This window comes from Calliphora vicina, chromosome 4 (assembly GCF_958450345.1).
Source record: "Calliphora vicina chromosome 4, idCalVici1.1, whole genome shotgun sequence".
Lineage (NCBI taxonomy): Eukaryota > Metazoa > Arthropoda > Insecta > Diptera > Calliphoridae > Calliphora > Calliphora vicina.
Genome location: NC_088783.1, coordinates 88,427,028 through 88,499,116, shown reverse-complemented (window position 1 = coordinate 88,499,116; position 72,089 = coordinate 88,427,028). Strand labels below are relative to the sequence as shown.

Below are 72,089 nucleotides of genomic sequence, written 5' to 3'. Positions count from 1 at the left end.
TCACTTATTTTTTATATATAGAGTTTGACATACGGACGTACGGGCGAATATTTTTTATATATGTAGTTTGACATTTGTGCGAGCTATTTCTATAATCAGCTGTGCTGCCGATGGCACCTTATTAAATGCACCTTGGTACTGTCGCTACCAAGGTTAAATGCACCTTGGTATTCGCCTGTATTTATTTCAATTCGCCACTGCTGTCACCTTGTTAAATACGCCTTGGTCGCTACCAAGGCGTATTTAACAAGGTGACAGCAGTGGCGAATTGAAATAAATACAGGCGAATTCACTTATTTTTTATATATAAAGTTTGACATACGGACGTACGGGCGAATATTTTTTATATATGTAGTTTGACATTTGTGCGTGCTATTTCTATAATCAGCTGTGCTGCTGATGGCACCTTATTAAATGCACCTTGGTCGCTACTTTATTAATTTACTTTGATACACATCAGAGCAAGGCGTATTTAACAAGGTGACAGCAGTGGCGAATTGAAATAAATACAGGCGAATTCACTTATTTTTTATATAGAGAGTTTGACATACGGACGTATATATGTAGTTTTTTATATATGTAGCTGTGCTGCCGATGGCACCTTATTAAATGCACCTTGCACCAGAGATTGCCATTTCAATTGTGCAGACGAACAACACACATATTCTTATTCTCTTTAAAAGAGCATAACAAATGTCTCATTTTTTTCAGAAATTCATTAAGCATTGTTGTTGGTTGGTTTTTGCACGAAGCAAAAACCACGCGTTTCAATTACAATTGAACACAAAACAACAAAGTCAAAAATAAATAAACAAATTGAGAGAATTTCGAATTTGTATATTCTTTTATTTCCTTAAAATTTAAATTACATTCATTTAATAAATTGGTTATATCTGGCAAAAATTCTAAATCTAAGCATTCTTTATTTTGTTCTTATTTTAAGTGTTTGACATTATGTTTGGTGGGTAGCTCTCTCACCAATACAATGACAGTTTTCGTTTTGCCAATCCCTGAAACACACACTGCAAACATGTGTATTTATTATTGCATGTGGATTTTTGCTCTCTTCAGTTCTCTAAGTGTGAACACAAACCAACAACAAAATATCTTTGCAAAATTCTTGAGAGAAATTATATGAAAGCGGGTCGTAATGTACAACCCGCCATAAGAAATTTTGCTTCTACATGACGCGCATTCTATATGATTTATATTCTTTGGTGTAACTTGTTATAAGGACGAGATAACTAAGCAAGTTATTTTTATTTTATTTAGAATTGTATGGCCAATATAGCTGATATTTTAAAAATGAATGTCGACCTTCCGTAGGCCCGCCATATCTAAAAAACCATAAAAAAATCGAGCAATATTAAAAAAAAATAAATAAATAAACCTCCATAGCCATAAATGTATTTTTGGTAATTTGTTTAAAAAATTTGAGACCTGAGGTGACCTACTAAGAGGGGCCACGCACTGACAGCCATTAGCGCTAGGAAGCAATTCAACTCGAAAACACCTCAGTTCCAATCATGTGAAATTTAGTAACAATATCTCCAATAGTTCCCAAGATACCTAATTATTTAAAAAAAAAAAACTTCTAAACCACTGTGCGCATTTGGCATTACGGAGTATAGCAGCGTTTGGGCAAATTCATCATTCCGGCACATTTCAAAACATCTGGTCAATGTTGTAGAGAGCAATTAGTTTTAATTTTAGTTATAAGATTTAATCACTTATTGTTAGGCCTAATGATATAGGCAGATTCAATAAATAAATAAAGAGTTAAAAAAAATGTAGATCAACTCATTGTAATACAATCTCTTCAGTAAAGCACACTCTTTGACCATTTTCCAGATGTTCGGCTACATGAACAATATCTTTCATGAATGGCAAATGAAAATATGCGCCAAATTACTTCATTACTGCTAACAGCGGAATTATTTCAGTATAAACTTAAATATTTTTTTAACAATCTAAAAATGTCGAATTTTATCGACTTTTTAGGGAAAAAATCGATTGTTTGAAAAATCGTCACATAAATCCCAACATTGCACATAGGTCTCCAAGACCCATTTTTTTGGCCAAAACTCAAAACTTTTTTCCCTATATCTGTTGTTGAAATATTGTAGCAAACACTTCAGATAAACAAAAAAAATAATTTGTTTTTGCAAACTTCAATTAACCGTTATTCTATGAAGTGAGAGTCACTTTGAGTCACATGTTACACGAAAATAAAAAAAAAATTTTAAATCAGTTAGTTATGGATATTAATGACGATGTTAAGTATTTACATTTTTAATAGTGAAATATTCAATAAAAATTATGGTAATAAGAAATTACATAAACAACTTTCATAACCTAAAAATCAGTGATTTTAACTTTTTATAAAAAAAATAATAGTATATAACTTACATAATTTCAACCGATTTCAACGAACCAAAAACGCACAAAATTACAGTGATATTTTGTGCTTACGAATCATCAATAACTTTCTGCTAGTTTTTTTGCATATTTTGAAGAAATCAATTTTTGTTTCAGGAAACTTTTGCTTCAAAAATTATGATTTACTCAGAGTTTAGCAGAGTGGAAGTCAAAAACAAGAAAAAAATTAAATTATTAAAAATTTCATGAAATTTATGTTTTTTTGTTATTAATTGTATCTTTTGTTTGAATTCATGCATGGAACACATTGAAGACAGCAGGCTACCAACTGCAATCTGTCAAAATTAGAATACACACGTTTATATGAAGACGATTCTTTTGACGACAGCACACAAGGCGTATTAATCAGGTGAGAGCGTCTCGGCAACAAACACAACAAAGACAATATTTTTTATTTGTCAAGAGATTGAGAATGTCAAAACAGAAAAATTAAAAAATAAATAAATTACTGGTAATTTTTTATAAATGCGTCGAACGTGAATAAAAAGCTTAGTAATCACAAGTCCAAAATACACAACCTAATTCGCGAAAGGAGTTCTAAGCATTAAGCTGTATATGTAAAATACTGGCAAATCCAAAATACACAACTTATTTAATTGATTTTCATAAATTTATTTGAATAATTTTTCGTTTTTAATTTTTTCAATTTAAATATTATAAATGTCAACCACAAAGAGTAAACAACTATTTGACACTTTCAAACTCAATATAAATAAATAAACAATAATCAGCTGTGCTAGTAACTTCACCTTATTGAATACACCTTGACAGCACAGCTACACGACCACACGATTGCTTTTGCCGCTGTAGCCGAATTAAACTAATTTATATTTCTGTCAACTACAAAGCAGAAATAGTGTTGCTAATATAATAAAAAATGTAAATCAAATGAGTGCTTAAAAAAAATATATTTTTTTTACTTAACTAAGAGAAGTTTTTGATAACCATATTGATGTAAATTAATAACAGGTACATAATTAATTATAACCATATATATATTTTTACTCAAAATAATTGTTTAAATCTTAATTACTTTGGAATTTTGTACGGTTATTATACCCTTCAGCTTCGTGAGAAGGGTATATATAAGTTTGTCATTCCGTTTGTAATTTCTACATTTTTCATTTCCGACCCTATAAAGTATATATATTCTGGATCCTTATAGATAGCGGAGTCGATTAAGCCATGTCCGTCTGTCTGTCTGTCTGTCTGTCTGTCTGTCTGTCTGTCTGTCTGTCCGTCTGTCTGTCTGTTGAAATCAATTTTCTGAAGGCCCCAGATATCTCCGGGATCCAAATCTTCAACAATTCTGTCAGACATACTTTCGAGAATTTTGCTATTTAAAATCAGCAAAATCCGTCCATAAATAACGGAGATATGAGCAAAAATCCGAGACAACCTCTGAAAATTTCATCAAAAAACACAATGTATTGCATGCTTTGACAAAAAAGCAACAAAACGTATGGTTGTTGCTTTGGCGTTGTTGTTGTTTTTTATACAACTAAACGTTTGTTTGGTTGTGTGTTGGTTTTTTTGACAAAAAAACAACAAAACGTATGGTTGGATGTGCAAGCTATGCGTATTTTGTTTTTTTTGTGTTTTGTTTCTTTTGGCGTTGTTGTTGTTTTTTATACAACTAACCGTTTGTTTGGTTGTGTGGATGTGCAAGCTTTGCGTATTTTGTTTTTTTTTTGTTTTGTTTCTTTTGGCGTTGTTGTTGTTTTTTATACAATTAAACGTATGTTTGGTTGTGTGTTGGATTTTTTGACAAAAAATCAACAAATCGTATGTTTGAATGTGCATGCTTTGCGTATTTTGTTTTTCTTTTGTGTTTTGTTTCTTTTGGCGTTGTTGTTGTTTTTTATACAATTAAACGTATGTTTGGATGTGTGTTGGTTTCATTGCCTTGCGTATTTTGTTTTTGTTTTTTCTTTTGGTGTTCTGTTTCGTTTGGCGTTGTTGTTGTTTTTTGTGTTCTTGATAAATTTAGGATGCTGTACGCTGAAAGTGGGCAATGTACATACATATATACTAATTATAAAAAATAATAATGCATCCACAACAAAGGTGAAGGGTATATAAGATTCGGCATAGCCGAATATAGCACTCTTACTTGTTTTTTATTAAAGTGGCACCACTGAATTATAAATCAGCTGTTTACTTTGTAGCTGTCGTCTTTAAAATAATTCAGTAGCTGCCACACGACTACAACTCCAGCCAGCAGAATTTGTGTTCGTGTAGTCGTATAGCCTGCTGTCTTCAATGTGTTCAATGCATCATGTATATACAGTAGCGCAATAAAGTCTACATACAGGAATTCAAATTAAATTTCTTTCGTTGAAAGCTGTATTTGTATGTTAAAAGTACACACAAAAAAATAATCGAGGCTATATTAACTAAGCTTAAATAGTTAATTTCTTTTTATATGAAAACTAAAAACTAAGTTTTATTATCTATGCCAATAGGTAATTCAAACAACACACTTTACCTAAAAACTATGTTAATATAACTATTGGAATTAGTTATTTGATGTTTGGTATCTTTTTCGATGTTGTTTTTGTTTATTTTATTGTCAATTGAAATATTTTTGGTGCAAAAGGGTATGTATGAAATTATCTAAAATTTTAGTTATATTAACTAAGAAACTTTGTAAATGCCATTCTACCCTTGCGCTTAGTTAAATTTATACTCTATTCTTAGGAAATATAACCTATGGATTTTTTTGTGTGTAGTGAAATATATTTGTTAAAAAAAAATAAATTCACACTAAAAAAAATTAAAACATCACTTAAGTCGGGTTAAGCAACATTTCCTATCACTTCCAAAATTTCACCGTCATTAAATTTTTTGATTCTGAGTCAAATAACGAAAATTTTTTTTGGCTTTAATGTTCAAAATATTATGAAACTTAATAGTCCCGCCCACCCAAAAGTAGGCGTGACCAAGAATAAATTTTTCGTTATTTTACTCAGAATCAATAACTCTAATAACGGTGAACTTTTGGGCGTTATTTTTTTTTTTTTTTAAAAACTGCTAAATAAAATAAACAGCTGTTCTTCTGTCGTCACCAATGCGTATTTAACAAGGTGGCAGCAGTGGCGAATTGAAATAAATACAGGCGAATTCACTTATTTTTTATATATAGAGTTAGACATACGGACGTACGGGCGAATATTTTTATATATGTAGTTTGACATTTGTGCGTGCTATTTCTATAATCAGCTGTGCTGCCGATGGCACCTTATTAAATGCACCTTGGTATAATACATATTTTTTTTGCTTCATTTCATGTGGTGGATGATAAAATATTCGATGATAAGTTCAAACGCGCGGAGAGACAGAAGAAATTGAATATATAAAAACAGAAAATAGTGGACGCATTAAAAACACACAAATACAAACACACACATATATATGGCGCGCACCAACACAAACATAAATTTTGACAGTCCGGATAAAACAGCTGATGATCAGCTGGGCTAATGAGGACACCTTATATGAATTCGCCTTGAACCAGGTGGCAGCGTAACTACAACAATTACAACATACAAGAACAACAGTAATTTTTACCTTCTAAACTGTCAAAAACAAAATTCACAAAAACACACTTTTTAAAATGAAATAGTTTTTTTTGGCACTTTAAAATATGTTGCGCACATAAAGCGGTGACAAAAACATATTTTTTTAAATATAATATAATCTTTTTACTCTTATAACAAATTTAAAAAAATTTGTAAACAAGTTTTTGACATTTCAGAAGGTAAACAAGAGTAGATCAAAAAACAGTCAGCTGGCGTTACGCTGCCACCTGGTTAAATACGCCTTGCTAGCATGTCTTTATTAAAACAAATCTTGTGAATATTTTTTTACAAAGAAAAAAATTTAATCACTAGCTAAAAATGTGTTATCGGCAAACAACCATCGCTAATAAATGCTCACCATTTTTTATTATGGTGGCAGCGCTGTTGAAGATACAAATTTATTTTTACCCGATTTATAGCCGCCGCCAACTTTTGTTAGTGTCAGCCGTAGCCGCAGTGGATTTGGTCGGCGCAGATCTCTGCTGCTCAGTTGGAAAAAATTTAGTTCGAATTCATCCTTCATTGAAAGGGGTGGTTAGGTTTTTTTTTATTTAATGTTTGTTACATACGTATTTTTACCTAAAACACGATCATAAATATTCCCAAAATAACTGGAAACATAAACAAAGTATGTTGTTTATCGTATAAACAATAAGAATTGTTCGTCAGCGCATTTAGAAGTGAACATGTATAAATAATAATATCAAAGTGTATGTGTAAAATGTCTACTAATTATTAGCCTCTTCAATGCTACAATATACGCAGCACTATTAAATAAACAAATCATCAATTAAAAAAACTAAATTAATAATATGCCAATGTACTCGGAAAAGGGCTAGAAAAAAATATAAAAAAAATTACATAGAAGAATGTAAAAAAAAAGTTAATTTTTTTTTGCAAATTTTTCCAAACTCAGTGCCTTAATTGTATGTACTTCTTTCTATTCAGATAAGAAAATATGTGATATTTATTGTGTTCGTCGTATCTACATATCCAAACACATTAAAAAAAATCAAAAAATCAGTGAGAACCATCGACTAGTTCATTACTGCTTTGTGGTTAGTTGGTTGGCTGGTTAGTGTATAGAAGAAAGAAGTTGAAATACAACTTTTTTTGGCTTGAGACAATTTAGTAGACAGAAGCCCAAGCTGCAGACGAGTAAGGAACAAGTAACGAAATATATAACAAGACCACTTGGTTGCAGATTGGTTACAAACAAGAAAATCAACGTATCAACAAGAATTACTACTACTACACACAGACACACAATATATTGAACCCAAAAAGAAAATAACTAACTGCATGTGATGGTCTGGCACAATCACGTATCATGGAAGCATACGATGATGATACATAACGAGTTAACTAGGTAAAAGCCACACAATAATGCTTTTTCTTAGACTTGCAATTAACAACAATAAATTTGTATGTTGTGTGTGCGTCTGAAACAGCATCTACATAACTACAACCGTCGCGTCGTAGGATTCTAATGAAGTGTGAGCGTATTTATCTTTATGGAAGCATCATTTAACCTAAGGTATCGAGTTATTTTCTTAGATCAAGTAATAATTGCAAAAACTATTTCACAGATCAATATTATAAACTACACATATAATGGACCGTTTGAAATTTTTATTCGTATTATGTTGTTTAACATTGTCGACTACTGTCTGTATGGGAGACTTTGCTTTACGTCAATGTGAACCAATCAGAATCGAAATGTGCCGAAACATAGGCTATAACGAGACTTCAATGCCCAATCTGGTGGGCAATGAATTGCAAACTGAAGCAGAATACACGTTACAAACATTCTCGCCGCTCATTGAGTATGTGTGTAGTTCACAGCTGAAATTATTTCTGTGCGCAACGTACGTACCTATGTGTACTCCGAAGGTGCCTGTACCTATAGGTCCATGTCGATCACTTTGTGAAAGTGTACGTTCCCGTTGTCATCCAGTTTTACAAGGATTCGGTTATCCATGGCCTCCAGCATTGGATTGTAATCGTTTCCCGAAGGAAAACAACCACGAAACAATGTGTATGGAAGGACCGGGTGAGGTCCAAGAGCCACCTACCGTAAAGGAAATGTATCCTGCACATCCTGCTGCTAAGACGCCATTTCATATACCTACAATTTCGAACGCATTCGAATGTCCTGGCCACTCTAAATTATATGTTAAACTGCACCGGTCTGGGCGTTGTGCACCGCTGTGCGATGCAAACATCCTTTTCGGACCAAATGAAAAACATATTGCTGAACTGTGGACACACACTTGGACATATGCTGCCGTTGGTCTTGCGCTTTTGGCAACTATTTGCTTAGTATTTTCTGATTCTCGAGCTTCTAAAATACAAGAATCCAATCAGACTCAAGTTTTATCATCATTAATGTGGTCCCATACAATGGTAGCCATAGGTTGGACCGTTCGTTTCATAGCAGGAAGGACTGCTACATCTTGTGGATATGATCCACAGTTGCCCAATGTATCTTTACTCTTGGTGGATGGACTCTCAAATGCCCCATGTGCAACAACATTTATTCTTCGATATTATTTTGGAATGGCTGCTTCTGCATGGTAATTTTTTTTGTATTAAAAATTTTTTTTTATAGTAACTAAAACTTTGGTTTTTCTCACGGAAATATGTTAGAAATTATTATGAGGGTATATCTATATATGGGGCATTTCATGTCAAGTGAACGAACTTTTGAAATCGATGTCTTCCGATCGGGATGAAATTTGCACCAAGGTTTTTCAACCAGATCAGTCCCGAACTCTCTGAGTTAGAGGGGGACAAAATTTGACATTTCGGCCAAGCAGATGTTTTTTCTTATCCATGTAACTTATTACCTATTGTTCTTAGCAAAATGTGTCCCAAATAGTTTAGATAGCTCTTCAATCTTTCGAAAAAGAATAATTTAAAAAAAAATTTACTTTTTTTGCAAAATCTAACTTTTTTTCAAAATGGCTCAAACAAAAGCCGAGATATTTTCAAATCAAAATCAAAATAAATATTTTGTAACTCAAGACATACAATTTTTGACTTTTTTTTGCAAAATCTAACTTTTTGTCAAAATGGGCCCTTTTTTAAACTAAATTTTTTTGCACAAAAGAATTCTTTTAAGATATTTTTGGTCCCTTAGTGGGATGCGAGTGGGATATCTATCAAAATAAATATTTTGTAACTCAATACTAAGCAAAATTAGTTGTTTTCCTTTAAGTCCTATTTGGTCGCTTAGTGGGATGCGAATGTAATAAATATCAAAATAATGGTTTATTGCTAAAAAGAAAGCTTAGTTGTTTTCCTTTAAGTCCTATTTGGTCGCTTAGTTCGATATCTATCAAAATTAATGTTTTAACACAAAAACATTAATTTTGCACCTGCTTGTATCCCATATAACAGAAATTAAATTTAAATAGAATTGTAGTCCTAAAAAAAAATCAAATGGATTTAGGAAAATTTTTTAAATTTAAAAATATAACGGGTCAAATCGATCCCTCTTTTTGGTACTTTTTATTTACAAAAATAAAATACGGTAAAATAATATAAAACTCCATTCATATGGAGTGGTTTACCAAAACGTGTCAAATACGAATAGTGCAGTACTTTTTGAAACAGTGGCTCCTGGACTATTTTTCCTTTGCTAATTCTAAACAAAAGTTAATTTTTTACTACAAATAAACCAATTACTTTTTTAGCGTAGTAGTACACGCAGGGTATCCGATGGCACTGAATAAAATAAATATATGTAGAAAGATTTGAATAAACTTAAAATTAAATTTAGAGTTTAATCTTTTATTATTTTAAAAAACTTTGAAAATTAAAATTGATTTCGTGGAAAATTTATGGGAAAAAGTACCTAAAAACAACAGTCAAAAATAGTATACAGTTGATGGATAACGCTCTATTTTATATTACCAAAATCCGAAAATAAAAAGTTGATGTTTCTTTGGTCCTCCAATTACGGCCTCTAGTCGCCTTTTCGTGGACTTTACAAGATGTTCAGTTATATTTTTAGTAATTTCCCTCCCCCTCATCCATTAGAGAGGGTTTGGAGTTTTTCCTTAGATGAAATGCTTCGTTTTCTAATATTCCGGTCTAAAATTTCCCAGAGGTGCTCTATTGGGTTAAGGTCTGGAGACTGCGGATGTGAATTTAATTGATTGGGCACGTTATACAATATTCTCTCCTTAACAATTCGGGCGGCGTGCTTTGAGTCATTGTGTTGCTGCAAGACCATTGGAGAAATATTTCCACATATATACAGTGGTTGCCACCAATTTAAGACAAAGACTTGAATTTTTTTCATCAACTGAATTTTAAGTGCGATAGAGCCAAAATAAAAGGACCTCTAAGGGTATGAAATTTATTATTAATGTTTCTAGTTTCTGAAAAATGTTTGGAAAAATCGGTAAAACATATATGGACAAAGATATGTGGAAATACGTTGACCCACCTCAGCGAACATCCGCTGTTAATAACATGATATGAGCGAAACTAATGGAACTAAAAATACGAAATTTGGTCCGAATATTTTATAATAATAAAAATATAATGATATAAATAGGCCACACGTTTTTTTGTGGTACACTTTTAAGTATGTTATTGTACACCAATTTTGATGAAACTTATATGGTTTAAAAGGTTATTTTCTCTAGATGTGCACAATATAAATTTTTTTTAAAAATTCTTTCTATAAAAGTTGTAAAAAGCATTATAAATTAGCTTGAAAAACAACAACATGTTTATGCATATCTAAATACATACACGTGCATTTGTACACAAACGTGAAAAATATTTTTGCGTATAAACAAAAGTAACTGTATAATTTCGTTATTAGTGGTCGAATTTTGACCACCAGTCGATCCTAGTATAATAGTAAACTTCAAAATACCTTTAATATGATATATTAGCGGTATTCACAATGTAGATGACTTGCCCAGGTAATGTAGTAAAAGAGCACAATATCAAAAAACTAAAAACAAAATACATTAGAAATTGAAATGTTTGTCAATAAATAGCTTTTCTGCTTTTTTACTAGGCCAAGTACTCTACATTGTTAATACCGTTTATAGTGTTTATTAACATTGTGAACCAAAAATTCCTTTTTGAGTTTATATGACAGTATTTTATAAAATTTGTATATACAGAAAAATTGATTTTTGCGAACAGTTTGTTCCCAGAATTGAATCGTTTGAGACATGTCTGTAACAAACATTTTTGGCAAAGTGGAGTACATATTTTTAAATTTCAAACTTGGCGGGTATTCAAGACTAATGGTACTTTTATAATTTATGGACATTAAAGTTAGCTGAGAGATGTTAGAGTTAGGAATAGCGGGTAATATTTAGTTACAAAAATGTGAAAACTGAACTACATATAGGTACTTTTTCGTTCTTATAAGCTTATACGAACCTGATTGAATTAGAATCCAGAAGTGGGTAATTTTTGAATTTTGTATAATAATGGACAAAGTCAAATTAAATTAAATAGGAATCTAGAAGTGGGAACTTTATGGTGTTTTTCTTTATTCTAATGGTACTTTCTAAATTTTCTGTAATAATGGATTTAGAAACATGAAATTAAACATACATACACTGTCTCAATCAATTGTCCGTACCCCATACAGCTGAAAATATATTTGATTGTAATTTGGAAAATACTTACCCGATTCGAATAAAATAAATGTTTTTTAAAAGTCCCAATTAATAGTGAAATAAAAAAAATTCACATCATCTTATAATATTAATAGGCAAGGCGATTTCTTTAGACCCCTTTTATGCTCACATTATACATTCAAGTTTGGGCAAGAAATATACCATTTTAAAGGGATTTATTCACAGAAGTGCAGAATATATATTTATTGAAATCGGTTCAATTTTTTAGGAGTTATAAGCGTTTAAAGATGTTACTAACACATATGCAAAAACGTTTATATGTGAACCTTAAGAGAAAAAGTAAACAAAGCAATGCGTGTTTGTCCAATTTGTTGTTGTAAATAAATAAGAGAAACAATTAAACAGTATTGATTTCGCTCTGTTTTAAGTGAGAGTTGTTATAGAAAACAAAGAAGATTACTTTAGTAATTTAAAGCACAAAAATATATTTTGAAGGTGTTTTTTTATTTTCTTACTCCCATACATGATATCATGCTCCCATATGCATAAACAATTTTTAAATTCATCAAAGGTTTATAAAACAAAATTTCCATTCAAAATTTGTTTTATAAACCTTTGACAAATTTAAAAACTGCATATGGGTGTAAATATGTAATTGTACATACATAAAAGTAAATAGTTATTTTATATGTGCAGAACTATAATTGTGACAGTTTTCAAACTTCATACGAATCAATTACTTATCACTGCATGAAGTTTAATAAAAAATGGGACGGGTCGGAAAAGGAGGTGAGTCACCTCCCCAGTAATAATTACAAGGTTCTTCAAACTTTGTCCGCATAGCTCTCTTACTATTTTACACAGATTATCTGAAAATGGTCGGAATTGCATTAGTGGTTGTGGCACAAAGTAAATAATTAATTTTGAATATCTGGTGAACTATAATTCTAAAAGAATTTAAACTCTGCATCAATCAATTTATTACCATTCTACGGAGTTTAACTAAAAACTAATTTATTCCTGTTCCCTGTTCGAAGTTTAGCTAAGCATGATCGGCTTAGTAGGAATGACCCCTCTCTTATAAAGGAAAGTTAAAGTAAAGCTTGATATTTACATAAAAGGTTTAAAAATAGTTGGGACCAGAACAGTGGTGTTATCTCCCATACCAAATTAGTTATTTTCGAATATCAAGTGAAGTGTTATTTTCGTATTTCTTTTTTTAATTTTACTAGGGTAGGGGTAACAAAATTAAAACTAGTTCAAAATATTAACTAAAAAAATTGTCCGTACCCTATAAATAAATTTACATATCTATTTATAAAATGCATATATGTATGATGTCCTTAATATTGAGATAGGTAACTGAGAGGCAAAAACCCATGGCAGAACAAGGAAGGTACAATTATTAGAAAGCATGGCAGAATCAACCAGGTACAATTATTAGGGAGAGCTTTCAATCAGTTACCTTGTTATGTCAAACTACAGAAATAAAAGAAACGAAGCAAAATAAAATTGTATATTGTTTCTTCAGATTTGCACCACATGCATCACTCCAATCTTTTATTTTATCTGCTATAGTTCACATATTTTTGCTCAAAAGAACATTTATTAACACTCACCCTTATTCCACTTGGCGTCGTCGACATCGTCGTCAATATTGAGTCAAAAAATGGTATATGTTACGCCGATATCGATAACAATTGGTAACTTTTGACAGGGTTTTGTACTTTAACCCGACTTATAAAAGTATAAAATTCTGTGACTAATGTGACTAATTTTAGTTGTCACTTCTCTCTATTCGCTTGTGGCGTACGGTTGACTTTTAAGAGAATTAGGGGGCATTTACATTATGACTTTTAGTCATGACTAAAAATCATGTTTTATTTTTTGTACTAACAAATTGTGACGTCTAAACAAAAGGAAGTTTTCAGTTTTCAATACTTTTTTTGATATTATGCTTTGAGCTCTTTTCTGATTGGTTGTTGCTACGATTATATGGCAAAAAACGCAAACGTGGTTGACAAAAAAAGGCATCGTATGTTAGTGTTTACAGCAATGATGTTCATTTCATTGTGCTTTCGCGCTGAGTAACAACACACATATTCTTGTTCTCTTTAAAAGAGCGTAACAAATGTCTCATTTTTTCAGAAATTCATTAAGCATTGTTGTTGGTTGGTTTTTGGACGAAGCAAAGCAAACACACGCGTTTCAATTACAAATGAACACAAAACAACAAAGTCAGAAATAAATAAAAAATGTTTGAGGATTTCGGTCGTATAATGTGTATTCTTTTATTTCCTTAAAATTTAAATTACATTCATTTAATAAATCGGTTATATCTGGCAAAAATTCTAAATCTAAACATTCTTTATTTTGTTCTTATTTTAAGTGTTTGACATTATGTTTGCTGGGTAGCTCTCTCACCAATACATCTTCATTTATATTTTTGAACATCACTGGTTTACAGTTACTTTTTACTGTGGAATTTTCCTACAAAATAATAAAGATCTGTAATTTCGATTTGAATTGGTGTTTTTTTTTCTAATTTTTACGTGATTATTAATATCTTAGTTGCGTGTTAAAAAAATCTCGAGGATGGGGGATGACGCTGCGTCCCCTGTTGCTCACATCATCACAGCCGGATTTCGAAAATTTCTTTCAATCGAATTTGATTACTGATTTTAGAAAGTCGCGTGGTAATGTGAAGAGGACAAATTCTAATCCTGATGTCTCGGCACCTTTGGCCAAGAACAACAAGGTAACCTCATTAAATTCGTCAATTCCATCTGATCTCAGTTCTTCCCTGACGGATTTAGATGACACTGTACCTCAGTTTTTGAGTAATTTGAGATCTAAAATGGAGGCTTCAAGATGCGCTGGAATGGATGTAGTTCCGGAGGTATGTAATGAAGTTGATGTTGTACCCAATGGACAATCTGGGGTATTTCAGGGTGACACTATAATTTCTAGACAAAATTTTTACCCGGGGGATCATGAGGGTGATTTCTTAGTTTTGGTTGATTCCTCTAATGCTGACCCTGGCAATGAGAAGATTCGTAATTCTCTTTTTCTATATCAGAAGATTAGAAAGGTAAGAGTTAATGGCATTCGTCTTATCACTCCTGTAGGTAGAACTTTGTACCGCATTAAGTTTGATTATGCTGCTAATGCTAATGAATTTGTTGGTAAGGATTTGAGTCAGATTGGTTTGAAGGCTTTTATTCCAGATACCTTTGTTTATTCTTATGGGGTGATTCATGGCATTCCTTTGGAGTTGTCGGAAGATTATATTTGTGAGTCTGCAACTTCTGACGTTGATATTGTGTCTGCTAAGAGGTTTGTTAAGAAGTATAAGGACAGTGGTAAGGAAACGCCAACGTACTCTGTGAAGATTGGTTTTCGCTCAGGCAACATTCCGGAGCACATTATTTTAGATTTTTCACATATTAAAGTTAATATTTACTATCCCCCACTAAGACAATGCCACAATTGTGGTCGCCTTGGTCACACATCTAAAGGTTGTCGTTCCAAGAAAATATGTTTGAATTGTTCTAATGAGATTTGTGATGGCAATTGCATTAAGAAGTGTCTTTTGTGTGGAGGTCTATCTCATTCCAGCAGAGATAGGAAATTGTGTCCCAAATGGCGCGAGGAGGATGATATTTTGAAAATTATGACCATTAAACGCCTCTCTAGAACTGAGGTGATAAAATCACATTCGACTAATCGGTTTGATATATTTAATGAATATGATGGGAATTTCCCATCCCTACCGGGGGCTAAGTCTACCCCTGTGAAGGATAGGGATCAGGAAGTTTATAGGATTCTTACCAGACGGAGGTATAATCGTGTAGTGTAGCGAAGCGTCCACCCCCTAGGCCTGTACCTATTTATGTACCTCTTCAACCTGTTGATACAGACCCTTCTATGCCGGTGATTTACAGGGAGAATAAAGCTAAGGTTTCGAATTTTGAGAAAATCTTTGCCGAATTCTCGTCTTTTGTTAAGGATTTCTTTACCAAGGAGGGCAGTGGTTCCCACCTTCGTGTACTAATGATTTCAACAATAAAATATCTAATGCTCTTTCTGAATTACTTACATCTGGTGATCCATCGTATTCTCCTTCTAATTAATAATGAAGATTTTACAGCACAATGTCCAGAGTTTAAGATCAAACAAGTCTTCCATTCAGTTTTACATCAACAATTATAACGTTGATGTTTGTTTATTTTCTGAGATTTTTAAAGTTGACGATTCAGATCCCAACTGTAAACTTTTGAATTACAATATTTTTTCCAAAACTCGTCCTGATAATTATGGTGGTTGTGCCATATGCGTCAGGAAATCTATACGTGGCAGAAGGATAGGTTTTTCAACCAATCTGGATGTGATTATTGTAAAAACCCTTAATTTGGACCAAAACTTTACTTTCCACTGGTACTTGTGCAGCTGAATTGTCGCGTTTATTGTCTTTTCTTGAGGGCATGCGCAATGTTATAATGGGAGGAGATTTCAACGCTCGTCATTCCCTTTGGGGTGACAGGCTGGACTCTTCCCGAGGATGTTTTAGAGACATTTTCAGTCGATCAGATTTTGTATGTTTGAATGATGGTTCCATCACTTTTCTTCCTCATTTAGATAGCGCCAGAGGGACTGTTTTAGATTAGACCTTTGCTAGGCTATCTTCTGTGTCAGTCTAATGGCGAACTTGTCCCATGTGGTCTGGCGGTTCCCATCATTTTCCTATTATTATTGAGATTGGTGCTGTTGCGGTTTCACCGACCAAATTTCTTTCTAAACGCAGACTCTTGCAGAATCTGTCGACAATAGAACTGGAACCAGATATGGATTGTATTATGAACTCCCTTAGGAATGAAATTTCTAATGCAACATTCAAGTCCGGTAAATTTGTGCCCAAGGCTTGGTGGAATGGTGGTCTTTCATGTCTCTTCAGGAAACATATTGCAGCAAGGAGTAAGGCTCTTAAATATCCAACACAGGAGAATCTGGAGGATTCTGTAAATGCTTCGGAAGCCTGGAAATTGGCGGCTCGGAAAGCTAGAAGTGATGATTACAAAAAAAGAATAGAGGAAGTGAATAATCAACCAAATACTGCTGCTGCATGGCGTTTTGTCAATAGTTTGAAGGATTACAAATCCAATGGACCATCGATGTGGGACGATGATGCTAATGGTTCTTTCTTGAGACATTTGGCGGATCAAGTTTCATCTAGGGATCGTTTTGTTTTCTCTACTTCTAGGCCATCTGATATGAATATTACACCTTTCTCATTTAAGGAGTTCACTGATGTTCTTGACTCAAGGAAACGAGCCTCTGCGGGGGGTTTGGATCGAGTCACTTATGATATGGTTAAATCCTTATCTTTTGCATCTAAGGAGTCTCTTTTACACGTTTTCAATAAATTGTTTCTTGATTGTACTTTGCATCCACATTGGAGGAAGATTAAGGTTGTTCCCATTCCCAAGAGGCATGTTCCACTAGATGATTTTAGGAACTTTAGGCCGATTGCTCTCATCTCAGTTTTTTTTAAGTTGTTGAATATGATGGTAAAGAAAAGGTTGACTACGACTTTTGATGCTTTGGGAGTCTTACCCACTCGTTCTTTTGCTTACTGAGGGAAAATGTCGACGACAACGTGTTTGAATGAGTTTCTTTTCAGGGTGTCATATCTCAAGTCAACGGGTTTGACAGTTGTGTTGGCATCTATCGATATCAACAATGCCTACGACTGTGTGAATGTTTCCATACTAAGAAACATTCTACTCAGTCAGGCTATTTCGTTGGATTTGATTGATTGGATATCATGTTTTCTCTCTGAAAGCTGTGTATGGGTAACATGTCCGTCAGTGTTTTTAATGGACTTCCTCAGGGAAGTTGCCTGAGTCCGATACTTTTTAACCTATACACTGCTGGTATTCAATCTCTTGAGGATGATAGGACCCTGGTTTTTCAGTATGCGGATGATTTTCTGATATTCTCCTTTGATTCCTTTTTTGACCAGGCGGTATCTAACCTTAATTCTAAAGTTGGTCAATTTCGATCGATCTGTTCCTCCCTTAATTTGCGTATTAATCCATCAAAGACCAAATGTATGTTTTTTGGCAGACGGGCTAATTTTGATATGGGACTCACTGTGGATGGTTGTTCTATTACCCAGGTGAATTCGCTTAAGTTTCTTGGTCTGACCATAAGAAATACTTTGACTGTTAATGATCATTTTGATTTTGTGGTGTTAACACCAATAGCGGGAATTATATTTATTTATAGTGTATGCTGTGCTTAAGGCAGAACGCTTTTTTCCGCTTAGCTTTAACGCTGAAATGACATACCTAATAGGGTATTCAATTAATCGGGTTTCTGGTTTAATCGGTTAACCGAGCAAATAATTAATTGGGGTTTATATTTATTCGGTTAATTTAAAATTATTCGATTAACCGAATATTTTAAATTGAAATAACAACCACGATTTTTGTGTTCAAAAAGATAACAATTCAACCAAAAAATAATAGCAAATATGGTATTTGAGATCCTTTTTGTATACACATTTGAGTTTTTTTTAGGATTTTAGTGAGATCTTCTGAAATAATCTTTTAACCCTTAAATGCATGATTTTTATTTTTCTATAAAATATTATAAAATCAAAAATTTATTTGATTTTATATTTATAGCTTTAATTTGATTTAGAATTTCTTTAGCTGAGACTTACCGTACTCCATTTGATTTTGCTGAAGGAGAATCTGAATTAGTATCAAGCTTATATTCTTCTAAAATTAAGTTTAACTGGAATATAGACAATTGGAAACAATATGCATTTAAGGGTTAAAAAAAGAATATAATTTATTTTTCTTTCCTTTTAAACGATTTTTTATATTTATATGTATTTAATAAAACTTGACTTGGAAAATACTCTCTCGCGATTGTTGATGTTGGAGAAATCGAAAGCATGATAAAGAATATCCAATATCTCAGTTTTTTTTAGTTTTTTCTAAGCATCTTTCGTTTACCATTGGTGTCCTTTTTGGATTGTTTTAGATATTGAATACTTTTGATAGTTTCGTTAAATTAAATATGTCAGTTGTTATTCTCACTAAACATTTTTCTTGGATATTCGAAAAAAAATATATAATTTTAAACCGATTAACGGTTAATCGATTGAATATCCTAATACCTAAACAACAGCGGCAACGCTACGTCAAATTCTAAATTAAAAAAAATAAATATAAAAGAAAATAATACATACTATTTTAAATATTGGATGAATTCCAAAACGTCTGTATGCAATGCAGTCATATCTTTATCAAGTCAAAGCTAGCAAACGCGTAGTTACAATTTAAATGAAACTTAGCATACTGCCAGTTTTTACATTTTCATACATTTTGCGATATGAAACATTTGGGGAATTCAAACGGTCTGCTATTAGGTCGTATTGTCATAATGTCCTAAAATATTTTTTTAGTTAAAACAAATTCTTATTGTGCTGCAAATAAAAAAAGTGTTATTTGATGACTAACCAGTAAACATAGTTCAAAAAGTCTTATTAGTTTATAACTTTTTTGTTTGAAACCCAACAAAAATTTGTTTGAACTAAAAAAATATTTTAAGACATTATGACAATACAACTTAATAGGAGACCGTTTGAATACCCCAATTATCAAAGTTTACACGGTTGCTTTAAGAATCGCTCGACTTTTTAAGGTTCTATTGTATTCAGACATTTTGGAATTCACCCATTTACTAATTTTTTTACTAATACATTCTCACCACTTAGGTTTCTGACAACTGAGTTAGGTCTTTGATGTCTATGGCCTAATTCATGGGAATGTATTGCCATGTATTTTGATTCCATTAATATTTCTCTCTTTTTCCGCTCTATGTATATTTCGTAATTTTCAAAAACCCATGGCAGAATCAACCACGTACAATCATTAGGAAGAGTTGCCCTACAACGTCAAACTCACTGGATGTTATCACTTTATGTTTTCATTTGATTTGTGCGTTTTTATGCGTTAAAATTTAATTTTTCACATTTTTATTTCGTAAAATTCATTTTTTTTCAGAAATAAACTTTTCAAATGGGTTCAACAAAAATGGAATTAATATTATTTTCTAAAAACATTTTATTTTGATATTTTTAATTTCCTTTTGTTTGACATTTTAGTAGAGTTTTTTCACGGGAAATCCCGGGAATTCCGCAAAATTTTCTATCCCGAAATTCCGGGTGCGAGAATTCTCGGGAATTATTTTCTTTAGTTTTATGCAAGGTTGGCAACTGATACCGTTATAAATACCGATACCGATTAAATACCATTTAAAATTGAGTATCGGTATTAATACCGACACCGAAATTATTATTTCGGTAAAATACCGGTATTCAAATTTACAACAGTATTAAAAATGTGTATTTAATTTTATATGTATTTAAATTTAATGGCTTTTAAATTAAATGGATTTTATTCATAAATCATATCTAAAGTCGGAACTAGTAAAACAGAAACTAAAAAATAGTTCATAGATAGTTCTAGATCTTATTCAAAATTCATAACTAGCTTAGTTACCGCTTTGACATGTAGAGAAAACAAAATGTCGATAATATTTTGATCGATATATACTGTAATTAATTAAAAGGCTTATAAAGCTATTAAAAACTATTTTTGTTCTCTAACCCCCGTTAACACGAAGTCTGGTTATGCCTTAACTAATAGTTATACTGCCGGTTAAAATTTTTGTACGAAAACTGTCAGTATAACTATTAGTTAAAACATAACCAGACTTCGTGTTACTGGGGGTAAAAAGTACATACAAAATTTATAGTTATAGTTTGTATGTAAATCAATTAAAATAAGGGCATGTAAAATTAAATTTTTCAATAGAATGTTGTTGACAAAAAAAACACATCTCTAGATTATTTTCTTTTTGTATAGATGTATTAAAATGAAATCAATCAGCTGTTTTTTTTGAATTTGTTAGTTAGTTGGCATTTAGTTTCAACTTTACCCATGATTAAGTGCTAACTAATTGTGCTGAAAGTAACCAATTGTGAATAACTTAAATAGGTACTTAAAAAAGTTAACACTTGGCGATCGTCTATGAATATGCGCCAATGTCCTTAATTTTAAAATTCCAGGTATATTCTTAATTGCAAGTATTATCTTTTGCATTCGTAATACAATCAGAATATGTTTGTATTTTTACCTCGATTGGCATTATATAAATACTAACTAACAAAATATTTTCTAATTTAAATATTTGTAATTAAATACTTTTGTATTCCTAACCTTTGCCTATTTTTATAGACCACAATAGTTTGGTGGGTATAATGCGTTTGTGCTGTTGTTTAATATAAATATATTAGTTTAATTGGCCTAGGTGTTATGTCCGCTCAAGGGAGCCAATTCGGTCCTTTTTACATGTTCCAACTTTGGATGCGTTTAACTTTTTATAAGGAAGAGGAAACTGTTAGCAATTTCACTTTGAATCTTAAAAATTCAGTTTGTCGACATCAAAAGCTGCTTTTCGCAGCTTCGCTCAACTAATCATGTTTTTTGTAATTTTGTGCAAAGTTTGGAAACACCTTTCGGATTTTGATTCGGTGAACTGGCAGAAAGCGACGGGAAATTGAATGCTGCCGGTGGAAATGTCAACCGGGATTTTGCAGTTGCCAATGTCCAGCAATTGTTTGGAAAATACTTCTCCATATTGATCTTCTACAGCTCGACACTCATGTTCACAGTCAATTTGAGTTTCTTTACATGTTTCCACAAAACGGACGACTTCAAACATGTATGTATTAAGTTCATCGGCTGGCGTTGACCTTGGAATCACTGGCAATGCACAGTGTAAGATTTTGCAAATCTACCTGGACAAAAGTCGTTTTTTGAGTTACAATTTGAGTAAATACATATTTTTATCAAATATGAAAGAGCACTTATTATAAAATAAGAAAATGTAAAAACTTTGCTTAATTTGTCAACAATGACAATGACAACAGTACTTTAAACTTTTATTTTTGAGTGAATTGAAATCAACAAAAACACTTACATGAAATTGCTCATTTTTAAAAGCGTGTAACTTTTTATTGGAATGCAATTTTTTAACGATTCTTTTTTTGTTTTGAAGCTCAACTTATTCGCTGTTAATGTCATCAGAATTTATTTTTAGAAAATAAAAAATTCTTTTAGATCGTCTGTGTAAGATTTTGCAAATCTACCTGGACAGAATGAAATTTTTTAACGATTCTTTTTTTGTTTTGAAGCTCAATTTATTCGCTGTTAATGTCATCAGAATTTATTTTTAGAACATAGAAAATTCTTTTAGTACTATTTCACTTACAAAATTACTATTTTCGTTAAGTTAGGAAAAAAAACTAAATTCTATAATAGATAAATTCTTTTCTATATAAGGCTATATCACTAAATTATTTTTAAACGATCGTCCGATTAAAAAAAAAACAAATAATGAGTGATAAGACCACATACCACGAAATTTTTGATATATGGCTTAAAACACCCGAAAATGAGAGGCTTGACCGTTCCGTAAATCATATTTGTGGAAAAATAAGCAGTAGTAAGTAGCTCTAATTTTGATATTGATTATGAGCATGTACAAATTTTTGTAAAAAATGTGTCTATTAGATTTAAGCTAAGGTGGAAGCGGTAAACCGAACAAAACGTGATTTTGTGATTTTTTTTGCCTGGTTAAGAACAAACATTTCGCAATTTATTTATAACAAACTCGCCGCTTTTTTACTTTTTGATTATCCAACGCGAATAATATATTTAAATTTTTGCAGTTGTATGGTAGGTGGGCGTGGTAGGTGGAGTAGTCCAATTTCACACATTGACAATGGTACATATTGGTCTTATAACACCTTGTACCAAAATTCATAAGTCTAGCTCCATTTTTTTCCAAGATATTTAATTTTGTCTCCCTAGAATGGCTAAATCTTACACTGTGCAATGGCTTTGTTTGTTTCGTAAATCTTGCAACATATTAATTGTGTTCGCGTACTTTCCAGTAAAAAAATATCCAGTAACTTTATTTTAGAGAGTAAAAATAAATTACTCTCAATCTGAAAAATTACCAAAAAATGTACGCGAACAACAATTTGTAAAAATAAGTTGTATTTTATTTATAAATCAATTTAAAACGTTTGTTTTGTTATTTTACTTCTTTTCTTTTCAACTTTTTAGTCCTGTTTACATTTGCAACCACATGTTTTAAAACAATTTATGTTGATATTTTTTACTGGACAAAAATGTCCAGTAAAAATATCATGTTCTCTATCTACGAACTTTCACTTTTAACACTCTCTCGTTACAAGTTTTTAAAAGTAAACGAACGGAATCCCGTAACTTCCAGTAATAATTTGTACAAATTATCAAGTACGCGAACACAACTATTGTCTAATGCTAAAAATGGGAAAACCAAGGACCGAAAATATTTGTTATTTTTTGATTTTTATTTTAAAAATCAAAGTTAGACAAATATTTCTGACAAAAAAAATAAAAATCAAAGTCTGACAAACAAAATAAAAATCAAAAATAACAATTATTTATGACAAAAAAAAAATAAAAATCAGAAAATAACAATTATATTGTGATTTTTATTATAAATGTCATAATTGTTACGGTCCCTGGGGAAAAGGGAAAAACTCCCGGGGAATTTTTATTCATAATTGGGATGATATTTTTTTAATAAAGTCGAGAACAAAAGTTCTTTTGTTACACCGTCGAATTGAAGCTAAAATTATAGATAAATATACATAGATCGGAAACTCTACTGTCAAAGTCCTAACTTAGTTGTCAAAAATCTAAGTGGTGAGAATGTATTAGTAAAAAATATTATGTGAAAACAAAAACAACACTAGTATGTGTGATTAATTTGAGTAATTTTTTTGTTTGAATTTTTTTCTAGTTTCCGCTCTATGTGAATTTCTCTAATGAAGATATTTTGGGGCGTGGTATGTGGAATCATATTAGCCGTATGAATATCTTTCCATGTGCCAGATTGATTTATTTCAGTAGATGATGTGGAAACTTCCTCAAGTTAAACGTGAACATTCCTTGTGTACATAGAAAATATTAATTGCAGGAATATTTGATGGTCACGTTTCATTCATTAAATATTTGGCCAATGGGGCAGAATTTTAAGAAATACGAAACACCACATTTTTCAAGTTTTATTGATTTATTTTTAAAATACATGTCATAGACATTGATTGAAATAGTTAATAATTTGAGAAGAAATAAAATGATAAGACCCAATATAATCGCCAGTTGTTATACATACATATGTATGTATAAGTTTTCACATTTTGTTTGCTTGTGATAAGCCATATTATCTTATGAATTCGATACTAAATTTTATTTACATTGTATGTTTTTACATACATTTTGATACACTCTGGTTGCACTAAAATTATAAATTACACATGTTTGTGAATTTTATCTATTCCATACTGCAGGTGGGCAATTTTGTGTTTAGGATGGCATCGCGATGTACGCCGTGTTAGTCCCGACTCATTAGGGCACATAACACTTGGAACAAATGTCTACCCAACATTAAACACTAACAGCGGTACCACGAAATTGTCTCGCACTAGTGCTGGCAAGATGGAAAACAGCATAACGAGCAGTAACTTGGCAAAATTTCTGGCTTGGGGATTGCCAGCGTTTCAAACAGCTGCTGTGATTGTTACACGCTTGGTGGATGCTGACGAACTATTGGGTAAGCAATGAAAATCAAGATAAAGTTTACTTACATTTGTAATTCATGGAGTCTTTTTTTATATTCTTGTAGGTGCGTGTTATGTAGGTAACCAATCTGACAAGGGACTGCAGATTTTAGTAGCAACTCCGTTGTTTTGTTATTGGATATTTGGATCTATGAATTTGGCTTCCGGGTTTTTAGTTTATCGACGAAACAGGGATATTTCGCGCAATACAAACTCTACATCATTGCAATTATTACTTCAGACAAAATGCAGTATTTCTGGCGTGTTCTTATTTATTTATTGCTTACCTTATGCTTTATTGCTTTTAGCGGTGATATATGAGTTTGCAAACATTGATGTGTGGCTAAGTGAATCACCTTATAGTCAAACTCCGGAATGGCCATTTTTAACGAGAGCGTTAATGGAACTAGTGCTGGGCATAATATGTTCCATTTGCATATTGGGACCAAAAATATCTTCAATGTATAAACGTCAGTTGTCAGCTCCTCCAGTTAAAGTGTCGCAATCAAACGTACAGGCGGTGCCTGTTCAACATAAATTAATTTCACACAATTCCAATATAAACAGCCGTGGTTCAAATAAAGCCTACAGTACTACATCTTACCAGACTGTTCGGGAACCGAAAAAGTCATCTCAGCATATAAAACAACATTTTACTAATACAATTTCAATGAATCAATTGCCTAATTATTCCCCTGGTCGAAGTAAAGTCCCACAAAATCATCTTCACCCCCACTTAATAATGAATTCCCCAACTAACAACAAAACTAATTCACTACATCGTTACGGCGATGAAACAGTGCTGTAGTGTTTTAAAAGAAACTCCTTTTGTGCTTTAATAGAGTGATTATGTATGTTTCATATTGCAATTATTTTAACTTACATGTGTAAACATACCCCCATTTAAAAGTACAAATTGTATGAATGGAGTTTCAAAATTGTAAGACTGTGATATGCACTAATGTATTGCTGTAGAGTGGTCCAAAATGCAAACATTTTGAAATCATGTGCTTCACATGTCTCCAATATTCCTATTAAGAGTTCGCTGTAAAAATATAAATATTTAAAATTGGTTCATTTAACTAACAACTAAAAATGATTTTATTATTACGTTATTGCCAAAAATTAACACCCTAACTATGAAAGAAATTTTAAAGTTATGTTAAAGTCGATTTTATTTTAAAATAGAACTTTTGTTTTTATTTGAAAAAAGCTTCAAATAATAGAAAATATTTTTCAATGAAATAAAAAGAGGAAATTTCAAAAAATTAAAAAAAAACAATATGTACATAAAAGTTCAAAACAAAAAGCTGTTTTTGAAATAAAACAACATTTTAAATTATATTTGAATTTTTTTTTTATGGTACGAAATTTAAAATAATAGTCAACTTTATGGACTTAAAATCGACTTTAAGGCTTTCGTAGTTAGGCTGTAAGTTTTTCCGAAATTTTCTGAATTCAAATCGAAGGCATCGAGCTTGTTCTTGTTTATTTGTATTCTCTCAAATGCCATTAATTAAACCGCAAGGAGCTAACAAATGGTATGTTCATGTACTAGTCAGTAATATTGGTTTTACTCAGAATTAATTTGCAGTGCGGGAACAATTTCCTGTGAAAACTGAAAATCTGGCGAAAAATAAGCTTCATTTAAATAACTGCTACATGTACAAATGACAAATGATGATGCAATTAAAAGGCAAATTTTCCTTGTTCGTAAAAACGGAGCGCATATTTTTTTTATTTTTTTTGCGAATATGTTAATAAATATATTAGCAAGATTTGTTACCGATACTTTAAATCTTTTTATTTGTCAAATTATTAAAATATCCAGATAAAAAGCCAAATCATTCATGAAATAACTATTTCAATTATCCAGAACTTTATGATAATGACAAAATTGTTATTAAAAACATTTTTGTTATGATATTGACCACATAATAAATGCATAGAACGGAAGGAGTTGTCATCTATGATACTGACGTTGTCATACGTTTTTATATAACTGTCAGGACATTTCTGACCCGTGAGGACGATGATTTCAGTTTAAACATTACGGTATGAATGTTAACGCCCTTTTAAAGGGAGCTTTTGCCCTAATTTAACAAGCTGTTAAATAATACTACACTATTTTGGCCAAATTGGCTTTTTATTACTGAATAAAATAAAAAATAAATATTTAATTTGCGTATGAAAGGTATAAAAAAGCATTTTGCAGCTTTCTCTTAATATTTTAAAATTACTTCAATTCCAATCTTTCCAAACACTTTGGATGAATGGAACAGGCGCAGCTTTGTGAAGTACAGAAAAAATGGATGGACCGGTCTAGCATTGCTATCTTAAGTATACTTACTATATTTACTTTAAATTCTAACTAAATATAATATAAAATTGGTGTTAACAAAACCATTCGAAATTCAATTTTATTTTTTTTTCGAAATTTCAAACTAATATGTATTTTAAGATATTTATACCCACCTTGTCTCTTAAGCAAGTGTACTTAATTTACAATTAATCTATATATTACATACATACATGTGTGTATACAAAAGTACATTTGGGGTATTCACACGGTCTTCTATTAGTCATATTGTCATAATGTCTTATTATATTATAATATAGTTGTTGTTGTGTTTTAAACAAAAAAAATATTATTTTATGACAAACTTTTTTGTTTGAAACACAACAAAAATTTGATTAAACTATCATAATATATTAGGACATTATGACAATATGACCAAATAGTAGACCGTGTGAATACCCCAATTGTATACATATATATTCCTTAGTGTCTCGTTGGTAATATTTTTTAGAAATACAACTCAAACGATGCGTATTCTCCTTCATAAATATGTATGCCTAATTGTTCCTCGGGACACATGTACTTGTATAAACGAAAATGTGCCATTAATCTTAAGGACTATAAATATTAATTAAAACATGTATTTAAATTATATTTATTTATTTCACAACCGAACTAAAAATTCTAGTTATACTAATTTGTTTTTATCGATATCTATCTATCTAATAAATATTTATATGAACATTTTACTTTTTTCTAAAAATTTTAGGTTTGAAAATAAAAAAAAAAATATTTTTTAATAAGAAATCCCCAGATAAATGATACATAACTATACCTATAAATTATGTTAATAAATGTTGTTTCTGAAAGTAGAATTTCATTAAAGATTTTGTTTAGACAACATTTGCAATAAACAGGAAAACTAATATTTTTTTTTTAATTTTCTGGTTATAGCATTTTTAGAATAAATGCAGAATATGGTGGGAGAGCTTATAAAAATTTATAATCTATTCATAGTACTATAAGATATACCGGATACCCACTAGAATCATGGTCATAAAATACATTCCAAAGTCTGTTGTATAGTAGAAATGTATATTGGCGTTCTTTAAGCTCGGTGGGAAATCCTAAGCAACGAGGTTTGTTTATTTTTTGTTGTTAATGTTGCATCGAGGCCGAGGCCAAGATATTGTGCCATTTCAATTCAAATAGGGTCGGCTGGGCAGTGAATATGTGGATGACCACTAGCTGGGCATAAATTTGGGACGACAGGTCTATGCGGAACCAGTAGGCATTAAGTCATTCCGACCTCAGTTGTGCCAAAACTACTCTTGTGCTATCTCCGAGATAAACATTTGCTCGATTGCATAGGTCATCAATGTTTTGCCCCACTCCACTTCCTGTAGTTAAACAGAAGTGGCGACGACCCAGCCCTGAGGAACTCCTTGTTTAGACTACAGGATATTCTGAAAGAGAATGCCGTGGCTGACAGTATCCAAGGCCTTCGACTGATAAAATGACATTCCCATGACAGCCAGTTCTACACACCGGAAACTCAGCAATCACTGCTGCTACAACAACAACTGGTAAAACGACAGGAGCTTGTCCTTTCACATGAAAAATATCCCTAGAGAAATGATTCAAGTTGAATTCTCGCTGGAGCTGTCTTCTTCTTCATATTGAGCCCCCGAAAATTGTAACGCCGACTGGTAATTTAGCAATTAATTGACATAAATATAAAAAATTCTCAGTACTCGAAAAACGTACCGCTAAAAACACCAGAAAACATCGATCATTCTCTGATCAATTTCGATAAAAATCTCAAACTGGCTGCTCAACGTGTCCCCGACAAATCAGATACATAATAGAATTTATTTTGCTGATGACGAACTGCTCTTTATTGAAAAAAAGATGAATTCGAAGAGAGTTGCAATTGCATAAATATACTTAAAAAGATCTTTTAATTTCGAAAAACGAAATCATTGAATAAATATCTAGAAAATCTGGTAGCAACATCGCAATCAGATTACTCACTAAGGCGAGCCACACAAAATCTTAAAACACCTTTCATGTGTAAGCCCACCTTGCGAAATTCGAGTAGTGGTTGGGACAAGAAATAATACTGAAAAAGGAAATCCGTATGTTAAACATTTGCACCGATCACTTCAAATGAAACAATTGAGTTGTACCCCATTTAGGAGCAGCTGTACCCTACGTTTTGAGATACGAGAGATCGAAAGACTATTGTTGATTTAAACTCCAAGAAAGCTCCTGATATTGACAAAATCAGTAACAAGGTGCTTATGGAGCTACACGGGATAGCAATATAAATAAATATTTTTATTTTTAATAGTACGCCTTGAATATTATCCTCCATAATGGGAGGTTTCACTGGTTACCATGATACTAAGCCGGAAAAATATCACACAAAAGTAGAATCATACAGACCTATTGCCTAATATATCAAAGCTATTTGAGAAGATACTTACGATTTTAATTGAAAACAATTGTATTCCGAATCACCAAGTTGGAATAAACTCATAGATTGCAAATCAAGAGGGTAGAGATTGGTCAAAAATGCATCAGAAAATTGCATTTATATTATGAATGCAAAGTTTTTCATTGTAGTTATTAGGGTATTCAATTAATCGGGTTTCTGGTTTAATCGGTTAACCGAGCAAATAATTAATCGGGGTTTAGATTTATTCGGTTAATTTAAAATTATTCGATTAACCGAATAATGTCTATTTTAAATTTAAATTGAAAATACAACTACGAATTTTGTGCACAAAAACATAAAAACAAACAAAATATAACAATTCAACCAAAAAATAATTGCAAATATGGTATTTGAGGTCCTTTTCGTATACACATTTGAGTTTTTTTTAGGATTATAGTGAGATCTTTAATTTTTAATTTTTTTTTTCCTTTTAAATAATTTTTTCTTTAGATTTAATAAAACTTGACTTGGAAAAAACTCTCTCGCTGATTGTAGATGTTGGAGAAATCGAAAGCATGATAAAGAATATCCAATATCTGTTTTTTTTAGTTTTTTCTAAGCATATCAAATTTTTCGTTATACCATTGTATTGTTTTAGATATTGAATACTTTTGATAGTTTCGTCAAGTTCTGTACATGTAAATACAAACAAAGTTCCAAATTCCAGAGTTGGGGGTAGTGCATTAAATATTTAGTGCACTAAGGTTTCCACTAAATCCCACTATAGTGACAACATTTTGATTTTCCACTATTTTTCATCACTATAGTGGTAGTGAAACATATTTCAACTACCATTAAAAAAATTAGTGGTAGTGAAAATTTTGCACTACAATAAAATAGTGTAAATTTTTAACAGTCACTACATAAAAGCTTTAATTATATTATATGCACTAAAATCTCAAAAAATAGTGTTTATATAAATATTCCAAACAAATTGAAAATATAGTCAAAATATTTCCATTTTATTATTTTTTATTGTATAAAAAAACAAGTAAGAAAGTATGGTCGGTCAAGCCCGACCATATAATACCCTATACTAAGTAAAAGAGCAACAAAATTGTTCTTTTAAAATTTCAATAATTTATATTTTTGAATGATTTTTGGAAGTGGGCCTTATATGGGGGCTATGACCAATCATGGACCGATCACCATGAAATTAGGTCGTGTGATTTATGTCTATATTAAAGTTAACTATGTTGAATTTTGTGTGTTTACCAACATTTTCAAGCGATTTATGCACGTTAAAGTGATTTTCGGAAGCGGGTCTATATGGGAGCTATGACTAATTATGGACCGATCGTAACAAAATTTGGTGACATGAATTTTGTGTATATTTGGAGCGGAATTTATGGAGATACATATATAAATTAAACATTTATGACCGATAAAGTCTAATTTCGGGAGGACATTTGTATGGGGGCTAGGTGAAATAATGGACCGATTTCAGCCAGTTTCAATAGGCTCCGACCTTGGACCTAAAAAATAATATGTACCAAATTTGATCGAAATATCTTCAAAATTGCGACCTGTACTCTGCGCACAAGGTTTACATGGACAGCCAGCCAGCCAGCCGACCAGACGGACGGACGGACGGACATCGCTTAATCGACTCAGAAAGTGATTCTAAGTCGATCGATATACTTTAAGGTGGGTGTTAGACTAATATTTTTGGGCGTTACAAACATCTGCACAAACGCATAATACCCTCCCCACTATGGTGGTGTAGGGTATAATAAAATAAAAACTTTAAATTTTTGAGTAAAGTAAATTTCAGGAATTAAAATCTTAGCAATTTTAATTTGTATTAATATAATTTAACAACGTATATCGCAATATAACCTAATGTTACTACTTTAATATTAGTATTAATTAATTTAATAAATAATAAAAATAAAAAAAGTATAAAATAATTGAATATAATGATAGTATTTGAGTTCCATTAACATTAGTGAATGATTATATTTTTCCACTATCCTGTTAGTGGAGTAAACAAAATTTGCACTAAGCTGTAAAAAAAAGGTTTTTCACTATCACTAAATTAATTTTAGTGAAAAACTTTCTTGTACCACTATTGCTTAGTGAGACTGTTATTTTTCAACTCACCACTAAATAGCTATTAGTGATAGTGAACAATTTTGCACTATCACTAACTTTTAGTGGAAACTGCAAATTTAGTGCACTACCCCCATCTCTGTCAAATTCATATATGTAAATTAAATATGTCAGTTGTTATTCTCACTAAACATTTTTCTTGGATGTTCGAAAAAATATATAATTTTAATTTGATATTTGTATTTAAATTGAAATGGAAAAATAAATACAAAAAAATATGTTAGTGCAAAAAAAGGAATTTCGGTTAATCGATTAATCGACACAAATTAATCGGTTTATTTGTTATTTGAAAATCGGCAATTTTAAATTATTCGAACAGTTAACCGTCCAAAATTAATCGGTTAACCGATTAACGGTTAATCGATAGAATACCCTAGTAGTTATAAAATTTAATGGGAGCATAATAGACTTTCATGTGGTTTCCGAATCAACAAAATCGATCCACATATTTGCAAGATACGATTACATAAACTTCCATGGTTTGTCGAATTTTGTATAATATACTGAATGATATAAACTAAAAAACTAAAATCCGACCATAGCTTTATAAGATATGCATACATAAACTACTACACTTTGTAAAAATTTTTCACTTTTCAAAAATCGAAATTGGTCAATAAAATTGCGAGTTTTTCTTTAAAAATAAAATTTCCTTAATTTTTGGATGATGTAGGGCGCAATAAATAATATAAATACATATATGTTTCTGTATTGTATTAAATATCATTTTCTATATTCCAATCGAATACTTTAATTTTAACATTTTGTATGTATTTTCTTTGTTATAATGGACTATGGAAACAGTCAGTATGTATATAATTTGAACATTTAAATTTTGCGAATCGAGTTTCGGAATAACTTGCGAAAAACTTACACTAGATCACTTGGTGAGTTTATACATGTTTATTCTTTTGTTTTTAGCAGAGTTATTTACTCTGGTGAATTTTTTCATTTATGTAGTCTTCTTCATCAGTTGATGCATCAAATATGTTCACGGTTTTAGATGATGGTGGTATCATGCCGATTGTATTGGTTTCTAAAAATCAAAACGATTATATCCAATATTTGTTGAAATTAGTAATAGTATCTTACTTTGTTTTACTCGTTTTATTTCATCGTCAGTATCACTCTCCGAAGATGATCCGATATTATTAGATGCCGTGTTATTAGTTTTAAGCTGATCATCCATATATAAAGCTAATGTATTGTTACTAACTTCAGATACTTCTGTAGATTTTCTCAATGATGTATCATTGCTGTTTTCATCAATTTGAGGCTTCCGAGTTTCATCAAAAATCTCCTCATCACTTTCAGATTTGGATAATTCTATGCTATCTAAAGCATATCTTCTCCATGGCAAATACTTTTTTAGATCGTAGCACTTTTCAATCCAGCTTCGTGTTACAATTTTTCCTTTACCCCTAACTTGGTTATATTTTGGGGTATTTTTAAATGCGCATCTAAAGTAAAACAAAAATGTATTAAACATTGCATAAGTATAATAGTTACAGTTTTTACTTACATCAAATGTGTACAGGTGCTGTCCCAGTCAGCTTTGTATTTTGCACCCAAAGCCATTGCTTTATTTCTCAGGTCTCCCCGATCAGGATTCTGTATTCCGCTTATAACCAAAACTACACCTTTCAACAACTGATTAAACGGTCTAAACTTAATTGAAGGTTTCATCTTTTTCATTGGATTTTCTGGAGGTGAGCTCTGTCGTTTCTTACCGGGTTCTAATGCCGTAGAATTATTGCCATTGAAGGATGTTTTTGAACAAGATGGTTTTATTAGTTTATCATCTATGTTTTTTGTAGTTTCAAATGACTTTGTAACATCCAATGATTTGCGTTTGTTTTTACTTATTTCAGTTTCTCTCTCTACACGCCGTCTTTCCTTATCGGCCTCAATTTGTTGAGATAAACGTTCTAGTTTTTTTGGCTTTTCATTGTTCGTGTCATCATTTTCGTCTCCAAACAATAACTTGTCCCGATTTCGATCAAGAATTATATCATCCACCTTCACAGATTGGGATGTTTGTGGCTTTTGAACATCACTAATCTGACGAGGAACAGGATTTTTTGAAGCTATTCTAATGGCGGCAGCAGTAGTCGGCTCAACAACATTATCTTTCAATTTCTTCCACCGATTAAAAAGGCTTGAACTATTTTCACTTTCTGAGTCTGGAGAGTCCTCTCTATACTTTAATTTGCCAATAGCATTTGTTGTCTTTTTAAGAAACTGGTCAGGAACAAGATTTTTTTGAATTACCAAAGAGTTTTTATTCTCATTATCATTGATATGAACTTTAATAAATGATAAACCATATGGAACGTGCTTGTTAAATGGTTGAGTGCAAAATATTTTTACAAATGACCATTTACCATCTGCAATAGATGGCACCAATGCTTCGCGATTAAAACATCTCACTCTATTGGTATTATTTGAACTTTTACTCTCAGTGGGGGTCATAAATGAACAAGTTATTAAGATTTCCTAAATAAAACGAATTAAATACCGGTAAGACATATTTTATTTATATATTACCTTAAAGTCTTCAGGAGTAGAAGCTGATTTTCCCACCAGTACTTCAACAAATGCCGAGTGTTCATTACCAATATCAATTCCAGTAATCTGATGACATTCTGACATCTCCAAAATTACATACGCGGATCTCTCTCCGGCATTCTTTGTTTTCCATTTCTTACCGGGTTGAATTTTAATCAAATTTTCGGCCAAATGAACCTATAATATTGAATTGAAATGGCTTTCTATACGTACAACTATTTAACTTGAATTCTTACATTATCCTCGCTGCTTACTTCTCGAACCCTTGTAAAAGTAGCAAACGGCATTATTAACTTTTATTAATTGTAATTTTTTGGTTTTTAATAATATAATATCCCTCGATAATTGTTGTATACAAAATGTTCACTATGTTATAGCTGCGGAAAAATGTAAACAAATAAGAGCGCAAAAATATAAACAGTGCTGCCCAAGCCTGATTCAAACATGGTGGTTGCAGTTCTACAAAAACAACAATTGGTCTTAACATATGTAAAAAAACAAATATGTCAAGGTATATTAATTATTATTATTAAATAATTAATATACCTTGAAATATGTATTAAAACTTAATATAGTGTAGATCAAGGCGAATCTAATAAGGTGACAGCGCCACGGCAACAAATACAACAAGGCAAAAACAACAAGATTTTTATTTTTGTGAAAAATTCGTCCAAATGTCAAAATCAGCTGTTTATAAAAAATTTATAAAAAAGCGGACCAAGGTATGGCAAAATTTCAATTTTGAAATGCCTAGAACTAGAAAATTATAAGAGATAAATAACACACGCAAGCATGTTTTTTCAAGATCTATCCGAGCGCTTTCCAAAAATATAAAATTCTTTGAAATCGGATGGGAAACAAAAAAAAATTTTAAAAATTTTACATGTCGAAGGTACCCTACTTTGAGCCCCCATAGCGTCGCCCCTGGATTATTTGTAGGGCCCATTTTAATAACTTAAACTCGAATACTCCTTGGCTACACCCAACTCAAATTTTATCCCGATCGGACCAGCCGTTTAGAAATGCCAGATTTATTTCCAGAAAATTTCGATTCTGCCCCACTGTGGGATCACTCAATCACACACATCAAATTTCATCGAAATCGGCCCAGCCTTTAAGGAGGAGTTCAGTTACTAACACACGTACAGAAGAATTATTGTGCAAAAACAAACATTTCACAAACTAAAATTATAATTTAATGACAGTTAACAATTTTAAACAAATAAGGAATTTTGACAGTTGAACGAATTCAAGAATAAAAGTCAGCTGTTCTCGCGAGGTCACCTTATTAGATTTGCATTGGTGTAGATCAGTGGTGACCAACGAGAGAGTGCTTTAAATGCATATGTAGTAGAGGAAAAATAAAAGAGTACACAAATGGAATGCGTGTGCTTTGCACTGAAAAAATTGTATGAAATTGTTTTTGTTTTGAGTTTACTTTGTGTTTTTACTGAGAGCATTCGTCCTGCGCAAGGCGTATTTAACAAGGTGACAGCAGTGGCGAATTGAAATAAATACAGGCGAATTCACTTGTTTTTTATATATAGAGTTTGACATACGGGCGTACGGGCGGATATTTTTTATATATGTAGTTTGACATTTGTGCGTGCTATTTCTATAATCAGCTGTGCTGCCGATGGCACCTTATTAAATGCACCTTGGTCCTGCGTATGTATTAGTGAGAATAACATAACTACACCGGTTTAGTGTTTGGCCACCAACGGTGTAGATCATGGCGTAATGATTATAAGGTGTATGCGTTACGGCAACAAATACAACAATACAAAATCAAATAACTTTTATAGTGTCAAAAACAGTTGCCTAATGTATACAAATTACAGCAAAAAAAAAAATTGACAAGGTGAAAGTGGTACACAAACTCGAGCAAAAAATAATCAGCTGTTTGATTAATGTTACCTTGTGTATTATTACACCCAAGGCGAATTTATACAAGGTGGAGTCAGTCAAACAGCTGATAATTTTTTTTTTCGCTTTTTGGTTCTAACAACTGTCAAAGCTTGTTTTTATATATAAATATCTACATATTCTAAGCTTATTAACAAAATCTTTATTGTTTACATAAATGAGTAAAGCCCTCACTATTCAATTATCTACACTATATTAAGTTTAAATACTTATTTGTTTAATTTTTCATTTTGGTTTTTTGACATTTGTTAAGACCAATCGTTGTTTTTGTAGAACTGACACCACCTTGTATGAATTCCCCTTGATTACACCATGGTGTAGATAATTGAGTAGTGAGGGCCAAGACGAATTCGGCAGCACAGCTAATTCCTGATTAAAGAATAAGCACCCGATAATGTCAAATTACATAAATAAAAAATATTCGCCGGAACGCCAACATGTCAAACTCCATAAATAAAAAATAAATGAATTCGCCTGTATTTATTTCAATTCACCACTGCTGTCACCAAGGCGAATCTAATTAGGTGACCTCACGAGAACAGCTGATTACAGAACTACCACGCGATAATGTCAAACTGCATATATAAAAAATATTCGCCGGAACGCCATTATGTCAAACTCCATATATAAAAAATAAATGAATTCGCCTGTATTTATTTCAATTCGCCACTGCTGTCACCTTGATAAATACGCCTTGACAACACGGGTATCAATTCGAATTTATACAAGGTGTAGTCAGTCAAACAGCTGATAACTTTTTTTTTTCGCAATTGTCAAAGCCTGTTTTTTATATTTAAATATCTACATATTCTATTCTTATTAACAAAATATTTATTTTATACATATATTCAATTATCTACACTACATTAAGTGTTAATATGTACATTAGGGTGGATCGATTTTTTCACGAAAAATCGTATAGCAGAAACGTACATATACTGTGTATATACTTTGATATCATTGGATAAAATACGAAATGCGCAAGATAGGATTTGATTTTGACCTATGGTTTCTTGGGGAAACTTTCTTAGAATTTTCGTAGATTGCGTTTCAAATAGCGACAAAGTATACTTTGTGGCTATACGATTTTTTCCTTTTTGATCCTCCATATAAATCGACCCAGCCTAATGTACATTTGTTTAATTTTTTATTTTTGTTTTTTGACATTTGTTAACACGTATTGTTGTTTTTGTAGAACTGCCACCACCTTGTATAGATTCGCCTTGGTTTGATTTTTTTAGTGTCCACTCTATGTGTTTTTCTCTATATTTTTTCTCCCTTGTTGCAACACAAAACATGATTGGTGCAGTTGTAAACAAATGACAAATGCGTTAGTCGAAATTGATTTTTTCAATACTATTTGATTATAAAAAAAATACTTTAGATAATAGTATTATAATATTACTATAAATAACGCAATGGATACAAGTAACAATAGCGACGAAAAGACTGAATGCGATAACATAACGGCACTTGAATTACAAAAGTCCAAACGAATTTTGTACTTCAGCGATGGTATTATGGAAGAGCTTTCCGAGAGTGATGGAGAAGATATTGGACCTGATATAACAGACAAAAGTATGAATGTAGACATTGATATCGTAAGTAATTGTAAAATACAATTCTATTTAAATTCAACCAAGTACTAATCCATATAAGTTAAAGGCGTCTCTTCCTTTAGGACCTCGCATAAAGTACCAAGCATATCAAATGGGAAACCGTTTTCTAAATGGAATAGATTATGTAGGCGAAGGCTTAGCAAGTTTTTTTGGTATAACTACCCCAAAATATATGAGTGAATCTGATATTGAAAATGTCACAAAACGAGAATCACAAATGCATGATTTGGATGAAGATAAGCATGAGAATGGTGGAGTTTGGTATCATAACAATAATATAAACACGTCAAATATAGTAATTACAAGTTATCCATGAACATATTTTGCCATAAACAGATAATAAAGTGTATTTTTTAATACGAATATGTATGTACATTTATATGAATCATACTAACCGCATAAGGGCAGTATTTTTAAAATAATGTTCACAATCAACGTTGCTGTTTTTGTTATTTATAACCAAATTGGTATTTTTTTTACTTTTTTGTTGCTTTATTTTAAAACTCATTTTACTAAAATGTATTATAAAGTAGATTGTAACATATTAATACAATATATGAGCTCCTTAATATGAATGTAACATATTAATACAATATATTAGTAGAAATATAATCGATTCTCTTATATTCACTAAGCTTGAAGACTAGTGAATGGAATGAAAATCTAAAATTTAATTTTCGATCACTCATTCTCATTTCGATTTTTTAAAAACCGATCTCCATTTTTTAGTATCTCCTACCAAACGTTTGGAAAAAAATGTTCCAGTACTTCTTTAACAAATGTGTTGTATTTAAAAACATGTTTTTTTTTTTAAATGAGCTCCTTAATATGAATATATTTTTCTCAGCTGAGTATTCATGTAGAATATAGATTACCAAGAATTAAATTTATTCGAAAAAAAATAAAATTTAAATGATACCCTCCTATTATTTAGTTCTGATCAAGATAATGTTGATGTTCTTGAGTCGAGTATTAATTTTAATCTTGAGCGATTTTCTCATTTGTCTGTTCGAAATTCATTACCCATAAACCACTCCAAAACTAAGACAATGCTTTTTGGTGGATCTGGGTATCATTCTTCTAGTTTAAATGTCTCTATTAAGTGTTTCGTTCGTCGCTCGGTTTAAATGTATGGGCTTATATATTGATGACCGACTATCTTTTGAAGGTCATGTTGATAATATATATGTTATATTTGTGTCTATTGTTGTGAGCTATTTTGTCCATTTACCCAATCTTTCTTCTTTCGTAAATATACATTTTTGGAACTTTTTTTTATTTAAAAATTAAATATATTTAATTTTTAAATAAAAAAAAGTTGTGTGTCTTCAGCACGACACACAAATTTATAAAAATAAATGTAAACTTTTCGGGGATTTACTTTTTAACGTCAAAATATGTCAAAAATGCAACTCTGCAACATACATTGGTCAATGATGATGGATATTTCCATCAACAATGCATTTGCAATGTGTAAATGTGTTGGTAAACATATTTTGTGTGTATTAGTTTCGGTCATCTATTTCTTGTATAGTATGTTGCAATTATTCAACTTTGCTCAAGATTTTCCTTTACTCACTTGACAAGAAACTCTCAGATTATAATTCCGAGAATTAGATATAATATCTTTGAACGGTCTTTTGTTGTTAGAGTTGCTCGGTATTGGAATTATTTACCAATTGATGTAGTGTGCACCCTGTAGACAAAAGCTACTAGAAAAAAGAAGAAGAGCTAATAATGAATTGATGATGACAAAAGGGTTTTGTTTTAAAGTTTTTTTTGTGTTTTGACAATTGGAAAGATTGTAAACAATAACAAATGAAAAGAATATATAATTTAGATGGCTGAAATAAAAATCTCGGCCATTTTCTTAAAAAAGATAGGTTTCGAGGAAGGAAAGATAGTGAAATTCGTTCTTTTTTTAATCGTACTGGCCAAAGAAGGAAGAAGGTGGAGTTCGTGGCGCAAATTTATTTAACAATTTTTATATTTTTGAAGTAAATTTTTTTTATTTGGAAGTTAAAAAGAAGAAAAATTCATAAATGATCTTAAAAGTAAATAATCTTGAAACTAAATGATTTTAAAACTAAAGAATTAAAAAAAAAAAAACTAAGAAACCGCCAGCCACTTCAACAGGACTCCATCCATCGTGGGAACAGCAGCATTAGCACCACCACGCCTGGGGTGCTAGGGTATATTTGGTGATATTCCGACGAAGTACAGTAAAATACACCGGGACATATAGACGGACGTTCAATTCGGTTCCTTTTCTTTAAGAAAATAAGAAAAAAAAAGAAATATTTATAAAATAAAAAAAAAAGGTGATTAGTGAGATATTTATATAAAAAAATAGGAAGTCTTAAGTATCGCAAAGTCCATCCCGCGTGTGAACCTTAACCACGCGTGCGCGAGTTAGGTTAGAGCTCTGGCCTAGGGAACAGTGAGTCGCGAGGTTAATTAACCCAAGATTTTCCTAAATCTTATATAGGTAATTCTCCTATACAAAAAAAAAATTTTATAAATAAATATATATAAATAAATAAATAAATAAAAGGAATTAGAGAATCCTAAATATTAATAGTACCTCGAACCACTTAGACATTTAGACACGTCACTGACAGGAAATATCCATCTACCCTATCCTCACCCGGGAGATTCTTCCGCAAAATTAGTTGGCCGCCAGGGAATAGAGCGGGAAAGCAGTAACGCTAGATTTAAAAAGATACATTATAAATTATTATTATTAAAAGAAATTTTATTAAATTAAACTAAAAGCAAAAAAAAATTAAAATTTAAAACTAAAATCTAAGAAAAGAAAATTAAAAACTAAAATCTTAAATTTAAAATTTAAAACTAAAATCTTAAATTTAAAATTTAAAACTAAAATCTTAAAGCTAAATTTTTAAAACTGAATCTTAATGCTAAAATTTGAAATTTTTAAACAAAAACAAAATTTTTGTACATTTTTATTTCTAAAGTAAATTTTGTTAATAATTCATTTTTTGTTTGTATAAATTCATTCTTTATTAATAAACCGAAACTTTTATAATGTTTAAATGAAATTGCTATTTTTCAAGTTTTTTTTTTAAAATGATTTACTAAATTTCAGTAAACGCGGCGGTAAGTAGGGAAGGTATTGTTTGCGGGGAAAGTTTGGGACATTCTTACGATAGGATGTCATGGCGGGATTCAATCCCGAGTGGGTGGGTTATCTCCTGGCAACAACATCAGCCAGGAGAAGAAATTGTTCGGTAGATAGGTACGCAGGGAAATAAAGGAAAGAGAAAAAGGACAAGAGAAACTACTTCGAGCCCCTTTAACTTAAATATACTTTTGCTGGTATGATTTTTGTGATAGTGTGTGTTTTCGATCCGGATTGCTGGCAAGGACCACCCCCTCCGGCGAGTTCCCAGCCAGGCAAACGCGAGCATACCAGCGCCGCCGGCAATCTGGCCACCTTGTTTCTTTATGTTTATTTTGTTTTCTGTTTGTTCAATGAACAATGAACAGACGTTTGACAGACACACCAGCCCATACACTACATAAATGGCGCCCAACGTGGGGCCCGAAGTAGGTCCATAGCCTAATCTAGTTAGTCCTTAATGCTATTTAGTCAAGACTACGTAAGTCCTGTTAGGTCATAACAAGAGTCCCTAACTGCAGCGACGTCGTCAGACAAATAGTTATTTATTTTTTTTCCTTTTCGTTTTTTTTTACTTTACAATAGATGGGAATCTATCATCGTGCATGGCTAATGTGGTGCACACCAACGTAAGTCCCGAACATCTGGACAATCTAGTCTGGTTCGCGTTGCGACGTTTGGTGTGTACGCTATAGTCATGCGGGATGATAGATTCTTCAGCCTGTTCTTTCCAAGCAACTTGAGGCTCTCGTGTTAGCTTTCTGTAGCAAAAGCGAGAATGCTCAAGTTGGGAGGAAAGAATAGCATAGGCAGCCACCCTTAATAGATACGATTATTAGTATTTGTTTTATTTAAACTCACGTTTTGTCTGCGGTAAAATAGATAGGGTAGTCCTAGGCGTACTGGGTTTTCAACACCAATCTTCTAGATGCCCCTTGAAATTTGAGCTGCGGTAGAACAAATACTACCTTTTTTTTTATTTATCCATTTACTTTTTCCATTTCCTGAAACCAATAGAAAAACAATTAGTACATATCTTCGAACAATTTCTATACACTTTACCTGCAAACATTACTTACCCGAAAAACATCGCCGTTCACAAGATTAAGTTTTGAATCTTCTTTTCCATTTTGAGTTTTAACCTTTTCTTTGTTAAGATTTATACGTCTAGTTTTTTAAGAGGAGGAGATTTCTATTAGTATCTTGTTTGATATTTATCTGTTAGATAAATATATTTTTTTTTACTAGCGTTCTATACAAATAATCAACATTGTGGTTTTATCATTTTGATTTGTTTCATTTGGTTATTCCTCGTACTAGATCTTTATCTATATCTAATTAGACAAGTAGTAATGGTTTTAACTCGTTCGGCTAAATCTAATATGGAAAATACAAATAGAACTACCGTAGGAACTACAGTTTCTTCTACACTTCCGGTGTATACCATCGCGAACACGATCACGACTACGGCTACAAGAACACCAACAGTAACTCCAGCAGTTCAGCAATTCATCTCAATGGCGCAGGAACGTTCAGGATTCTTCAATGAATCGGCCATTTCGAATAGTACCATAACTTCGCCAGACTACAGTAGTGCCGCCGCCAGACATGTACAGGAGGAATATCGTGGTAGTAACCCGCCTCCAGTTCCTCAACCTGTCAATAATGTCCTATCTAACGACACTATAACGCCACCTGAGTACAGCAACATCACTGCTAGAACGGTGCAGTACCGTTCGGTTATGCCACCTGTAGCTCCTCAACCGGCAAATAATATGCCAGCCACAGGAGATATGTTTACTTTTATGCGGGAGGAACTACAGCGACAAATGCAGTTGTTGCGAACAGATATGCAACAAGAAATTGCGAATGCCGTATCTCGCGCGATCCCGTCAACACCTGGTCCACAAACTGCCGTACCACTTTTTCCTGCTGGACAACAAGATAATTTAATAAATCAACAACAACAACAAACTCATTCTTACATACCCGGTAATAACATTCAGCCACCACGTAATTTTCCTCAAAGCAATGCCGCCAATACGCAACCGAGTCATGGAACACCGACTGTCAATCCAGTTCAGTCTTCGCAGGCGCCTAGTTGGCCAACCGAAGGCGAGTTTACCATCCAACGCAAAGTGGATGTATCGAAATGGGGGATTAAATTCGATGGTACTTCGAGATCAATGAGTGCCGAAGACTTCATTTTTCGAGTAGATGTGTTGAGGCAAGATTATAATTGCGCTTTTAATGATCTCTTAAGATGTTTCCATACCCTTTTGGAAGGTCAGGCGCTGGATTGGTACTGGACCTTACGTAAGCTGAGTACGATACAGTCCTGGGACGAGCTCGTGGGAGCATTTCTCACACAATTCAGGAGGTATGGTAGTGAGTTCCAATTGCAAAAACAAATTATGGATCGTCGCCAAATGCCTCAGGAGAATTTCGAGAGTTTTTACAATGCTGTAATGAGGCTGAGGAACCAGCAACGGAATCCCTATTCGGAAAGAGACTTGGTCGAGATTATGAAAAGCAACTTGAAGCCATCTCTATCCCATTTGCTATTCGCTGTTAGAACTGACAGTCTGAATGATTTCTGTCAACAGGCAAAAAGAGCCGAAAATTTGATAAATACCCAGAGGCAGTCATTCCAGTCAAGAACTCTTACACCCGCTCGCGTGCATGAACTACAGTTCAGTGATGAAACACCTATACCAATCCTCGAGATAGATGCAATGGCCACCAGCAGCCGTTATACATGATGGAATTGCAAGCAACCAGGCCATAGCTTTATGGATTGTCCTTCAACTAATAGGCGCGTATTCTGTTTTAAATGTGGTCGGGACAATGTAGTGACACCTAATTGCCCTAAATGTCAGGGAAACCTGAAGGGGGGCGAGTCCCAAACGGGGGAGACTCGTTCAACCCAAACCTAATCCCGGTGTTCTCTGATAGTGATAAGTTTAGGCCTACTGAAATTTTAGTAAGTCCGCAACGTCCGCTACCTAAGGACGAAAAGCCACGAGTTCACGTTATCAAACCACTCCATCAGAGAATTCGTGAATATAACGAAGCTAAATCTAGGATTTTCGGTCAGGTCTCTAGTAAAATACAGAAAGCTAGGATTAGGTATAAGATTAGGAGGAAAATTAAAAATGAAATTATGTCTACTAGTCTATATGAGGGTGAAGACGCCCGTTTTTATCTGAAGATACCCATTAATGGCGTACCCATAGAAGGTCTTTTAGACAGTGGAGCCACTGTCTCATGTTTAGGTAAAGGGTGCCTGGAGTTTCTCGAGAACACAGGTATACAAATTTTAAATTTTTCATCACACATTAAAACAGCTGATGGTAGTCCTCACAAAATAGTAGGTCGTGTAAGGGTCGAAATAAATTTTAATAATAGGACACAAGAGATCACTTTTTATTTGGTGCCTTCTCTAAATAGACCACTATTTTTAGGTGTAGACTTCATGCGAAGTTTTGGTTTATTTCCTAATTTGTGTAGCCTAACAACTAATGATGTCAATCTCTGTCCGGAGTCCGAAGAAACGAATGATAAATTTAAGACACATATACTCACTCCGAGTCAGAATGCGTCATTAGATGTCATCGTAGCGAAATTTCCATGTTTTACGAAGAAGGGACTTGGTCAGACTTCCCTCGAATCTCATACAATCGACACTCGCGACGCGATTCCAGTTAAGGACAAGCATTATCCGGTCTCACCAGCTGTGCAGAAGTTGATGTACGCAGAACTTGATAGGATGCTTAATCTTGGGGTCATTGAGCAAAGCGAGAGCCCTTGGAGCCATCCGGTTACTCTCGTCCGTAGGGGCGAGAAGAACCGTTTGTGCTTGGACGCTCGTAAGCTGAATGCCCTCACGATTAAAGACGCCTATCCTCTGCCGCACATCGAAGGTCTTCTCAGCCGGTTAGGGGACACATATTTTATATCAAGCGTAGATCTTAAAGACGCATTCTGGCAGATACCACTAGATGCGTCTAGTAGAGAAAAGACTGCATTTACGGTGCCAGGACGACCACTTTACCATTTTACGGTAATGCCTTTCGGGTTGTGTAATGCAGCCCAAAGGTTATGCCGTCTGATGGATAAAGTGATCCCCTCAGCACTTCGTGATAGAGTCTTTGTCTATCTAGACGATCTTTTGATCGTATCTCCGGACTTTAAAACCCACCTGGAATTGCTGGATCGAGTAGCGCATTGTTTGGATTCGGCAGGGCTGACCATAAATGTAGGGAAATCTAAGTTCTGCTTCAAAGAGTTGAGGTACCTAGGTTATATAGTGGGAGGGGGTAAATTAAGACCAGACCCAGAGAAAGTAGAAACGATTTTAAAATTTACTTACCCGAAAACCGCTAGGCAGGTCAGGAGTTTCATGGGAGCTACTGGCTGGTACAGGCGCTTCATCCCAGACTACGCGACGATTTCTACTCCTATCTTCAACACCCTTAAGAAAGGAAAAACGTTCAACTTTCCCGATGATGCCAGAGAAGCCTTCGATAGACTGAAAACAGCCCTAACAACCGCACCAGTGCTCACTCATCCCAATTTTAACAAGCACTTTTATGTGCAGTGTGATGCCTCGGATCTTGGATTGGGAGCTGTCTTATTTCAAAAGGACGAAGACGACGGAGAGCATCCCATCGCTTTTTTTTCTCATAAATTGACCAGCGCTCAGAAGAACTATTCGGTCACAGAGAGAGAGTGTTTGGCCGTAGTAATGGCCATTAAAAAATTTAGGCCTTACATCGAGTTGATGCCCTTTACAGTCATTACTGACCACAGCAGCCTTAAATGGCTAATGTCTCACAAAGACTTGAGCGGTCGACTTGCCAGATGGAGCTTGCATCTTCAGTCATTTGCCTTCAACGTCGAACACAGGCCAGGTTCTAAAAATATAGTACCCGACACCTTGTCGAGGTATGACATGGAGGAGCTTTCTACGGAGGTAAACAACATTATAAGTTTTGATTCCAAGTATTTTAAAGAACAAAGTTACCTGGAATTAATCGCCACAATCCAAGAAAATGCAGAACGTTTACCAGATTTGAAGGTAGTAGACGATTTGGTCTACAAACGAGTTTTGCCTTACGATGGAGTCCCGATAAACGAGGACTTCGCTTGGAAACTTTGGGTCCCGCTCGAATTAACCCAAGACATAATTGCCAAGTGCCACAATCCACCTCAGGCTGCGCACGGAGGATTTGGGAAGACGCTTCGAAGGGTCAAAGAATACTTTTACTGGCCCAACCAGAATGCACATATCCGCACGTTCGTGTCAAATTGTCAAACCTGTCGAGAAACCAAACCCTCTAACACCATCTTACGACCACCAATGGGAACTGAATCTCAGTCGGAACGACCGTTCCAAAAGTTATTCATCGATTTTTTGGGTCCGTATCCGCGGTCAAAGAACGGAAATACTTTCATTTTTATCGTGCTAGACCACTTGACCAAATACGTCCTACTTAAAGCTATGACCAAGGCAAATTCTAAAAACGTAATTAAGTTCCTTATATCTGAAGTATTCTTCAAGTTTGGTACCCCAGAGACGATTCTATCTGATAACGGTAAACAGTTCGTGGGCAAGGATTTCAAGGAAATGGTTATAAACTTTGGCGTTAAACACGTAAAAACAGCCATTCATTCACCACAGGCGAACGCTTCAGAGCGTGTAAACCAGTCGATTCTGTCCGCAATTCGGTCATATATACAACAGGATCACACTGAATGGGATAAGTACCTATCCGAAATTGAGTTTTCGTTGCGTTCGTCAGTCCAAACGTCTATTGGAGTTACACCGTACTTTGCACTGTTCGGCATGAACATGATTTCGCACGGAAGTGTATATAAGCTCGCTAGAAAACTACAATGTCTTCATGATCCGGAAATCGACATAGTACCAAAACCCGTAAAAATGGATCTAGTACGGCAGAAAATTCGCGAGAATCTGCATAAGGCGTACCTGAAAAACGAGAAGTCCTACAATATCCGTTGCCGTCAAGTCAAATTCATACCAGGTCAAGAAGTTTATCGCCGCAACTTCCAGCAAAGTGATTTTAAAAATAATTTTAACGCCAAACTAGCCCGAAAATTTTTAAAATGTCGAATTGTCAAGCCTATAGGTAATAGTCTGTACGAGGTGGAAGACCTTCAGGGGAAAATGTTGGGGGTATTTCACGCCAAAGACTTGAAACAATAGGTTCAAGTTCTTTGGTGGTCTTAGTCCCAACCTTTCAGTCCCAATACCTAACTCTATCAAATACAAAAACGTATTGTCAATTTTTTTTTGAGTGGTTAGTAAATACCTTTTTTTTACACAAAACTCTAGTTAAATGACTACATTTTTCTTTATTTTGCCTCATTAGATTTTATTTTAATTAATATTTTGCTATTTTTGTTGTTGTGTTTTTTTTTTTAGAAATTTGTGACCAGATGGTTGTTGTGAAACAATTACCAGTTGCGGTGGATTTACGCAGTAACAAGTAGTACGTCGCCATGCTCACCGAAACCAATTTAATCCTTTATCACAGTTGTGACTGTCAACACACTATTGATGCAATTCCGTTAACACTCTGGGGAACTATGCCATTAAGAGCTGGGAATCGTTAGTCATCTAGTATGTTGATCTGATTTTTTTTATATTAAAGGAACGGGAGCAATTCGCGACGTTTACCCAACAAGCATCTCGTAAAGAAATACGTGGCTTACTTGTTATTGGATGAATCTAACAATACTGTGATTTGTTCTCACAACATGAACCATTCCTGGCAAAATAGTTTAGTTTCTAATGGAAAACATTATGATCTTAACGATCACGAAATAAGGCAATATATCCAATTTGTTTTTAAATCTAATTTAAATACTAAATCTACTGTTAGACTAAACAGAATAATTTAAAATTAGATGTTAATAATAGCAATTTAAATTTTTCACTCACCGATTTTATTCTCGCTGACAGGGATCTTTTCCTCAGTGCGTTGCTTCTTCCTCAGTCTCGCTGTTTTTCTGTAGGAAATACGAATTGTTACCAACACCTGTAATAGGAAAAACAAAACAATTAGTATTTGGTCTAAATTAAGTTTTAATGATACAATTCATTTACAATATCTAATCAAATGATTTAGCTAACTTCAGCATTATTTAGTACTTACCTTTTTGAATCATAATTTGGTCCAAATTATTTCATATTTAGTTTTCCGGTCCAGGTCCCATCTGAATTTGTAGCCTGTGGAAGATAGATAAGATATAATTAGTTAAGATAAGTTATTTTAGTTTTTGTTATAATTTTCTAAAAGGACAAATTGAATTCCAAGCTAAAATCAAACCATTTTTATTTATTATTCCTTTTAGAAAATTATACTTTATTTTTTTTGTTTTCCAAAATAATTTTATTTTTGAATATTTTTACTTTTATTTTCCGGAGAAATGGTAAGGGGTATTTCTTGCCAAAGTCTCTAGACCTTAGTCTATGAGCTTTGGTGAACTTAGTCCTTACATTTCTACCAAATTTCCTGCGATTAAGTCGTGAATTAATAAAGTTAATAAAATTATCTTTCATTTGTTATTATTTAGTTTTATTACTTGCCTTTCCTGAACGGAAGCAGCTAACCAAGGCCAAATCCCAGGTCCAATTGAATTTTATTAGCTGAAAGTAAAAGAAAATTTATAAAATTATTAATTTTGAATTAAAACAAAAGATATTATAATTGGAGAAATAATTTTATTTTCACTTTTCTTTTATTTTACCCATTTAGGATCGGTTTGATATTTTTTTTTAAGTTTTCTTTAATAATTTTTCTTTTGGATTGGTTACTAAATGGTTATGGCCACAGTTCACATTAATTTCCATATAGGAATTAAATTTTCATAAAATTTATTTTCACTCTCAACATTTCCTTTTTTTTTATATGAACAATTAAAATATTTGAGCAATTACTTTCGTCGCACACTATATTAATAATTTTCCAGTTATCCCATTATTTTTGATCACAGAGTTCACTTATTTAATTTTTAAATTTTATTCAGTTTTTTTATCCGTTTCACAAATTTTAGTCGCCACTGTAAATTATAAAATTCAATTTTTATTTATGTTTTTTTTTATTCAACAGTTTCAAATCACTCAATAGTTTAATTTTCATAAGATTATTTTAAATTTTTTTTATTAACACAAACTTTTATCAAGCACTGTATTTCCAATTAAATTTTTTTTTTGTTCCAATTTTTATTCTAAATTTTCTTTTTTTATCACTCATCGTAGATTCCGATTAAATCGTCTTTATTTAACGAATTTTTTTTTTAATTATTATTAAAGATGTTAAAAATATTTTTACCAGAAAACGATTTTACGGATTACTCACTTTTCGCACACACTATAACCAAATTTTTTTTATATAAACCCGAACCACATTTTTATTTTTCGCACTTTTTTATAAAAAAAAAAGAGAACACTTTTTTATTCCATGATAATTCATTACACTTACCTTCCATTTCCGGAACCACCTTAATCGATAGTCCACCAGCTTATCTGGAACAGTACCTGAAAAATTTCCAAAAGATTTATTAGAATTTATTTAATTTTTTTATTATTTGTTCCTTAATTTTACTTACCGGTTAAATCTGCTCAGATTCACCATCTTCAGAATCGGCCATTGAAATTCTTCTGGTCCAAGGCAGCCAACATTGTCCCTGTAAAGAAAAATGTTTGGTTGTGTTAGTTAGCAACACCACTAATAAATTTCAATTTGTACAACACTTTCACTTACCTTATTCAAAATCTCCATAAATGGCCTTCAATCTCCAGCAGAACCTAAAAAGAAACAAAAGGAATAATTATTTTATTATTTTAAATAAATTAAATGAATATTTTTTTTTTAATAATGTCTTGTTAATAGAAAAAAAATATTCATTTAATTTATTTAAAATAATAAAATAATTATTCCTTTTGTTTCTTTTTAGGTTCTGCTGGAGATTGAAGGCCATTTATGGAGATTTTGAATAAGGTAAGTGAAAGTGTTGTACAAATTGAAATTTATTAGTGGTGTTGCTAACTAACACAACCAAACATTTTTCTTTACAGGGACAATGTTGGCTGCCTTGGACCAGAAGAATTTCAATGGCCGATTCTGAAGATGGTGAATCTGAGCAGATTTAACCGGTAAGTAAAATTAAGGAACAAATAATAAAAAAATTAAATAAATTCTAATAAATCTTTTGGAAATTTTTCAGGTACTGTTCCAGATAAGCTGGTGGACTATCGATTAAGGTGGTTCCGGAAATGGAAGGTAAGTGTAATGAATTATCATGGAATAAAAAAGTGTTCTCTTTTTTTTTTATAAAAAAGTGCGAAAAAAAAAAAGGTGATTAGTGAGATATTTATATAAAAAAATAGGAAGTCTTAAGTATCGCAAAGTCCATCCCGCGTGTGAACCTTAACCACGCGTGCGCGAGTTAGGTTAGAGCTCTGGCCTAGGGAACAGTGAGTCGCGAGGTTAATTAACCCAAGATTTTCCTAAATCTTATATAGGTAATTCTCCTATACAAAAAAAAAATTTTATAAATAAATATATATAAATAAATAAATAAATAAATAAAAGGAATTAGAGAATCCTAAATATTAATAGTACCTCGAACCACTTAGACATTTAGACACGTCACTGACAGGAAATATCCATCTACCCTATCCTCACCCGGGAGATTCTTCCGCAAAATTAGTTGGCCGCCAGGGAATAGAGCGGGAAAGCAGTAACGCTAGATTTAAAAAGATACATTATAAATTATTATTATTAAAAGAAATTTTATTAAATTAAACTAAAAGCAAAAAAAAATTAAAATTTAAAACTAAAATCTAAGAAAAGAAAATTAAAAACTAAAATCTTAAATTTAAAATTTAAAACTAAAATCTTAAATTTAAAATTTAAAACTAAAATCTTAAAGCTAAATTTTTAAAACTGAATCTTAATGCTAAAATTTGAAATTTTTAAACAAAAACAAAATTTTTGTACATTTTTATTTCTAAAGTAAATTTTGTTAATAATTCATTTTTTGTTTGTATAAATTCATTCTTTATTAATAAACCGAAACTTTTATAATGTTTAAATGAAATTGCTATTTTTCAAGTTTTTTTTTTAAAATGATTTACTAAATTTCAGTAAACGCGGCGGTAAGTAGGGAAGGTATTGTTTGCGGGGAAAGTTTGGGACATTCTTACGATAGGATGTCATGGCGGGATTCAATCCCGAGTGGGTGGGTTATCTCCTGGCAACAACATCAGCCAGGAGAAGAAATTGTTCGGTAGATAGGTACGCAGGGAAATAAAGGAAAGAGAAAAAGGACAAGAGAAACTACTTCGAGCCCCTTTAACTTAAATATACTTTTGCTGGTATGATTTTTGTGATAGTGTGTGTTTTCGATCCGGATTGCTGGCAAGGACCACCCCCTCCGGCGAGTTCCCAGCCAGGCAAACGCGAGCATACCAGCGCCGCCGGCAATCTGGCCACCTTGTTTCTTTATGTTTATTTTGTTTTCTGTTTGTTCAATGAACAATGAACAGACGTTTGACAGACACACCAGCCCATACACTACATTGACCTTCGCATCTTTTCCCACTCGAATAACGCATTTAAACTTAAAGTTTTGGCTTATTTCTCTTCATATTTAGTAATTACATAAGTCTTGATTCATCTCACTATAAATTTTAAAAAACAATAAGGAACATTGTTTTTAAATTTTGTAATTAAACTTTTGCACAATCCTTTAAGCTATTATAACTGTTTAGAATTCCTGCTACTACTTTTGGACACCTTATTGTTTCGTATTTCTTTTTAAATTAATGTTTTTTAGCTGGCTGGGGATCCATTTGCATTCGTACAAGTTTTTGATATAAGTATAAGTAAATATAAATAAATACTCAGGATAGTAATATATGTATATTTTATTGGCCTATAGCGGCTTCTTATATTACTTGAAATTAAATAGTTTTCAACATTAAATTGCCAACAACAAAGCTGGTCCATTCCATGCACAGCCATTAAAATGCTGCAATTGCTCAGAAAGGATGACCTACCACATATTAAATACAATTAAGTTAAATATTGGGATTCCTTGCCTTAAATACTTTGAATTAAAAAAATTTTTAAATATGTATTGAAAAGTGACCATAAATGTAATGTCATCACATGAGATGGTTTGTAAAGAAAAACAAGTAAGAAAGTATGGTCGGTCAAGCCCGACCATATAATACCCTACACCAAGTAAATGAGTAAAAATATTTTGCTTTTAAAATATCAATAATTTATATTCCTGAGTGATTTTCGGAAGTGGGCCTTATATGGGAGCGATCACCATGAAATTAGGTCGTGTGATTTATGTCTATATGAAAGTTATTTATGTTGAATTTTGTGTATATACCAACATTTTTAAGTGATTTAAGCACGTTAAAGTGATTTTCGGAAGCGGGTCTATATGGGAGCTATGACTAATTATGGACCGATCGTAACAAAATTTGGTGACATGAATTTTGTATACATATACAACTGATTTGGAGCGAAACTTGTGTAGATACATATATAAATTAAACATTTATGACCGATAAAGTCCAATTTCGAGAGGACATTTGTATGGGGGCTAGGTGAAATAGTGGACCGATTTCCGCCAGTTTCAATAGGCTTCGTCCTTGGGCCGAAAAAATTATATGTACCAAATTTTATGGAAATATCTTCAAAATTGCGACCTGTACACTGCGCACAAGGTTTACATGGACAGCCAGCCAGACGGACGGACATCGTTCAACTCAGAAAGTGATTCTAAGTCGATCGGTATACTTTAAGGTGTTTGTTAAAAGCCCCTAAAGCATGCAGTACAAATTTAGATATTTTATTTGCAAATAAATAAGAACAGGCAGGGTTGGAGAATATTGACGAACTAACATTAGTAAATGCTACCGGGCGATGCCGGGGAGTCAACTAGTTTGAAATAAAAAAAAATTATTGAGACTACCTTCTTTATTCTTTCTTTGTTTTAACTATTTTTAAAGGTAAACAAAAATATTCATTTGCTTATAATATTTTTTATTAATGCTTTAATATCTGGTAATTGTGGTGGCCATTCCGTTACCGAAACTCTTTCTTGTGCTATCCACGATTTAACAACATGTGAAGAGTGCTTGGGGTCGTTATCATACTGAATAACTCATCGAAGAGGCATATTATTAACAAGATGTCTCTATAGATAAATCCATCCATTATTTCATTAATTTTGAGCGATGGGCCAACTCCAGCATTATTTTTATATTTTAATATTTTTTAAATCAATTTTACAGTTACATACAGTGACTTACAGTAAAGACCTGCACAAGCTGCATTGTTTAACATGAAGACAATTGCCACATGATGCTTTTGTCATGTCATGTTATGTTCTTTTACCTACTTAACAGCAACACGCAAAGGCAATGTATATCAAAACAAAAAACACACACAACATTAAAAAAATTAACAGATGCATGGATGACATGGAAAATAATTTCAAGTCATTTAAATCATGTATGAGGCATATTTTGTATGAGATGATTTCAATTCATTTGTAGTATTTATTGTGTGCAATAAGAAAAAATTGACTATAAAAATACAACATAAATTTTTATTTATATTATATAGTAGGTCAAAATAAAAATACGAAAATACACCAATGGGTTTTTCAATGTTGTTTTGGAAAATTTTACAATATTTAGTAATATTACCTGTTATATTATTACTTAAAAAGGAGTACGTGGAATATAAGCCATAAAATGCCAATAATTTTCATGGAATTAAAAATGTAATGTTTTTCACATACATATTTTAAATACTACCTGACTTAGGTACAACCGCTCGAATATTATTAACGGGTCATTTAATAATTACATTGCTAAATAAAATAAAACTCCATGAACAAAGCCAATTAGACGGTGTTTAATTAAATATAATTAAATTAATATATAAATCCTTAACGGTGAAGTTTATAATATATTTAATGATTTAATGATATTTCGCGGCATAATTGCTACAAAAATATAAATCTACGAAAATGATCCAATGGAACAAATGCAACTGCCCAACGATTTGAAGAAAAAGTGTAGGGCATTTATTGCGTAACTTCACAGAAATGTTTTCCCTATTTTTTGTTTTCAAATAAAATCTAGGAGTCTTGAACAAAATTATTTAAATTTTCTAGTATATTTTTATGTTATTCAAAAATGTTTGAAGTTTTTCTTGGAAAATATTTAATTTTTTTATGATTTTCAGCTATACAATGAGAAAATATGGGCTAAATTTACTGCATTTTTTGAATTTTAATTATATTATTTACGTTTCAGACTTTTCGATACATTTAGAAATATTGGCCAATATTGGGATATTATACAAAAATATTTGAACTACATAATGTAATTTATTATAAAATAGCAACAAATTTGTGTAAAAAAAGCAAAAATTTCCTTCATGTACAAATTAATGATATTTAAGAACATGTTCTTATTCTGAATGAAAAAAGTTTGGAAAAAATTCATTCCAATTATGAATTTCTTTTTCCTGTGTTACACTTTATTATTTATATTTTTTAAAAATCCTTATCTTATTTGTTCTAAATATTTAAAAAAAAATATATAATGCTAAATAATAATAGTTCTCAGATTTTCACAGTTCAGCAGTTGCGTACAATTTCATTCTGCTATGCAATTTTATTCTGCCTAACAATGCGACACTTGTTAACATCAATTTAACTCAAGCTACCACACATAACAACAGCATCAAAGTAAATTAATAAAGTAGCGACCAAAGTAAATTAATAAAGTAGCGACAGTACTACAACATTTACAAAAACCACAAGCAATTTTGTTTTTGATTTAAGGTCTGAGCCAAAGTAAATTAATAAAGTAGCGACACTACTACAACAAATACAACATTTACAAAAACCACAAGCAATTTTGTTTTTGGTTTAAGGTCTGAGCTGTCAAAGTTGCCTGTTGTTGTTTTTGCTTTTGGGCTTGTTGTATTTTTCGCCACAACAACCACAAGTGAATTGACAGTTCAGACCAAAGTAAAAAAAATAGTCAGCTGTTCTACTGAGTCTACTTTATTAATTTACTTTGGTCTGAGCCAAAGTAAATTAATAAAGTAGCGACAGTACTACAACAAATACAACATTTACAAAAACCACAAGCAATTTTGTTTTTGGTTTAAGGTCTGAGCTGTCAAAGTTGCCTGTTGTTGTTTTTGCTTTTGGGCTTGTTGTATTTTTCGCCACAACAACCACAAGTGAATTGACAGTTCAGACCAAAGTAAAAAAAATAGTCAGCTGTTCTACTGAGTCTACTCTATTAATTTACTTTGGTCTGAGCTGTCAAAGTTGCGTGTTGTTGTTTTTGCTTTTGGGCTTGTTGTATTTTTCGCCACAACAACCACAAGTGAATTGACAGTTCAGACCAAAGTAAAAAAAATAGTCAGCTGTTCTACTGAGTACTTTATTAATTTACTTTGGTAGCGACAGTACTACAACAAATACAACATTTACAAAAACCACAAGCAATTTTGTTTTTGGTTTAAGGTCTGAGCTTAAAATGGCGAATAGGTCAAAGATACCTTTAGTTATCTGTGCTGACGCTAACTCGCACCACATCATATGGGGTAGCAGTGACACCAATACAAAAGGGGAGAGTCTTTTCAACTTCATTCTTAATAGTAGTTTGGAAGTAGTAAATAGTGGTTCAGAACCTACCTTCATTATCGCTAACAGAAGTGAGGTTCTAGACTTAACACTTGTAAGTGCTGAACATCACAGCATGATTACTAATTGGGCCGTCTCTAGCGACTGCTCCTTCTCCGATCACCAATATATTGACTTTAATATTAGTGTAACTATTAGGAGTGTTAATAACATTCTAAATATGAGGAAGACCAATTGGGAGTTGCAACGTGACGCTCTCTCTCGGTCTTTGCCAAACCCACCCTCTATTGAGAATAGGGAAGATATTGAGGTAGCAGTGGAGACACTCACAGAAGCGTTTCAATCGGCTACTAACTTGGCCTGTAGGCCGACCATCCGCAGAGGTAAGAACAAGCCTCCATGGTGGAATCCTGAAATAGCACACTCCAGAATGACGTGTCGTAAATTGTTCAACGAGGCTAAGAGGTCGGGTAACTGGCCGGCATACAAGTCTTCATTGAATCACTTCAAGAACCTTACGAGGAATGCGAAAAGGAAAGCCTGGAGGGACTTCTGTAGCTGCGTGGAAGGATCCTCTGAGACTAACCGATTACGTAAAATCTTATCAACCTCCCCGGTTGTACCAAGCTATATTCAGAAACCCTGCGGTAGATGGACTCTGAATTGTAAGGAAACACTTGAGGTCCTTCTGGACACTCATTTCCCGGGCTGCCTCCCAGTTGATGTTGAAACTGTGAATGGGGCTGCTGATTCTGTTGCTCCGTGTGAAAACTCTGTTCCGGTGAACAGAGAAAGAATTCAATGGGCAATTAAGAGCTTCGACCCATTTAAATCCCCTGGGCCGGATGGCATTATTCCTGCTGATCTTCAGAAGAACGAAGAAATAGTTGTACCATGGCTCATTAACATATACACAGCGTGTATCAAATGGACCTATATTCCCACGTGGTGGACGAGGTGTAGAGTAGTCTTCATTCCTAAAGGAGGCAAGGCGACTCATACTAAACCAAAGGACTACAGGCCAATTAGTCTCGCATCCTTTTTGCTGAAAACCCTAGAAAGGGTGATTGATGTATACCTGAGAATGACCATTCCGACTGAACTCATCTCTAAATCCCAACATGCCTATACTAAGGGCAGATCTGTGGAAACAGCTCTACACTCGCTAGTTGGATCCATTGAAGAGTCGCTATCACATAAGGAGTATTCACTTGTTGCCTTCCTTGATATTGAAGGAGCTTTTAATAATGTCAGACCCGACGCCATCCTATCTGCGATGGAGGAACTTGGGATTGATATTTGTATACGCCGGTTAGTCGGAAAGATACTCGGCTACAGAGTCATATGTGCTACCCTAGGTGGTACAAGTGTTTCAAAAGTGGCCAATCGCGGAACCCCACAGGGTGGTGTATTATCTCCACTTCTGTGGAACCTGGCTATGAATACCCTGTTGGTCAGGATGGACAACAGAAGGATTAAAACAGTCGCGTACGCTGACGATGTAGCAGTTTTTATATCCGGTAAATTTCTGGATACAATATCTAGTTGTATGGAATCAGCATTAAGTACACTGAGTGAGTGGAATATTTCAAGTGGACTTAGTGTGAACCCCCAAAAAACGGAACTGGTTCTCTTCACTAGGAGGTATAAAATCGATGACTTTAGACCACCTAGACTGAATGGAATCAGTCTTGAAATTAGGGATAATGCAAAATATCTTGGCATCATTCTAGATAAGAGATTGTCCTGGAATATGAATATTCAGAATAGGATTAACAAGGCCTACGTGGCCTTCTACTCCTGCAAAAAGGCAATTGGTACTAACTGGGGCATTATGCCGAAAGGTATCAATTGGATCTTCAAAGCAGTCGTCAAACCCATCTTGTTCTATGGAGTATTGGTGTGGTGGCAGGCATTGGATAATTTTACTCACCGGAAAGCCGTTGAACGATACTGATTACAGGCGCTATAAGGTCTACTTCCTCTAAGGCACTTTTTACTATTCTAAACTGGCTACCAGTGGATTTGATGGTGATACAAATGGCTCTCAACTCTGCTGTGAGACTAAATGCGGGGGGTTCGTGGTCTGGTAAGGATCTTGGACACTCTAGGATACTGAATTACTATGGGTTTATACATGGTAATATCGATTACTGCATCGCAAAACCTTTTTTCGATAGGCATTTCCATATTATGATCCCGAATAGGGATCTATGGCAGCGCGGACTCTTCCCTCCTGCTGATGTCATACGGATATATACGGATGGCTCTAATAGGGGTAATAGGGTCGGTGGAGGTTTCTATATTGAAAACTTTGGGATAAGATCCTACTTTAGGCTACCTAACTTCTGTACTGTTCTTCAGGCGGAAATTACTGCCATTAAACGCGCAACCAACTGGCTGAGGTATTATCGAATATCTGGTGATATATGTATATTTACTGACAGCAAGGCTGCTGTTAACGGAATAGCGGGTGTCTTTACGACATCTAGGTTAACCGAGGAATGCCGGGTATCTCTAAATGAGATAGCGAGACATTCTAGGATAACGCTTATATGGGTCCCTGGACACGATGGAAATTAGGGTAATTGTATAGCAGATGATCTGGCCAAAAGGGGTGCGATGTTGAGTGAGGAGGCGATCGACCCCTTTTCTGGTATTTCCCTTGTTAAATGCAAGATGGCTGTTCAGCAGAAACTGTATGAGACTGCACAAAACAGGTGGACTAATGAACCTTCCTGTGCTACAGCGAGGTCGACTTGGCCCGTATATGATGCCAACAGGACGAATCTACTTGTAGAATACCGTCGTGAGCAAATAAGGCTAATTGTCTCCTTTATTACAGGGCACTGTTTAATCGGGACACATGCTAGAAGATTGGGCCTACGGTACAATGATTACTGTAGAAGCTGTCATAATGAAGAAGAGGAAGAGACTGTATATCACCTTTTCTGCCAATGCCCGGCTCTTACAAACCTGAGGGAACGCATCCTTGGATTTCCATTCCTATCATGCTTGGACGAGCTATCGAGGATGAATCTTAGACGAATCTACTCCTTCATCCGGGAATCTGGCTGGTTTAACCTGGAGGCAACGGAAGTATTATAAATACCCTGTTGTCTACCCCTTGGGTATCACAATGGGATCAGATTTAAATGGACCCAAGTGAGCTGCTTGAGGAGCAGCAGCCCATGGAACCTAACCTAACCTAAGGTCTGAGCTGTCAAAGTTGCCTGTTGTTGTTTTTGCTTTTGGGCTTGTTGTATTTTTCGCCACAACAACCACAAGTGAATTGACAGTTCAGACCAAAGTAAAAAAAATAGTCAGCTGTTCTACTGAGTCTACTTTATTAATTTACTTTGAACAGCATCATCAATAGTTAATTTACTTTGGTGCAGGCCAGGGCACACTTAGAAAGGTGACTGCGATGAAACAGCTGATTATTTTTTTTATTCAGTTTGAATTGTCAATTCACTTGTGGTTGTTGTGGCGAAAAATACAACAAACACAAAAACAACAACAGGCAACTTTGACAGTTCACCTACTTTTTAAAAAAAACAAAGTACCTATTGTTTTTGTATTGTTGTAGTGATGCAGTCACCTTTCTAAGTGTGCCCTGGTGCAGGCCTTTAGTGCAGTGATGTTCAAAAATAAAAATGAAGATATTTGGTGAGAGAGCTACCCAGCAAACATAATGTCAAACACTTAAAATAACAACAAAATGAAGAAAGTTTAAATTTAGAATTTTTGTCAAATAAAACCAATTTATTAAATGAATATAATTTAAATTTTAAGGAAATGAAAGAATATACATTATACGGCCGAAATACTCTCAAATTTTTTATTTATTTTTAACTTTGTTTTTTTGTGTTCAATTGTAATTGAAACGCGTGTGTTTGCTATGCTTCATCCAAAAACCAACCAACAACAATGCTTATTGAATTTCTGAAAAAATGAGACATTTATTACGCTCTTTAAAAGAGCGTAACAAATGTGTTTAAATTTTTTAAACAATTGTTGTATGGGATGAACATCACTGCTTTAGTGTCTATTGTCTTCTTCGTTGTCGTACTTAGTATATGTAAATGTGTGTGTCAGCTGTTTGTATATTCAATTGTAGTGGGACTAAAGAGGGGATTTTAGGACCCTTATGTAAATAGGAAACCGCAAGAATAAATACATATATGGAATCAAAGCGGGAAAATTTTGATAAATATTTAAAATGTCGGGGAAATACATATATAATATATATATATATCTTGCGCCTATATATTTATAAATAAATAGCAAGGGAAAATTGGCAACTACCTTTTTTTAGTAAATAATGGCAAAAATATGTAAATATCGTCAAAGTCAAAAATAAAGTTGTCAAGATAAGACGTGGGACGGAGTTATATTCAATTTAAGGACAAGTCTGTGTGAAAGAGTAAATTGAACAAGTTCTGGCAAATAAATATTAAAAATTATTATTGAACAAATCGTAAGTTAACAAAAGAAAATATAGTTTTTTTTAAACTAAAATTGTGTGTTTTTGTAGCTGGCTATTTTCTCAATACGTGATCAATAAATCTGAAATCTTGGCCAGAACTACACAGAAGGAAAATAGCCAGGTAACTTTTTAGTAACCACTTTATTCGAATTATAAAATACAACTACAAATTGGCAATAAGTGTGGCAAACATTTTAATTAAATTTGGACGAGAATCATTTTTAAATAGCTTCAAAATAAGTCTCTAGTGTCGGGCAACGAAAAGTTAAAAAGGAAACTGAAATTAGAAATATTTTTTTAAATAATAAATGAACAAATAAATAGATAAGAAACAACAATAAATTAGATTTAAGTTAGTATTAAGTGTATTTCGTGATATTGTGACAAACGAATTATGAGTGTAACGTTTAATGTCTAGTTTATGTGTTTGTGTTCTTTGGTTTAGTTACACTAGTCCCTCGATTGCCGTAAAACTGAAAAGAAAGATAATACGAAAATTATTAAATATATAGAGCCCAGATAAACCGCGGAAATTGTAAATATCACTGTGCAATGGCAGTCAATAGTGCTACAATTCAGGGAGCTCTTTTATATGTAGATAAAAATCGTAAATTCGCGAAAACTTCAAAAATAAAGCAAAATATTTGAGCCCTAGGATAAAAACACATATCATATATTTTATAACGTTTATAAAATATATGATAATAGTAAAGAGAAACATACAAAAAGAAAAGTAACGGCTAAAAGAAGATTTGAAGAGGTGATGTTAAATAAAATATTTGTGTTTATTGTTTACATGTTTATTTTATATATTCTTGTTTAGGTTTAAGAAAATTATTATTAAAAAAACTAAATATGTAATAAATTTATAATTATTCTTGGTTTCTTAAATTAGCAAGGTACAGGCAATGATGGAAAGGTGAGTGAAGAAGTGGTCTAGCGGGTATTGGGTCGTAGGAATATGTGAGCGGATGCGCCTACGACATGGTTGGGAGGGCTAGATAGAGACCAACAGCTTGTCTCTGATAATTCTTCATGTGGTGTAGTTTGTCAGTGTCAGTTTTGTTCTGTTTAGTTTTTCATTTATTTTTTGTTTACTGTGCGGATTCGCGGCTGGTGAGAGGGTTGGGACCTCCCTGAGGTCAACACATGCCAAGAGCTAGTTGGAAACCTCGCCAGTCAAACCGAACCGTAACATGTTTAATTTAAATATGTATCTCCACAAATTCCGCTCCAAATAAGTTTTATATATGGGGCATTTCACGTCAAGTGAACCAACTTTTGAAATCGATGTCTTCCGATCGCGATGAAATTTGCACCAATGTTAGTTCTATTGGATAGTAATTCGGACACCATTTTTCAACAAGATCGGTCAAGAACTCTCTGAGTTATAGGAGGTCAAAATTTGACATTTTGGCCAAACAGGTGTTTTTTTTTATCCATATAACTTATTACCTATTGTTCTTAGCAAAATGTGTCCCAAATAGTTTAGATAGCTATTTATGCAATCTTTCGAAAAAAAAAAAATTTAATAAAATATTTTTGATTTTTTTTTTTTAAATCAAAAATATTTTTGACTTTTTTTTCAAAATGGGCCCTTTTTATTTTTTTAAGAAAGCTTAGGTCTTTTCCTAAGCGACCTATATGGTCGCTTAGTGGGATGCGAGTGGGATATCTATCAAAAAAAATATTTTGTAACTCAAGATTTAAAATTTTTTAATTTTTTTGCAAAATCAAAAACTTTGTTGACTTTTTTTAAAAAAATGGACCCATTTTTTTATTTTTTTTTTTTGCTCAGAAGAAAGCTTATGTGTTTTCCTTTAACACCCTTTTTGTCGCTTAGTGGGATGCGAGTGGGATATCTATAAAAAAAATGTTTTGTAACTCAAGACATACAATTTTTTACTTTTTTTTTGAAAAATCAAAAACCTTTTTGACTTTTTTTTTCCAAAATGGACTCTTTTTTTATTAATTTTTTTTCTCAAAAGAAAGCTTAGGTCTTTTCCTTTAAAACCTTTTTGGTCGCTTAGTGGGATGCGAGTGGGATATCTATCAAAATAAATTTTTTGTAACTCAAGACAAAAGTTTTTAAATTTGCACTATTTTAATTTTTTTCATATTTGTGTGTAAACCTTAAAAATTAAACTTACGCAGAGAAACTAGACACATTAGCCTTTCCGATGGTATGTAACATACCCAACTAAAATTTCATAGCCTCGATACTGTAATACCCATAATATGTTAACCTCAGGAATAAAAATCACTTTTTTTCTATGGAAATGTTGAATAATTTAATTTTGTTATTTATTTGTAATAATAATTAATTTAATATATAATAATAATAAAAAGATGAATAATTTAGTAAAATTTAATCTTAATCACAATAGATCAATTTATATAATAAGTATTTTTACACTTAATTTATGAAGTTTTTAAATTTTCAAATATCCATACTTTTATCCTCCTTATATGTCACCTTTATTAGCTGCTTTTTTTTTTGTCAATCCTTTCTTGGCGTTATTAGATTCAGCTACTGATTTCGCTGCTGGCTTCTTTTTTGGCTTTGGAAAGAAATCGCATTGAGTAGATGCAGAAAACTTTTTTAATTTGAGTCTTCCATCGACAAGCGGTATGAAAGCATGGTATTGAGCAGTGCCATCGATTGTTACCGCAGCATCGAATCTGCTCTTTAGTGTTTTCAATGTTTCCTCATGATCCTCTTTGCTACTAAAAACTATTTTAGTTTCTTTACAATAATTCTTTGCCCAATGGAATAAAGCAGTCGCATCTAAGATGTGATCTTGATGAGAGCACTGGAGGCTATACTTCGCTGCATTTCTTTTGAGGTTTGCTCCAATACCATCACATGCTCCTTTACCATGAGCAGTAGGATGAAAATGCCACTCAGCTGGCATTCCAAAATCTTTTTCATGAGCTGTAAGATTTGCGAAGCTACTTTTGTTTTTAAAATGTTGACGAGCTCCGTCCGAAACGTAGTATACCTTCTCTACTGTAAATTTTGATTTTAGATAATTTAGTATTATCTTCTGGTACTCATAAACTGCAACGGTGTCATGTTTTAAATCGTCGGATATGATTGCCATACTTTTGTGTTCCAGGTTTTCTTCTTTCATGTAGTAAATAACTACTGTGAATATAGTTGCTTGGTCGTTATTGAAGTGGAATGCTTGTATGGAATCCTGAAGAACATATTTATAGTTCTCTGCGAAATCAAATGAAATAATGAATTCACCAGACTTCAAATGTTTTTAAGTAATTTAAGTTGATTTCCTTCAACATCAATTTAACATTTTCATGGTAAATACAAACACATACTGTGTGAGTTCCGCTGCTTCCTGCCAAAACGCAATGTTTTGGCCTCAGTTGTGTAAATTTTGTGAATCCAATTTTGACATCCTCGTATTCAGATTGAAATGTTGCGAATAATTCATTCAGGTTACCATTCTCTTCTGCATTTGAACTTTCTTGCCATCGATTCGTACAGACATCCAGTCTTTCATCCCTGGCATCAGGCGACTCATATCATCTCGCTGATAAAACTGAGTTATTAGAGATTTAGTATCGCACTCCAAAGTTTTTCCCTTCTTTTTGTTTGGGAGTGTGAGAATCCCATGCTCAGCAACCAATTGTTTAGCAATTCTTGCTTTTCGTTGAGACGTTCCAAACTCAGTCATTGTTTTTGCAGAACTCCATGTTCTTGGAGCAAGCGTGAGAAGTTGAATTCTTTCAGCTTCACTCTGTGACGTTTTGTATTTCTCTTTTATTTGTTCAAGAACTTCTACTGCATCCTTATGGTATTGGTTTCGACACTCATTCGTTGAATTTGAAAAGTTAGAATAACCATCATCATCAACAGTTCTGTCTTCATTCTCGGAATTACTTTTGTCTTCATCTGGAATAACTTCAACGCAAGGCTCATTACTATTCAAATTCGGTAATTCGTTCAACTTTCCGAGCTCTTTCCTGCATGATCCACAAATTTGCATTCGTTTTGACAGCGTAGGGAATTTTTTTAATAAGCCGTCGGAAATATTTCGCATATCTGATGATCTGTGCTTCATTTTGTTAAAGGGATTAAAACAAAAAGACGAATAAATTTCATTTTCAACCTTAGCCTTTTTAGAAGTCGTAGACATTTTGAATTTTGTAAGTATTTATGTAAATAACACACGTCTTAACTTTAACGCTGTTTCTAAAAAACTGATTTCCGTATGTCTTCAGAATGACAATAAATAGTTTTTTAAGATCATATAGGTAGTACGTTTTAATGAATGAGTCTAAAATCTTTTATTAGGGTCAAGAAGGGCTTACATACTAAAGTACCTAGTTTAACCAAATGTTACAAATAATAATAAAAATAAACCACCATATAAATAACCTACCTGTCAACTTCTACCTCTCCACCCACTTCTTAAAGTCAAATGTCATAAAATAATAAATAAACTGGTACTTCGGAGAAGGGCCATAAAATATTTCCATTTGATTCCAAAAATTTGTTTCTGGGGCACCTGATATTTTAACAATGAAAATCACGTGCGCTGAAAACTACCTCTAGGATTGACTAAAAAAGCCGCAAGATACAAAACTCAGACAAATTTTGGGGGTGGAAAATTAATAGCGGTCGGCCTCATATTGCACCCTCCCAGTGGCAATTATCGGTCAGTTGTTGTGGTTTTTATTTTTAAGGTTTTAGAAACACTTACACACAAATATGAAAAAAATCAATTTAAAAACATTTGTCTTGAGTTACAAAACTTTATTTTGATAGATATCCCACTCGCATCCCACTAAGCGACCAAAAAGGTTTTAAAGGAAAAGACCTAAGCTTTCTTTTGAGAAAAAAAAATTAATAAAAAAAAGAGTCCATTTTGGAAAAAAAAAGTCAAAAAGGTTTTTGATTTTTCAAAAAAAAGTAAAAAATTGTACAAAAATAGTTACAAAACATTTTTTTTATAGATATCCCACTCGCATCCCACTAAGCGACAAAAAGGGTGTTAAAGGAAAACACATAAGCTTTCTTCTGAGCAAAAAAAAAAATTAAAAAATGGGTCCATTTTTTTAAAAAAAGTCAACAAAGTTTTTGATTTTGCAAAAAAATTCAAAAATTTTAAATCTTGAGTTACAAAATATTTTTTTGATAGATATCCCACTAGCATCCCACTAAGCGACCATATAGGTCGCTTAGGAAAAGACCTAAGCTTTCTTAAAAAAAATAAAAAGGGCCCATTTTGAAAAAAAAAGTCAAAAATATTTTTGATTTAAAAAAAAAAAATCAAAAATATTTTATTAAATTTTTTTAATTTTTTTTTTCGAAAGATTGCATAAATAGCTATATAAACTATTTGGGACACATTTTGCTAAGAACAATAGGTAATAAGTTATATGGATAAAAAAAAACACCTGTTTGGCCAAAATGTCAAAAATGTCCTATAACTCAGAGAGGTCTTGACCGATCTTGTTGAAAAATGGTGTCCGAATTACTATCCAATAGAACTAACATTGGTGCAATTTCATCGCGATCGGAAGACATCGATTTCAAAAGTTGGTTCACTTGACGTGAAATGCCCCATATACAAAATTCATGTCACCAAATTTTGTTACGATCGGTCCATAATTAGTCATAGCTCCCATATAGACCCGCTTCCGAAAATCACCTAAACGTGCATAAATCGCTTAAAAATGTTGGCATACACACAAAATTCAACATAGTTACCTTTAATATAGACATAAATCACACGACCTAATTTCATGGTGATCGGTCCATAATTGGTCATAGCTCCCATATAATACCCACTTCCGAAAATCACTCAAAAATATAAATTATTGAAATTTTAAAAGAAAATAGTTTTTACTTTAAACTTAGTGTAGGGTATTATATGGTCGGGCTTGACCTACCATACTTTCTTACTTGATTTTTATTTATTTTATTATTATATTACAAGTATTCATATTATCTATGAGAACATCCATACATCCTAACGACTCCTACAAATATATGTTCAATTAAAAAAATGAGAAGATTTTAATAACTCTAATTATCAGTATAAAGTCAAATATCATTCAAATTAAAAAAATCAATAAGTTTACGCTTAAAAATTACAACTGCCATTGTAAAAGAGCACATATTTCTAGTCAATAAATTCAAAAAACGCGCAGCTTGTACATCAAATGATTGTTCATATATTGGGTTATGTATACAAGATATAATAATTTGGGGATTTCTAAATCCCGTAACAATAAAAAATATTGTTAGGATTATGAAAGTAGATTATGAGAGTAGACCGTCTTTGGAACAAAATGAGCCAATCGTGCTAAAAATCGTGTGATTGGTTCCAGAGAAAAATTACTTCCTCCAAAATGGCCCAAATAAATCGTTGCTGATTTAAAAGCCATATATATTATGAAAGGAGACAGTTTTTGGAACTTCCCACGTTTCCCGTAATAAATCAGCAACGATTTTTTTGGGCCATTTTGGAGAAATTCATTCTTCTCTGGAACCAATCACACGATTTGTAGCACGATTGTTTCATTTTGTTCCAAAAACTGTCTATTTTCGTAATATATACGGATTGAACCTAGCCACTATCCATATTATTTATAATTGTGTATTTTTACTTCCCGATTTTCTTAATTCGACGCTGAGTTAAAAAATACCCATTAATTGGGTATTTTTACTTCCCGGTTTTTTAAATTCCCAAAATCGAAACTATCTCGTCGACGCTATCTTGGCTCACGTAAAAAACTCGAGCAAAAAATAATCAGCTGTTGGATTAATGTCACCTTGTATATCATAGTTGGGGGTAGTGCCACAAAGTATACAGATATGTCAAATTTGACATTTCAAAAATTCAAAATCAGATGATAGGGCAGTTCTCTTAAAAAGGGATAGCAGTGATGTGTTAAAGCAAAACGCTATACACAACGCGAATACGGTAGACTAAGTAATGTAATCATAACAAACAAATAAACAAAACGATAAAAAGGGCGTTTATAAAGCGAGAGAGACAAATAGAAAACGAGATTATTTTCTGTCTCGTGACGCCTCTGTATACTTTGTGGTAGTGCAATAAATGTTAATTGAAATCAGCATTGCACTATCACTCACTAAAATTGCAAAAAAATTAGTTTGCACTATTTTTTATTAGCTTTAGTGATAATGCTTATTTCTTAACTAAGACCCCTTTCAGACTAGGCAATTTAGTAGCGCAAGTCTCTTGCCCAACAACAAAACAGCATGTAAAATTATCTTCTCCTTAACCCGACATTACCTCTGGCATCTACAAACACAAGAGACTTGCGCTAAACTAAAGTGCCTAGTGTGAAAGGGGTCTAACACTAAAAAAATAGTGATAGTGATAATTTATTAACTATCACTAAACGAAGATTTAGTGCAAAAATCTGCACTACAATTAATTAGTGCAAAATTTTAACCTGCAATCAAAAAAAAGATGCATTAAACGTACTATCACTAAATTTTCAAAAATGAGTAGTCTGAATCCAAATTCGAAAAATAAAAATTTTAAATATTTTTTTTTTTTAATGAAATATTAGTCTTAAGTATTTAATTAGTGCACAGAAATAAACTTAAACCATTTGGAACTTAAAAATTTAGTGCACAATTTGAAGTAGCACTCAAATTAGTGCAGAAAAAAAGGTGCAATAAACTGATGATTGCATTTTTTTAAATCAACTAATTTAATTTTGAGTGCAATATTGTTTAACTCACTATCACTAATGTTTAGTGAGGCTTCTAATTTTCAACTCAGCACTAAACATGAACAAAATGATTGCACTAATTTTGCACTATCACTAAGTATTAGTGCAAACTGCGTTTATACGTATCCTATTCGCAAATAGTTTGTACGTTCCGTAACGAATCAGCTGTTTTGTTTTTAGCATAGGGAAAGTTGTGTATGTCGTTAGTTTTTCTGTAACGTTGCCGTTCTGTTGCGGATGAATCTTTCGAAAACAGAATTTTGTCCGCAACGTTAAGTGACAGCTAAAACAGCTGATATCACATACACACAAAAATGCTATCAATATGAAAGCAGTGGTGCCAACATTTTTGAAAGGGAAATATTTATTATTAACAAAAGAAAAAAAAATAATATTTTCAAAAAACATTGAAATTTAATAAAATAAATATAAATTTCTTCTAATGTATGTAAAACAAATTAGTTTAAATTAAATCATTAACAAACAATATACAGTGAGTGTCACTCAAAATCGTACAACATATTTTTTTTAAAATATTATGAAATTATACAGGCAATAATAGGTGATTATATAAAAAAATAAAAGTCATTTTATTAATTGGAACAAAAAATATGTATTTCAACAAAAATGTTAACAACACCTCAATATTAAAGAACATCACAAAATTCATATTTCACTTAAATTCATACACTTATATTAAATTATAATTAAAACTTTAAAAATTAAAAAAAATGTTAATATTAAATAATCCTAATACTTTGCAGGATACCCTACCCTAGTGCCTGTTCGATTTTAAATGATGCGTTGATATTCTGGGCACTGACAGTGTTACCCAATTTTTTTATTTGTAGATAAGGGCAATTAAAATTATACTATATTTTCTGATAGGTAATAGCACACACAATATAAAAATAGCATTTTAAAATATTTCCAAAACATCAACTTTATAAAACTAATGAATAAAATTTTACTACGATGGTGTAAGATTTTAAGTGACATTCAATGTATGTATGTATTTATAAAAATGTTCACAATAATATGTTGACGGTCTAAATACAAAAAATAGTAACAAAATCACCAAGTTTTTTTGGTTACGGAAAAACTAACTACAATATAACAACATTCAGAACGGCACAGAACAGAAACGTTACAGAACGCAAAGACTAATGGAGCCAAAGTAAATTAATAAAGTAGACTCAGTAGAACAGCTGACTAAACGACTTTGGTCTGATCTGTCAATTCACTTGTGGTTGTTGTGGCGAAAAATACAACAAGCCCAAAAGCAAAAACAACAACAGGCAACTTTGACAGCTCAGACCTTAAACCAAAAACAAAATTGCTTGTGGTTTTTGTAAATGTTGTATTTGTTGTAGTACTGTCGCTACTTTATTAATTTACTTTGAATGGAGCCTTAACTCACTGTTTATAAGTCGGAAAATTTATGTTTTTATGTGATGCCGGATGGTAAAGGTTCAATTAGACGTACCATAGCCATAACCATATAAAGGGCACCATACACTATCAAAATGCTTGATGTCACTTTCGTGTACGTGTAATTTGATGCTTTGATGTCCACTTGATTGATGACTCGTCAATCTGCATTTTATTTTTGATTTTGTGGTGTTAACACCAATAGCGGGAATTATATTTAATTTTAATTTGCACTAAAATGTATTTAAAAATGTCAATATCGGATGCAACTTTAATTGCAATAACCAGAACATGTTCAGAATAACTTGGGGGTTACACGATCAAGTTTTGCCTTTCAAGTTTTAATACACTCACACTTTTTTACTAATACACTCACACTTTTAAGAATTGAAACGAACTTGCATTCAATTTCACATTCAAGTTGGTGTTCAATTTTTCATTCAAGAAAACAGCTGATTACATTTTTATGTCCAATTTGTACTAAAATTGTTTTCAAGTTGCGTGCTGCCTACGTCACCGCTTTCAATTTTTATAAATTTTGACAAACAGTATATGTAAAAGACTATCAAGAAAAACTTGATCGTGTGGCTGCAGTGTAAAGAAAAAAAAAACAAAAATAATAAGTGAAATATGTAATATAAAAAATTATTCTCTTCATCCGACACGCTCATCAACCTCACGCCTTGAAATATTTTTGTAAATGACTTCGTGATTGATGAGAAAACACCATACACTATCAAAAAGTGACATCAAGCATGCTAAAAATCAAAATGTTTTTGATTTTCCATCAAGCGTTGTCGGTGTCACACAAAAACATTTTCACTAATACTACCATAGTGCTTGATGAGTATTTTGATAGTGTATGGTGCGCTTTAAACAGCTGTTCGAACCAAGCTTATGGGCAACACTGTATTTGATTATTGGTGAGATACCATAACGCCATAGCCATAACCGTAACCGTAGATATCAACTGAATATTGGTTTTCTGCCATAACCATAAACAGCTGATTGACAAATTAACGTATTTTTTTGTGTTTTTATCATTTGACTTTTATTTTTCATAGTTGCTGAATTGTTTGGTGAGTTTTAATTTATATTTTTCTTTTGTTTCTTTTCATAATTCAAAATAAACAAATGAAAACATCAAAAACTGCTGTTTATGGTTATGGCACCACAAATCGAGTATTGTAAAAAATGCTTATGTTATGGCTATGTTTACGGCTATGGCGATATTGTATGGCACGATTAATTGAAACTTAAACTTTAATAAATTGGTAGTAATGTTTTTGAACAAAATATGATAATTTTTTTATTTTTTAAAAGCAAAAATGATAGAATCTAAAATTCATATTTGCCTCGCAATCCAATTAATACAAAAACACAATAAGGGTCCTCATGTAAACGCTTATATGTCTCGCAAACTGTGCAATCTGTGCATTTTTACACTCTCGCAAATGAACTGTCAAAAAATGTATGGAAATTCGTTTGCACAACTCCGATAAGTTTGCGCGTCAATTTAGACTCGCAAACTTGAATTTATTGTGCATTTGATGAATCAGCTGCTTTTGTTTATTTTTATTTATAAGAAATAAAAATCAGAAAATATAAAAATTTTGTGCATGTGAAAATTGTGTAACTTTGGAACAGAATGATTGGATTAAATGGCATTGTGTCTGAAAACATTAACCAACAGATAGAATATAAACAAAATCTTCCAAACTATGTATACCACCATTTGTTCCAAAGATTTAACTTTCATTCAACATTTTTCAAATTAAAATGTATGCAATTTGAACAAATTTTTTTAAAAGCTTTTGTTGAATTTATTTTTATTTGACATTTTTATCAAATATAAATTTTCTGTATAAACTTGCACAAAATTGAAAAGGTGAGTTCATGAAACACGTCGCGCAAATTTTGCACATTTGCACAAATGGGAAACTTAAGCGTTTAAATGAGTACCATTAGTGTTGCTAATATAATAAAAAATGTAAATCAAATTAGTGCTTAAAAAATATATATATTTTTTTTACTTAATTAAGAGAAGTTTCTGATAAGCGTTTAAATGAGTACCCTTAATGAAATATTTAAAAAAAGTCTTAATAAACTAAAAATGTTAAAACATATGGCAATGCTTAAAATCTTATTTGCAAATAGTGTCGTTAATCAGGAATTGTTTTCGTGAGTTAGCTATTCGCAAATAAAAAATTAATTCACTGTTTAACTGGCAAATTTTTCTAAATGCAATATTTTTATTTGCGAATAAGCCGTGCGTATAAACGTAGTATATGTTGTATATCAAGGCGAATTTATATATAAGGTGGTGTTGATTCTACAACAAGTACAACATTTACAAAAACCACATGCAATTTGTTTTTGTTTATGTGGTTTCAACTGTCAAAATTTGCTTGTTGTTTTTGTTACTTTTACGTTTGTTGTAGCATTCGCCGCAACAAACACAAGACAATTTGACAGATCAAACCTCTAAACAACATTAATCAGCTGTGCTATCAACACCACCTGGTATATACAATGCAGAAATTGAAAGGCAGACATTTTTCTCATTCTCTTTTGAACTTACCTAAACCTGTGTAAAACACACTCTACCTCTTCAACCCCTCGCCAACAAACTTCGTCTGTCTGCCTTTCAATTTCTGCATTGTAAAAGGGGTCTTATCATAGACTAACATAGACCCGAATCAGCTGTTTTTAGCAACATGGCGGAGGCAAACAAAAAAATTTACGAAAAATTAACAAAAGAAAATGTATAATAAACCACGGTAGATTTAAAAGAGGGACAAACATATAAATTTATCTTTCTATATCTCGTCTCACACACTCATCGATTTTTTACTACATTTTATTTTTTCTCTCGCTCTAAGATCTGCCTTAATGGCGGAATTGGAAAAAATGTTAAAAAAAATGTAAACAAAACCATACGGTTCGAAATTACTTGTTTGACGGCTGCACAGAATATACAGAAGTGTCAAATTTGACGTTTAAAAAACGCCAAATCAGATGTTAGGGCAGTTCTCATAAAAAGAGATAGCAATATATTTTGTACTACAATATCAGTGATGTGTTAAAGCAAAACGCTATATACAACACGAATTTGGTAGACAAAGAAATGTGAACAAAACAAACAAA

The 72,089-nt window shown here is 32.6% G+C and overlaps 3 protein-coding genes and 3 long non-coding RNA genes across 7 annotated transcripts; 3 read left to right on the top strand and 3 right to left on the bottom strand.

The window, feature by feature from the left end:
• Positions 1–6,577: 6,577 nt before the first annotated feature.
• On the top strand, positions 6,578–27,566 carry fz4 (frizzled 4). Of its 2 annotated transcripts, XM_065508465.1 has the most exons (4): positions 6,578–7,389; positions 7,472–8,596; positions 24,123–24,385; positions 24,458–27,566. In XM_065508465.1, exons 2-4 carry the CDS (start codon positions 7,635–7,637, stop codon positions 25,198–25,200), a joined length of 1,968 nt encoding a protein of 655 aa, XP_065364537.1. In that variant the 5' UTR covers positions 6,578–7,389; positions 7,472–7,634; the 3' UTR covers positions 25,201–27,566. The 2 variants fall into 2 exon arrangements, with proteins under 2 accessions (XP_065364537.1, XP_065364535.1); XM_065508463.1 differs by having other exon boundaries at positions 6,578–8,596.
• A 4,440-nt stretch (positions 27,567–32,006) lies between these two features.
• Positions 32,007–34,242, bottom strand: XRCC1 (DNA repair protein XRCC1). The gene is made up of 5 exons (XM_065507637.1): positions 34,108–34,242; positions 33,851–34,048; positions 32,826–33,799; positions 32,396–32,763; positions 32,007–32,339 (listed from the first exon to the last, which is right to left on the bottom strand). The coding sequence occupies exons 1-5, from the start codon at positions 34,156–34,158 to the stop codon at positions 32,230–32,232; spliced, it is 1,701 nt and encodes a 566-aa protein (XP_065363709.1). The 5' UTR covers positions 34,159–34,242; the 3' UTR covers positions 32,007–32,229.
• Positions 34,243–37,044: 2,802 nt separating this feature from the next.
• LOC135958800 (protein FAM177B) lies at positions 37,045–37,818 on the top strand. Its single transcript, XM_065509700.1, has 2 exons — positions 37,045–37,398; positions 37,463–37,818. The coding sequence occupies exons 1-2, from the start codon at positions 37,216–37,218 to the stop codon at positions 37,730–37,732; spliced, it is 453 nt and encodes a 150-aa protein (XP_065365772.1). The 5' UTR covers positions 37,045–37,215; the 3' UTR covers positions 37,733–37,818.
• Positions 37,819–47,563: 9,745 nt separating this feature from the next.
• On the bottom strand, positions 47,564–48,553 carry LOC135958801 (uncharacterized). Its single transcript, XR_010576456.1, has 3 exons — positions 48,174–48,553; positions 47,740–47,813; positions 47,564–47,622 (listed from the first exon to the last, which is right to left on the bottom strand). It is a non-coding gene; the product is annotated as an uncharacterized LOC135958801 (long non-coding RNA).
• Positions 48,554–48,924: 371 nt separating this feature from the next.
• Positions 48,925–49,455, bottom strand: LOC135959155 (uncharacterized). The gene is made up of 3 exons (XR_010576509.1): positions 49,351–49,455; positions 49,196–49,273; positions 48,925–49,124 (listed from the first exon to the last, which is right to left on the bottom strand). It is a non-coding gene; the product is annotated as an uncharacterized LOC135959155 (long non-coding RNA).
• Positions 49,456–49,493: 38 nt separating this feature from the next.
• On the top strand, positions 49,494–49,883 carry LOC135959154 (uncharacterized). Its single transcript, XR_010576508.1, has 3 exons — positions 49,494–49,587; positions 49,665–49,742; positions 49,814–49,883. It is a non-coding gene; the product is annotated as an uncharacterized LOC135959154 (long non-coding RNA).
• Positions 49,884–72,089: the final 22,206 nt, after the last annotated feature.

Bases quoted from the DNA above. Each gene is read 5' to 3' on its own strand.
- fz4 (XM_065508465.1), top strand. From the start codon at position 7,635: ATGGACCGTTTGAAATTTTTATTCGTATTATGTTGTTTAACATTGTCG. The intron at 8,597-24,122 runs GTAATTTTTTTT...TCCATACTGCAG, and splicing joins GGAATGGCTGCTTCTGCATG to GTGGGCAATTTTGTGTTTAG. The intron at 24,386-24,457 runs GTAAGCAATGAA...ATATTCTTGTAG, and splicing joins GGATGCTGACGAACTATTGG to GTGCGTGTTATGTAGGTAAC.
- XRCC1 (XM_065507637.1), bottom strand. From the start codon at position 34,158: ATGCCGTTTGCTACTTTTACAAGGGTTCGAGAAGTAAGCAGCGAGGAT. The intron at 33,800-33,850 runs GTAATATATAAA...CGTTTTATTTAG, and splicing joins CTACTCCTGAAGACTTTAAG to GAAATCTTAATAACTTGTTC. The intron at 32,764-32,825 runs GTAAGTAAAAAC...GTTTTACTTTAG, and splicing joins AGCACCTGTACACATTTGAT to ATGCGCATTTAAAAATACCC.
- LOC135958800 (XM_065509700.1), top strand. From the start codon at position 37,216: ATGGATACAAGTAACAATAGCGACGAAAAGACTGAATGCGATAACATA. The intron at 37,399-37,462 runs GTAAGTAATTGT...TATAAGTTAAAG, and splicing joins TGAATGTAGACATTGATATC to GCGTCTCTTCCTTTAGGACC.